This window comes from Haliotis rubra, unplaced genomic scaffold, assembly GCF_003918875.1.
Source record: "Haliotis rubra isolate DU_JTF1 unplaced genomic scaffold, ASM391887v1 Scf582, whole genome shotgun sequence".
Classification (NCBI taxonomy): domain Eukaryota; kingdom Metazoa; phylum Mollusca; class Gastropoda; order Lepetellida; family Haliotidae; genus Haliotis; species Haliotis rubra.
Genome location: NW_025767282.1, coordinates 499,232 through 562,502, shown reverse-complemented (window position 1 = coordinate 562,502; position 63,271 = coordinate 499,232). Strand labels below are relative to the sequence as shown.

Sequence of the window (63,271 nt, the reverse complement as noted above, 5' to 3'; positions counted from 1 at the left end):
TATCACAATACCATGTTGCAATAGACTATCGCTGTCACAAGAGTTGTTTCCCCTCAATAGTCACCCTAATCAGGTCCCTGACCATGAGAGTGTGAGTTCACATCCCAGATGGGACTCATCCTGAAAGTTCAAGAATTGGTACTTCTCTGAGAAAGTGTATTCCCAAATGTAATGTTGAATAAAGAATTGATTATTGATGGGAAGCTCTGTTTCTGCTTAAATCCTGAAAAAAAAGAACAAACAAACAAACCCAAACTATTTTCTGTGTACTGACGTCATTATTTTTTATGAAAGTAGATAACTTTATTTGGGGTAAACAAACCACTAAACAAAAGTTGAAAAAACATAAGTTTTTATTATACTAATAATAATACGTGCATTTATTATGCGCTGAATTCCACACACAAAGCATGCTCAAAGCGGTACATATTTACAAATATTTACAAAGCAAAGGTTATGCTAGAACGAGGGAATTTTTTTTTGAAAGTTAAGTCATTATGACTATAATTAATCTATAGTTAGTGACATGGCTGGGGAACATGGCTGGGAAGTTTATTTTATTTTAAATTTAATGTTTTGGTATCTTCTACTGCTTTCTTATCTAACTTAGGTTTAATGTGTTTTAAGATGTTTTATCGTCGTAAATGTTTTAAGAATATTTCAACTAATTCTATCTAGTCATTATTTTATTAAATATTTTTACAATTTTATGTACCTTATATATACATTGTACTGTACGGTTATTTTATCTTATTGAAATAAGTTATATTTTACAGTTTTATACCGTGTCTCTTCGGCCTATTGAGGCCCTGCATAATCTATTTTATCTTTGTATATTTATTGTGTGTATACCTTGTAATTTTATGCGTGACACGTTAATAAACAGTTCATTCATTCATTCATTCATTCAGTATTGCAAGACACAACCTTCCAGCTGTGGGTATTCCTTAACTTCTTTTGGTCAGCATATGCTTCCCAGTGCACACAAATCAGGCCAAAGAGCCAAGCCAAATGGGACAACCCCTAATTACTATCAGGGCTGCCCATGAATAATCCATGACGGTGGCCTTGATGGGTGTTGGTTGGGGCTGATGGTGATGGAGATTTCTTGTCACAGTTGAAGGTTACACTACGAGTACAATCTTCAGTCTTGTTAAGTTAAATTGTATGTCATGGGGTCAGCCATTCCTAATAATTACATGCAAATATTGTAATATCCTTGTATTTTGTATCTTCATATTAAAGTGGTTTCAAAAATGTGGTGTTGTGTGGTTCCGTGCATAGTGCTCAGGTCACAAATCAGTTGAAGTTAAGCAACGTTGAATGCGTAGAGTCCTTGTATGGCAGCTTGACTCCTAAGAGTTTCTAGGACTTCAGTCCTGCCCCACAATGAAGCACACGTGATACATGTGGTTTCACCTTAGGCAAGTGAGTTTGTTCAAAATTGCCTCTGTTCACCCAGCAGAAAATGGGTACCTGGTGGGATAGGTCATGTGACTATTAACCTTCTAGCACCTAACAGGCAGCTTGGGTTATCTGGGGAAATAATATTCAGATTGTTTGGGTGCTTCGAGCATGCATTATGCGTGGAGAAATGCGCATGATAAATGGACTATTATTATTATTATTATTTCTATTCAAAACAGGCCACTCTCATGGCTGGTTGTGAAGTGCAGGTTTGGAAATGACAAAAGGGCTTCATGATGTTCCTTTTCAGAACAAGCTTGGTGCCAATTATTACCTTGACACACAGCCACCCAATCCATAATGTTCCTTCTCAGAACAAGCTTGGTGCCAATTATTACCTTGACACCCAACCACCCAATCCATGATGTTCCTTCTCAGAACAAGCTTGGTGCCAATTATTACCTTGACACACAGCCACCCAATCCATAATGTTCCTTCTCAGAACAAGCTTGGTGCCAATTATTACCTTGACACACAGCCACCCAATCCATAATGTTCCTGCTCAGAACAAGCTTGGGGCCAATTATTACCTCAACCTTCACAGCGGATAATATTAGTAGGCAAAGACCATTTCTAACCTTGGTCTTCATGGGGGATAAGCCATAGGTTCCTGAAGGCCAATGCTAACCTGATCTTTGCATTGGATAAGCAAGGATTCCTTAAGACCAATTCTAACCCAGACACAGATCTTCATGGGTAAAATGCTGAGTGACTAAAGTGGGTTGTAGGGACAGGAAGTGGAAGTTCTTATGACTATTATCGATTTAAAAATCGTATAGACTTAAATAAAAACTAAGCATATAGAATGTGAATCATAAAAAATATTGTATATGTTCCATAGGCTTTTATCAAATGTTGAGAATGAGTATAAAAAATGGAAACTATGTATATAGCGCTCATCTACCTTAACAGAAAAATCTAGGAGATCTGATATGCTGTAACCAAGGTAATTGAGTATTGTCAGTATCAGTTATCTACCCTATATATCTAATAACTACCCTGTATATCAATTATCTACCTAGTAAATATCTCCCATTGTGTCACTGATTGCCATAAAGCTACGTACATTCTGTTAAGGAGGTGTTGTCAGTGGTATGCAGATTTTGGTATAATCAGTCGTCTATTTCGCTGACCTCAGGTGACTGTTCATAATGATGTTGTGATAGTTCTGCTTGAGTTGCTTGTCTATAACACTGCCAGTGGGAGGTATTGCGGGCTCACTGGGAGATGGGACATTAACAGACCATTTGTTGACATACATACGTACTGACCAGCAACAGGCCAATATATGTCAGTTGTTTAGATAAATCGGTGGACAAGGTGGCCCAGTTGTTCCAATTGTGACTTGTGGACGTTCAGAGGTCAAGCTATGCCCTGATTACGATTCTTGATGTGTCAACATTGTACTGTGTTCGCTGATTTCGAAAAACAGATGGTTGTTTACGACAAGCCTCAGTGTGATTTCTTTCTGTGTTACTTGACTCAGCATGGTGGTACAGAAATAATGTTTAAAGTGGCAATATACTCACTTAAGTCACTCTCACAATAAAACCATTGTAACATGATAATATCATAAATCACTCGGCACCAGGGGGAGAGATTGTTTATCAAATCCAACTTGTGGCAGCTCAACTAGTCTCTCTGAAGTGACAGCGTCTACCTTGTTTCAGGTGGTAATTTTTAAATATAGATCATCAGTAACATTTGGAAAAAGCCTTTCAGATAGGTCATCATTTTAACTGGTCCGTTGGTCAAGTGGATAGTGTGTCTGCCCAGAGAGTGAAGGTCTGTGGTTGGATCTGCTGTCAATGTCATATCCACAAATGTTAATAAATGGTACTTTTATAAATCCATAGATGGTTTGTCAATTTTCTATAACAGAAAACTTTGAAACATTTGAAAATATGAATCATGTTTGACAATTTACCTTTTTTATTTCTTAAACTTGTTAGTTTTGGACTTCTATATGATCAAATGCTTTAGTAGAGCTAAAATGAGTGAAAGAGACAAGTTTTTCAATCTTGAAGAGAAAATCTAAAATGTGAGCATGTCCATGACTCAGGATGTATTATTTGATGCTAGTTTTGTACCAATCTCATCTACATTTTTATAGAAAATTAGCTAGGTTCAAAGACTTTCTCCAGATCAAATATTAGGAAAACACTTCTAGTCAATCAGGATTATTGTGACATTCTAGTTTCTGTCTACTCATTAGTGTTGTGAAAACAATGTTTAGATTAGTGTTGTGAGTTGGCCAAACCATGACATTGCAGTGTATTGAGATGTATTGGATACCTAGGAGTTTGACAGTGATTGACACTGAGTGACACATGAAAATCATTTTTCTCACGGTAAGTAATGTTACTCAGTTTGTCACTGCTATTTTGTAGTCATCAATAAAGGGAATATATGAAACGGAGAAAATCATTACAGCACATCTGCTGTTTTGTCAGTCGATTTCACAACGACACATCTCTGTGAATTTTTGTGAAGAATTTAGGTCAAACAATAAAAATAATAATATAACTTGTGATATTTTATTTACAGAAAATACCGGAACACACAGAAAATACTGGAAAACATTTTATTTGAAAAGTGTATTACTATATACAGTCCTTGTTTCGATGAACGAAGTATTTCATGATGAAGTGTATCCTGTGGTCCCCAAAGGTCCCAGATCAAACCTTGTCCTATATGTTTACAAGATTTTTCAGCAGTTTCTACTGCTGTCATTCATGTCAGCATGATGTGTCACAGCTTCTTTAGGTCTTGCAATAACTGCTACCATTGTGAGTGTTTTGGTTGAGAGATCACCGAGTACTGTTACAATCCATAATGTCAGGTTGTATACAGGTGCTTGCCTCAGCATTGTACGAGGAATTACATGATCAGACCTGGTATGAATCACACGAATCTGCCTGGACGCACAAAGAATTGCAGTAAGTTCAATGCTTGTACTTGTAGGAAGACTGTGTTGCTGTTTTCACATGAGTTGAGATTTCTAGAGTGTATTTTTTGTTTGTGGGGACTAAGTTCCTTTGTCCAAATGTGAAGAGAGAAGTCTCTATTTGCAAGCTCTGTTTTGGTCTCATTGTTTCAAGGAAACAGAACTGCCTGCTTAGAAAGATCTGTTATTAAAAGGAGAACAGCCGAGTTATCTATTGATGATTATTTCATCTCCAGGGATATGGGGACATAAATACTCCATTGTGACATGCTACATCACATTCTTCTTATTGGATAAACAAAAGAGAAAACACAAAACAGGTATTGATTAAAATAGGACATCAATTTTTTTCCCGGTATAGAAAGTACACAGAACTCAAGTCTCAGAAGTAGATTTAAGAAGAAAAGATGGCCATTTATGAAAAAGACCAACAATCCGTCCCAAAACTCACTGGCAAAGATCTGTACACAATATGTGTGAGGACAAGCTGTTGACTTGTTCAGTTGGCAACTGACTTGAGTCATCACTAGTGTTGGGAACTGGTTGAAATCTGACAATTGATGATTGTTTCATTACCAACGAACAATCATCGAAAAAAATTGGTTAGCATCATTTTTGAGATTTTCCTATCCAGGTTGTTATTGCAGATAGGTATAAGATGCTGCAACTTGCTACTTTAAAGTAATGACTAATATATCATGACCATAAACTTCCTGGAGTCTTCAAGACATTTTCAGTCATGACTTTTCAGTTAGTGAAGTAAGTATTCTAAGAATTAAACAAGTTTGCAAGCCCTGACAACTTCGAAGATATGTTCCATCGTCAAGTGTTTCAAAGACTAAAACAGTAGTTCCAAAATCGTTTGTGTTTTCGATTATGAGAAAATGTGATTGATTGCTTGGTCGTTTGGTCACTGCGACCAATCTTTGATTATTTCAATTAATCGGAACACCACTAGTCATCACAGGAGTTTTTCTTGTTCTGGCTGACTGGCCAAAGATCCACCAGTTAAGTAAACACATAATGTCTTCCTTCAATGATGACCCAGGACACAAAATGTTCTGAAGCAGCTGGTTTTTGAACTTCCAAACTCCACTACATGACATCTTGACTGTGCAGTTTGTGTAGATGGCAGAGGAAAAGTCTTCACTGTGAGGAGATTCAGGAAAGTCATGTGCTCATGTTTGTCTGTGTCGTCTTGTAAACAGCTGGCTTAAGTGACTCAACTGGGTCTGTGTATTCAGCATTCGAAGTATAACTCTTACCTATCAGGTATATTGTGTAGATAAGATCACACCACAACTTGACTTCCATATTGTTAATATTCAGTTTATGTTCAATCAGGATTTTGACAGGTTGTATGAGGTGGTAAAGAATTTTAAGCAATTCTGAGTAAATATACTTCCCATCAAAAGTTTAGACTCACTGAAAACACTCACTATATATTATGTATATATATGGTTACATCGAAGATTGATTCCTCCACTAACAAGGGGAATCAACTGCAAACCTTATGCAGATGAATTGCAAGAGGATCATGCATCAAATTGCTGTAAATCATGTGCAAATATCATGCATGTGAACAGTTGCATTTTGGTGTAAAGTTTTGTAAATAATTTGCCTATTTTCATTGAGTTTTATCATTTCTAGAACTCATGACAATAATCTTTTCAACATTATGAATTTGTTTTACAATCAGTTCATGTGAAAACAGTACCTTTAAACAGTATGGAACATTTTGCAAAATTTAGTTGAGAACAGTTGCCTGAAGTAAGTGGCTACATTTACACTAGTGAGTCTAAACATTTGATGGGAAGTATATACTTCAGATAAGGGGCGTATCGACGTATGTACGGATATGAAATAAGCACGATACGGTAGGAAATAATTTAGGAAACGTAGCAGATACGCACTACAGCAATGGTGTACGGTCTTAGAATCATTTACAGACGTATTTATCTGAAAAAGTATTGCTTTATTGTTTATTGACCTGTTTACACAAGAGTAGCAATGTTGTGGTGCATATATGAAACGAAACACAAGATTACTGATACTCCATTAAATTCCATTCAGTACTCTAAATGTACTCTTATTGTTTTATAGTACTCCTATATTGAAAAAAATAAGGAGTACGTACTCCTGATCATGAAAAATTATCTGGAGCCCTGGTATATTTCACATTCAAGTCATGGTGACCGTGTTTCACTGCATGTCATAATGTTGAGCACATGCAAGTCATAATGGTGACCGTGTTTCACATGCAGGTCCTGTCCCAGACAGATGGTTCATGGCGTTTGTGCTTTGTTGTAAATTAGAAAGCTATGGTTGAACAAGTGTTGTGATGAAATATGCAGGTAACGCTTGATTACAGGTGTAAGATTCTTCCTACAAAAGACAAGATGTGTCACTGGGTCTTGTTGACAGATGGTATTGCTGAATCTTTGAAATATTTATGAGTGTTTTTTATAAAAAGACACAAGAGACAAGCATATCATGTTAAAGATGAGTGGGAAGTTCAGAATATAGTCTGTTTAATGTGGGATTTGTCTGGTTTATGGTTGTAAATTAGTTGTGAGTGGGTGAAATGTAGTCAGGCAAAACAGGATTCATACCCTTGAGCCTAGATTTCTGGCTTGCCAAAGGATGCAACTCTGCACATTGCACACTGGACGACTTTGGTGACTTATGCCAGTACCCTGTGCCCCCTGTGATTTTTATGAATTCTCTATTAAATGAATATTGGGCAGAGCAACTTAGTTATTAGTCTTGTTTTTCAGATAATCCTTCCTTAATAGAAAAAGCAAAAAATTGAAGATAATTTGTGGTGGTGTTTGAGTGAGTGAGTATGGTTTTACGCCGCTTTTAGCAATATTCCAGCAATATCACGGTGGGGACACCAGAAATGGGCTTCACACATTGTACCCATGTGGGGAATCAAACCCAGGTCTTCAGCATGACGAGCGAACACTTTAACCACTAGGCTAACACACACAAAAAAAACCCAAAAACAAAAAAACAAAAAACACACACACACACACACCCATCCCCCCGTTTGATCATAAGGCTTTTTGTTGATGAGACTAAACTGGTAGTAGCGTTTGATCATGACTTTTTTGACTACCTCTTTTTGATGAGACAATTATCATGATGAAATTGAATTTTATTGTTCCTACCTGATTTTGAAAAATTTTAAGTAATGTTTTAAGATGATGAAAAAGTACAATGTCAAGGGATGTCCCAACATGCTAAGTAGTAATGATTAGGTCTGAAATGGTATGGATCCATAAGGAATGATCCATATTTCCCAAATGTTTGCAAACGTTATCCCTTAAGTCTCTTCATTGATCGATGCACCACAGCACATAGCACACACACCAGCCATTGCATGATCCAGATGGCAGTTGTAAAAAAACCTGATTGGCTTGCATGCTTTGATTAAATCTTAATGTGAGTAATTGGGAAGAAACAATGATTGATTTTTCTCTGGTTGTCTGTGTGATGAGGCATATGTGCACTCTCCTGTAGGTAGGGTCACACAATACTGTAGGGCCATGTAGGATTCACTGTATACACGCCTCATCTTACAGGTCAGTTCCTTGTTGTGGTTTATGTAATGTGTGTTGGTTTAAAGGTATATTTAGGTTTAAAGGTATATATATATTTAGGTTATGGCTCTGATTTGAATATTAAGGTGTGAGATTCTTCTTAATTTTTGCTGGATCACATCAACTGATGTGAAACAGATGTTTTCTTTTGTTTTAGCAGCTGGAGAAAATTTAAATATTGTGGCAAATTTTCACATCTTTGATTGGCATTAAGGCAGGATCTAACCCTGAAATTGTGTTATAAGCAATACAAAAGTTGTATCCATAAAAGTTTCATGTCTTCATATCTTTACAACTTTTCAGAAATGTTTGCTCTGTTTTCTAATATTCCTCTATTTTTCTAAAACGGAATCATGTAAACTAAGGGCTAATTTGTGTTACTTGGTCTAGCTGAATCACTGCCAGGAACCTTGCTTTTGTGGATTTGTCCTGACATCCTTTGTTCAGTCTGCACCATACCTGTCCACATTGGTTTAAGAAAGGGAAACCAGCTTACCAGGTAATGGTTGAGAATGTCTCTGCCTGGGGAATGGACAGTTTGTGGTTCAATACCTTGGTTCTGTAGCCACCATTATCAGTAGTCCAGTGGATGGAGTGTCTGCCTGGGGAATGGACAGTTTGTGGTTCAATACCTTGGTTCTATAGCCACCATTATCAGTAGTCCAGTGGATGGAGCGTCTGCCTGGGGAAGGGACAGTTTGTGGTTCAATACCTTGGTTCTATAGCCACCATTGTCAGCCACCATTGTCAGTAGTCCAGTGGATGGAGCGTCTGCCTGGGGAAGGGACAGTTTGTGGTTCAATACCTTGGTTCTATAGCCACCATTGTCAGTAGTCCAGTGGATGGAGCGTCTGCCTGGGGAAGGGACAGTTTGTGGTTCAATACCTTGGTTCTATAGCCACCATTGTCAGTTTGTGGTTCAGTAGTCCAGTGGATGGAAGCGTCTGCCTGGGGAAGGGACAGTTTGTGGTTCAATACCTTGGTTCTATAGCCACCATTGTCAGTAGTCCAGTGGATGGAGCGTCTGCCTGGGGAAGGGACAGTTTGTGGTTCAATACCTTGGTTCTATAGCCACCATTGTCAGTAGTCCAGTGGATGGAGCGTCTGCCTGGGGAATGGACAGTTTGTGGTTCAATACCTTGGTTCTATAGCCACCATTGTCAGTAGTCCAGTGGATGGAGTGTCTGCCTGCCAAGCCATCAGTTGGAACAACAAGCTGTATTACATGCTGTGATATAAAGAGTATTCACTAATGATCTAAGCTGTTATCCTCCATCCCTTGTGGCACTGCTGGAAGACACTGGTACTTGTTTTGTATGTGTGGCTATATGTGTACACCTGACCTTTCATAGTGACGGAGATAGATACTGGAGTGTTTGTTCTGTCACACACAGCCAGGAGTCAACAACACAACTGTGTTATTTTCCCGTATTGATTGACAGATACACCTCTTTCAGCAGCATCCTTGTCTGGCCTTGACCTCAGTGCTCAGTCCTTGAGGAGAACCATTATGGCATCATGTACAACTCGGATGCTGGATAGTATGTCCTCGTGTATGACTAATGGATGTATTCCTGAGGGGTTCCTTGGGCAGAATGCCTCCACATGACTTCATGCTTTCCATAAGTGTAATGTTTTGTTTGTTTCTGCACTCAGCAATGTTCCAACTGTCCTTGAAAAGGAGCCCCATTGAGATGGGATATTCAGAATGTAGGGAAATCTATCCTTGCTTCGTTTTGAGCTATAGTGTTGTATAAAGGTCTGAGTGGAAGGGAAAATAATGTGGTTCAGGGACTGTGAGACGGACAACTGAAAATGATGCAAAGAGTCTAGCTTGAACTGCAACATGAATGTTGGTGCATGACATTGTCACAAAAAACCAGTGTGGTGGAACTACAACTGTGCAGCCTGTGGAACTACAGCTGTATTATATCAGTCTGGAACTAGCTGTAATATAGCAGAATCAATGGTTGATAGCATCAGCAGCCATTGATCCAAACAAATGTGGCTTACTCGGCTGTATTTTACTACAGAATCACCACTATAATGGGAGTCTGACAAACAATGATCACATTTAGGTCCTTAATGTAAACACCTGGATTGTGATGTTTAATTTTCTAAATATCTAGCCTTGATAAACATTTAGCAGAAAAGACAATAGTTCAGTTTTTACTGATCCCCAAAACAACCACATACTCAAAGAAGCAGTTCACAAAAAAAGTAATAGCCTTTTCCCTAGACTAACAACTAGTCTCTGAAATGAACATATTTTACAGAAATAAAAGTTCATATTAAAAAAAATAAACTATTATGAAAGGAGCCCTGAGATTTTCTAGTTGTGGAAATCTAGACTTGACACATTTTCTAGACTTGTGTTAGCTATCTTGGATATATTTGCTTCAGGGTCTGTATGACAGGCTACCATTTCCCCTTTCCTGCCTAGCAATGAAGGATACACACTAATCTAAAGGAGTAAAGAACCTGCCATTGCAGTTATTTCATGTTATTATAATTAACCTGTCATGCCATGACACATTAACTGTAGCAGTAGGATAGAATTCTTAACTTTTTTTGAGCTGCATATTTTTTTGAAACAAGATATGACACAGGATGAGATACTTCCACAGATCTTGTGTTGAAAGGTGAAGGACACGGGGATTCCCCCCAAGTTACAAGATGCCCAGTGATAACTTGAACCACACCTTGCACACTGAAGCAAGTCAAAACGAGACCCAGTTTAATCCCTCCTCCAAGTGACTGCTAATGATCCCAAGGACAATGTCCCAGTCTGGTCACTTCTCACTGACCTATTCTTATACCTCCCCCCAACCAGTGGCCATGTAATCCTGTCTTTTGTTCAGACCGGCACATCCAATGATGTCGGCCAGATAAATAGTTAATGCCAGTGGCTGACCTTTTGACTGTCGTATTTTCTGGTAATGGAGATTTTTTGTTAGCAAGTCTTGACTGGTTAGAGATACCGCTGGGTTGATGGGTTCAGGTATTTTATTCCGGATGTTCACATGGCATGCTCAGGTTTGATAATGGGTAAGTTGAAAACTGATACTCAGGTTAAATGTGTGAGGGACTTTCTCAAAACCTATCTGGAGTGTTTTCATTGTTAAAGAAAATGAATACTCATCGACATTATTGAAAGGCATGCAGATAATAAGAGATCAAATATTTTTGAAATTTGGCCTTTTCAACTTCGAAGAGTGCAGATCAGTTGTATTTGGAAAGAACCATTTTTTACCCATGTACGTTACGTGTCATGTATTGCACCTGCATGGACTAAACCATTGGTTGGATTCAAGTGTTTTGGGGTATCTTCCACTTGTGCTTTGCTTGTTTTCATAGTCATCCATTTTTTTAATTTCATCAAAATATTGAACCAGCGTGACATAGGTGTAAACAACATGTTTTTCAGGTGTTAATCAAATCGTCAACATACTCGGACCTACTGACACTTGTTGATATGTGTTCATGTTTGACATCCAACATGCATAGGTAACCCTTAAATAATGACACCAAGTGTATCACAGGTGAGAGAGTGAGTGAGTTGGTTTAACTTGATAGATGTTGAGCTATTTGAGTCACCTTGAGGTAGGGGTCGAACTGTCGAAGGTGGTGTGAATGTTTCCTATATCTGTTGGAACCCATTAGCTCAGGATGAAGTCAAGGAATCATGAAAATCTGAATCAAGAATTTACTTCCACAATCAACAGGTTTGAGTTATTTCTTGGACTTAAACCATGTTATGGTTGATGCATAATTCCTCTATAATTTTGCATGATTATGTATATTTGCATTACTTTAACATGTTCAATGCTTGTGCAGAATGGAGAGTGAATTCTGGCTCAAGGTATTGGCTTGCTATTTATTGAATGACAAGTTTACACCTATGTGCTCTTGTGGCTGTTGATATGCTGTCTATTCAACAAGAGTCATCCAGGACACCCAGTTATCAACCCCCAGGGATCAAGTACTGCTGGTATGTGACCTATATTCACAAATTGGGAAGTATTAAGGAGAAGCCTCAGGCATAATCTGGCCCATAAGCTTCAGTTTAACACCTCTGTATGAGACAGGTTCAGTGTTTCACACCTCAAGGACCTTACCATCTCTCTCAAAATTTTGTGTTTTCTGAAACTTGGAAGACAAATAGTTTCAGTTTAAATCTATATATTCTTACGATGAGTTAAACTAGCCAACAAGTCCCCTGTTGCTTTTGATGACATGTCACATGTATATTTAAAAAACTATATTAGATAGTTAGCAAAATGACAAAATCGCCTTTATTGTAATGAAACCAAAGTATGCCCAGACTAGACTTATTTAGGTTTTAGGGCTGGGGTGAGGGAGAGATGAGTGAGTATGGTTTTACACCGCTTTTAGCAATATTCCAGCAATATCATGACAGGGAATGCCAGAAATTATGCTTCACACATTGTACCCATGTGGGGAATCAAACCCGGATCTTCGGCTTGACGTGTGGACGCTTTAACCATTAGGCTAACTTACCGCCCTGTGGGAGAGTTAATGAATGATGACATAGGTTTCATTTGTTATTTTTATAGTCATGATAAAAAGCTAATATTTTAGTTTTAAGTCAGTGGGTCCAATGAATTCTGAAGGTGAGGTTCATGTCACTGATTAAACACTTCACTCAGCAATATGACAGCAATATGACAGCAACCTGTAAATTGACAAAACATTGACATCTCCGATCTTTGCAATTGGAATTGTTTTTATGAAACATTACTTAATTGTTTTTAGAGCATTCATGCTAAGTTTTAGATCCAAAAATGACCTACCTAAGTACACAGTTGAACCAAGACCATCAGGCATTCTTTTAAATTGTACATAAATATTTTAGATGTATGATATATTCGATCATGCTGTACTATTGTTTTAGCGTGTCTGTATCAGTTTGGTTCGACTGTAGATTTGACCAGTGTGTCAACAAGACTATAGCCATGAGGCAAATGTTTGACCTAGTATATCCCCGATCAGGCTGTACGTCCTGGTGCAGTGAGGCGGTCGGGGTGAGCTATAAACATCAACATGCACTACAACACTGATTTTCAGGATAAATAACGACATTGTTTTGTTGTTCATAATGTTTCTACCAGCTTGTCAACTACACATGATACAGACATGCAAGTATGTACAACCTAGATCTATCTTACCCATGCATAGTCTTATCTGGTTCCTTGACTGTCTTGGCCTGGCTTTAACAAAGCTTCAAACTTTACTGTTATTGTCTGGAGGTATTAGAACTAGAGATTTATGGTGGTTAAGGAATTAATGCTAATATTTCAAATGCTCATGCCCCTGAATTTAAGAAACACAAAAATAGAACTCCTTCCCAGTTTTTCTGTATTGGACACTTTGTGTGGAATTCTATACAAACTTGTATAAACTGTTGTCGCTAAGAGGTGTTTTTAATGTACATTTTATGAAAGTATTTATCAATTACTTTACACTGTCATCGGTTTATCTAGACCTGATTAGAGCCCAGTATTCAGGCCCAAGTTGCAGCAAGTTCTTGTAAATATATAATTGAAATAATTAATGTAATGTCTTTATAGCTAAGACCCGATAACATAACCAATGAAGGATACGAGGTTTTAATGCTTAGTTTTATATTGTTTATATTAAATTAGGCAATTGTAAACTTAAAAAAAATCACAATTTTGAACAAAATATCAATGTATTTCTCAATTTCCCTGCAAGGGGCTCTTAGTTTTGGATAAATGAAGGAGTATGACAGTAATCAAACACTGCACACATTAAGTATGAATCCAAGATCTAGGTATTACCATATGTTTCACCACTAGAAAATATGTCATGACCTTACTTAGGTCGATCAGTAGTCTCATATCTTCTTATCTTGCCATATATCCCCAGTAGTTATTGAAACGTGATCCTAGTGATGTTTGGGTGCAGGACATATGCTAGACCTGCACCAGTCTCTAAGGTAATAATTGATAGTTCAAATATATATATTCCTCTAACTCACTGGCGTCCCTCTACTGTCTGCTTATCTGGACTTGCCTCTTTATAGGACAGAATTACTATACATCCATGGGCTTAGCACTGAGTACAGCCTTGGAGCAACGCTAGACATGTACCTGTGTGATTGTTGATAGCACCCTCCCAGGGGGGGTCTCATTACAATATCTATATCACAGTATACTCAGTCAACTACCACAACGCATGTCGTCTACCTTTCACTGAATTTAAAAAATAACTTGGAGGTTTGAAGATAATTTTGCTTTAAAGAATCAGATATAGAATATCTCCATGGAAATATAGGTTTATGAGTACGGAGTGTTAAATTGCTGTGTGTTGGTATCATAGTACTTGTTGTTGGATTTGGTGGGATGATTGAAAATATTGGTCACCAAGTATGGAATGTGGAATAGGTTTAGTGCTGTTCTTGTTGACTTGATTCATGCCATTGTACCCCGACAGCGGGACACGTAGCTCACCATATCAGTCACTTGATTGTCTGGTCTCATTATGTAGCTGGAATGTTGCTGAGTGGCCTTAACCAACAAACACGTGAAGCACATGAGCTAAGCATAGATAAGGCACAGCATAAGAATGTTATGACTTGTAAAGCAAGTGATATTATTGTTTTGTAAATGATGGAGTCTGCTATCAAACAATAATGGATGGCTTGAACAGTGTTCCAAATCAATCATGACATTCATCGTCATAATCAATTTGTCTAAAATTTAATATTTACGGTGTCCCCAAATACTATAGAAGGGATGTGCAAATAACAAAGTTTCCTAAGTATGGCAAATTGAAGTCAAAGTACAAATTCTACTTAAAATCCCAGCCTGATTTTTAACTTGTCCTGCTTCATCAGAAAAATGAAACTTTAATTTTAATAACAAAAGCTTCATTAACTGAAGCAACAGCCAAGGGGAGATAACAGGGATGAGTCAGGTTCTTTATCTGTAGTTTACAAACATGTTGTGCATCTTCCAAGTTTTAAAGTTAATTCTACTGAGTTTCATACTTGCCCCAGGGCTTCTAAATTATACTTTCGCTCCTGCTTGGCACTTTATTCTTACGGTTTGGGTCAGGTGGACCTACTTATTGAACAACCCTACAGAGAAAATATCAAGGGCCCCACTGCTGATTACAGAATCAGATAATTAAAGACAGATGTATTCAGATCATTGTTTATGATCTCAACTGCCTGTGAAGAGCAGGGTAAGAATTGGTACATAGCATCAATCCATGCTTGTCTGTTTTGAAAAACTGGTCATATAAAATATGTGTATCTACCCTGAAGATCTGGAATAAAATTGGTCTTCAGCAACCCATACTTGTATCCATGAAGACCTGGGTAGAATTGATCTTCAACAACCTTTGTTTGTCGTAAGTACTGACAAACAAGTATGGCATCATGTATCAGTCAGTATTAAAATAACCATGAATCACAGGTTTGCCTGCACCAGGTCCCAAACACAGCAGTACCACCTACACATCCAACCTGCTGTGCAATAGCTGTGGATTCATCCATAATGGAATTGCATCACAAGACTATGCAGTTCATTGTAGCATCATCAGTTACCAATACATTACAGTCAAAAGACATCACCAATCTCTTTGCAACTGATGGGCGGTGGGGTAGTCTAGTGGTTAAAGCGTCCACTCATCACGACGAAGACCCGGGTTCGAATCCCCACATGGGCACAATGTGTGAAGCCCATTTCTGGTGTCCCCCGCCGTGATATTGCTGGAATATTGCTAAAAGCGGCGTAAAACCATACTTACTCACTCACTCACTTTGCAACTGAAACTAGTTAAATGATTTTTTTACACTCAAGACACAGAATATTGCTTATTGCAAATATGAGTGAGTGAGTTAGGATGATTTTGTGTCTATGTTATATCAAATCTATCAACAACTTAGTTTTTCACTAATATTAACTAGTTTTGACATATATATCTGTTTGTGGACAGTCATCCGCCCCACTGCTGGAAACCATCTGAAACCAGATTTCTCTTTGTAATTGGTCTCGGTCTGAAAGGATATGTTGACAGGGCAGATCACGATGGAAGAATAGAAATCGCCTGACCTAGTTTACTAGTATGTGTAGTTTTTCCTCTGAACACAAACTGATTGAAGGCCTTTGAAAGCTGCCATCAACATGGATAAATATTGGTAAGGACAGCGTTAAAATCTCTTTAGACTATTTTTGCCACAAAGAGTTGTGGAGGTTTGGTTGTGTTGATCACAATCTTGATGTTTAATTGTTTGTGTCAAGACGTATTAAGTATGCATTATGTAGATATTAATTACTGACAGACAAACTACTCGGGAAAGTCCTCTAGTGCAAATGTGGTCATTTCTCATAAGTGTTTTTTAATGTTCAGTTTATAAACCAAGCAGACTTATTAGCACCAATTTCAGCTCACATTAGTGCCTCAGCCATCGTATGTCAGCTAATGGTGCTAATGTTGTGTTTTTCATGTGGTAGTCAGTATATATTTCCCCTGAAAATCTCATTTAAACATCCAAACTGTCATAATTTCCTTCCCTTATTATGAGTGGCCGAGAGGTACGAGGTGCTGCAATTTTCTTTAATGCTTTCTTCCAAATCTGTGTCAGGATTAGTGAGTCATTGTCATCCATGAAAGTGTATAGTTCGGAAAGAACAGTTTTTTGGTTAACACTATTTTGCTAAAGGGGTCGTATGCAAGGGTATTACAGATACTTTTGCATACAGAAACGTACCCTACCCAAAATCAGAATGCAGATATGTACCCTACCCAAAATCAGAATGCAGATATGTACCCTACCCAAAATCAGAATGTAGATATGTACCCTACCCAAAATCAGAATGCAGATATGTACCCTACCCAAAATCAGAATGCAGATATGTACCCTACCCAAAATCAGAATGCAGATATGTACCCTACCCAAAATCAGAATGCAGAAACGTACCCTACCCAAAATCAGAATGCAGATATGTACCCTACCCAAAATCAGAAAACAGAAACGTACCCTAGCCAAAATCAGAATGCAGAAAATCAGAGATGCAGATATGTACCCTAGCCAAAATCAGAAAGCAAGATATGTACCCTAGCCAAAATCAGAATGCAGAAGCGTACCCTAGCCAAAATCAGAATGCAGATATGTACCCTAGCCAAAATGCAGATGTGTAAAAAAATCAGAAACAGAAGAGCATTCTCTAGCCAAAATCAGAAAACAGAAACGTACCCTAGCCAAAATCAGAATGCAGAAATGTACCCTAGCCAAAATCAGAATGCAGAAATGTACCCTAGCCAAAATCAGAATACAGAAATGTACCCTAGGAAGAATCCATTTCGCATTTTGAGTTTTTCTTGATCAGAACTGTCATACAGTTGTATTAGATGCATTCTATTGTGTTGTAAAAGAGACGACCATGCACAGCAACGAATATTTTGCGATGCACAATCACTCGCAATCAGTTGAACGGGAACAACTAAACATGGTTTCTATTTAGGTTCAGGGTACTGGGTACGTTTCTGAATTTTGACTTTGTTTAGGGTAGGTTTCTGTATACATAAATGTACCTGGGGTACATATCTGTAGAACCTGTGATGACAGTGACCCCTTCAGCATAAGTAGGTCAGTTGACAAGAAGTGGATTGTCATGTTCTCTGTCCAACTGACCAGCAAATTCACAATCTCTGATTGCAGTATTTTACAGATCCACTGACCAACTGACTGACAAATTAGGTCTTGTTTCAGGTTAAGTCAATACCTCAGAGTTGAGGACAAAGGGACATTACTCTGAGTGGCATGTAGACATGCTGTGTTTGTTTGCCCTGCGTGTACCTGGAGCAGGTTCTAGTGTCTTGTCCTGATCAATACTGTCTGGCTGGTAGTGGGGCAGGTGTAGTTGTACAAGTAGATCTTTTATTGAGGAGAGGTAAATAAACTTCACACATTCCTGTGCCTGAATAGTCGTGAATCAAGCTGGGTAGTGTTTGTTGACTGACATCCAGTCTTACAGTGACAGGACTGACTGGTAGGTTACAGTTTTAGATTTGCTGCGGTTTTTATCATATGAAGAGAATCATTAATGTCTGTGTAATGTTTTCATTAGTATATACCCGTGAAGGTCCGGGTTAGAATGAACCTTCAGTGACCCATGCTTGTCGTAAGAGGCGACTAACGGGATCGGGTGGTCAGGCTCGCTGGCTTGGTTGACACATGTCATCGGATCCCAGTTGCGCAGATCGATGCTCATGCTGTTGATCACTGGAATATCTGGTCCAGACTTGAATATTTACAGACCGCCACCATATAGCTAGAATATTGCTGCGTGTGGCGTAAAACTTAACTCACTCACTCACTCATATCATTGGTATGACTGGATAAGCTCACTATGTAGGTAATCAGTTTGTTGTGACCACACTGAGCATTATTCCCAGGTATATGGGGCTTGGGGTGTGGGTGTAGTGGTGGATGGGTGGGGATGGGTGTGTGTGTGGTGTGGTGGTGGTTGTTATAGTCAGTTCTTATAATGTAATATTTAATCAAATCTAAGCCTGTGATATATAATGTAATTTATCAAAGTTTGTGTTTGTGCAGGAATGCATATATAAATTACCTGTATCGTACTGCATGTTCATATTATATTACTTCATAAATATACATTATTTTATGGGTCCTGATCAAGTGTTGCATCTTGTCATCACAAAATGGCGTGAATTATTCACAATTTCATGTCACAAAGCATAATACATAGAAACTCCAGAAGACTGTACTGATGTGCTTTTGTCTGGATCACATTGAAGATATATATTATATAATATTGATCTGAATGTTTCTACACAGTGTTGTTACTTATGAATGGCAGTATAGAATTTGTGGGGCGGTGGGGTAGCCTAGTGGTTAAAGCGTTGGCTCGTCACGCCGAATACCCGGGTTCGAATCCCCACATGGGTAAAATGTGTGAAGCCCATTTCTGGTGTCCCCCGCCGTGATGTTGCTGGAATATTGCTAAAAGCGGCGTAAAACGAAACTCAGTCAGTCAGTATAGAATATGTGCTCATGCTTTAACTATAATAGTTGAAGGCAAAACTGATTTATTACACTACACATGGCGGCAGAGCAAACTTTGATATCATCGCAACTGTATGTCTTGATGTCAATTGATCCATATTAGATTAGATATTTTAACGAGTACAGAATTTGAAGGTTGTTACAAGGTGGGGAGTGTCACATTATTAGCAACGAAATATGCCGTATGCATGCCATCAGACGATTACAACCCGGTCTGTTTTTGCAGCGCACTGTGACGAGAGTTCCGCCACCACTACATGAGGATGAAGAGCCAGAGGGGGGAATCTACATGATGCCAGAGTCTTCAGAGTTGCAGAACAACCAAAACAGTCCCATGGCGCCATCGGTTCGTCTGCCATCACCAACACGAGCCATCATACAGGGCGGTAGCTCTGGGAGAGGCAATGGGTCAGGAAGTGTTATTGGTCAGTTGTCATCATCGTCTTACTCCAATGTGGCAGCAGCACAAAGGAGGAACCGCCTCAACTCGGCCAAGTATTATGACATCGCATCCACCATTCTTGCAGGAGGACCTGACTTTGATGAACTGTTTCTGGCTGCGGCTAGGGTGGGTCTAAGAAAATTGTTCTGTTGTTTCTTTTGCTCACCTGATTGGAAGTCATTTGAACTCATGTCAAAGTCTTCCAGACAAACATATATTGGCATCATTGTCTGAGAACATCTTTAACTCAGAAACTTCTGGATCCATGAAGCTGAAATTTCACTTGTTTGTCTCAACAATAATGACTCACAAATTTGTGAGGTGAGGTGAGGTGAAATTGGGTTTAACGTCGTGCTTGAGAATATTTTGCTCATATGACGACGTGCATGCGTGTGTATGTGTATGTGCGGCTGCTTGTACTAGCCCAGACTGAAGCTGGTTTTATAGTGCTAGCCCACTGAGATACCACACCGCAGTGAAGCATGAATACCCCACTCAGACACAGTATACTGACTCCGATCCGACCAGTCCTGGTTGTACCCATTAATGCCGAGCGCCAGGCAGGGACCAACAAGTACCATATTTTAACGTCTTTTGGTATGACGCGGTCGGGGATCGAACCCGCGACCTTCCGCTCTCTGGGCCGATGCTCTAACCACTACACCACGGAGGCGGTCCCACAAATTTGTACAAGGGTAACACTTGACAAGTGAGTGAGGTGTACACTCTTAACTGCGGCATGGTATCTCAGTGAGCTAGCACTATAAAACCAGCTTAAGTCTAGGCTAGTACAAGCAGCCACACATACACACAAATGCACGTCATTATATGAGCGAAATATTAGTAAGTCCGACGTTAAACCCCATTTCACCTCACCTCTGGCTGATCACAGGTATATGTCACAATACTAGATCTGTATTCCAGGATGGGGAGTATGACAAGATTGAGCACTTCCTCCAGGGACGAAGTGATGTCATCATCAGCATCGATGCCAAGGACAAGCGGACTGGAAATACACCCCTCATCTGGGCAGCCAAGAAGGGGCACACAAAGGTCTGTAACAGTTACCGTCATTGTAACATGGAGATAAATAGATACTGGACTCAGTTACTCATCATTGTAAACCAAAAGTCACTGTGTTCTTTAATCTGATTGGTTGAAAAATGTGATCAAATGGTATTCGATTCCTGGAAATTCGCTCACACCATTGTATTGTTACGTCGTCAGCTGAGATGACATCATTCAAATCATATTGTGACGTAAAGTCCGAATGACGTCACAAATGAGCAGTTCTAGATGCTACCATGGGAGACAGCCGAAACGGCCGGCTGATGACATTGCACTGCTGTACCCGTACTCTATGTCAATGAGTGCAGACACAAAAACGATGTGTGGACCTTTTGGTTTACTTTTGTGTTTACAATGTCGATAAACATCATGTGTTGGCCAATTTCGGGTGTTATTGAGTATTTGAAGCGGGAATATTCCATTTGAAACCTCCGGCTTAAAATACTCAATAACACCTGGAAATTGGCCAACACATGATGTTTATCTCCTAAGTGTTACCTATTCACATCTGCTGTGCAGATATTATCCACTCCTGTGGGGAAAGAAGGAATTTGTTTTTGAACGTCTTCATCCCTTGTAGATCGTACAACTACTGCTGAAGCATGGCGCCGATCCAACCCTGCGGAACTATGAAGGCCAGGTGGCAGTGGAGGTGGCGTCAACTTCCATCAAGACGATCATCCTAGATTCTGTGGAGAAGACCACAGAGTCGTCACATCGACTGTTACTCCAGGCTGCATGGCAGGGAAACATCAAAATTGTCCGAAAGTTGCTGGTGAGTTTACTGTCCATTTCCAGTCTAGACATCACAGTTGCTGGAGACCCATGAAGACCCAAGTTAGAATTGGTCTTCAGTAACCCATGTTTGTCGTAATAGGTAACTAACGGGATCGGGTGGTCAGGCTCGCTCACTTGACTAAAACATATCATCGTATCCCAATTGTGTAGATCGATCATTATGCTGGTAATCATTGGTCACTGGATTGTCTGGTCCAGACCACGCCATATAGCTGGAATATTGTTGAGTGCAGTGTTAAACAACAACAAACAAAAAACAAAAAACACAGGTCAATTGCATAGATCGATGCTCATGCTGTTGATCACTGGATTGTCTGGTCCAGACCACGCCATATAGCTGGAATATTGTTGAGTCGATTAAACAAAACAAAAAACACAGGTCAATTGCCATATGCTCAGCTGTTGAATTATTGTTGATTTGTTTATTTACAGACCGCCGCCATATAGCTGGAATATTGCTGAGTGCAGCGTTAAACAACAAACCAACCAAATCAAACAGTTGTTGGATTTTTAAGTGTGGCCTTGGTTAAGGTCCAGGGTGCCAACCAACCAACAAACCAACCTTAACGCTATAACTGTCGTAAGTCTATGTTAAGGTATGGGGGTTATGATCACCTTAACGCTAAGATTGATTTGTACAATGTCACCCAGTTCTGAAAATTTTGGTTGGGACTAAACATACATGGTGGTATATTAGATGAGTGAGTGAGTTTAGTTTTATTCCAACTATATGTTGGTGGTCTGTAAATAATTGAATCTGGACCAGACAATCCAGTTATCAACAGCATGAGTTGTACATTAAAACATTACCACTTCTTAACTATATGATTTAATCAATATTAGAAACATTTGATTTTATCAGTGTGATTGCGACATGGGTAAACATTTATCACATTTCATCCAAGCAATAACTGTCTGTAAGTTCCTGGTAGTGTCCGTTTTCTAGTCTGTCTCAATAAAGGTAACTGAGAAAAGCCTTGCATGAAGCAGGCACAGTTCCCCACTATTTGATTTACAATCCTGACTTTGTGTTAGTTCTCCAGGTGGGTCTGGAGCCGGTGATATTGTCGATAGTGTGGGTCCTACGTTCATGAGAAGGATTACCATGCTATAAACACCTGTCAATATCCCTTGTTACTCTCTTGACATGTGTCAATATCACTAGACTAATAAATAATGTCAATGTACGGCTGTCGGAGAAAGCTGATAACGTCATTGGGGGCCACGCTACTCTGTCTTTCTGAGTTTATGGCTTTTGTTCTCAAGTTTGAATGTAATGATGTTGTAGTATGTATACAGTATAATGTGTAATGTTGATTTTAGAAGATCATTCAACGTAATGTATACCGCTCAAAAGAAGTTAAAGAACAGATTTTTATAGTACAGTAAACAGGTTTATAACAAACATGCTTAGAATGAACTGACGGATATAACAAGCTGACTTGCTTGTCCAGACCATTGCTGTGTATTTTATTCTAAGGCCAGACCAATTTTATTTCTTGTTTTATGGACTTTTGTCCCCAGAAAACCTAAAGGCAGAAGGGGAATTTTTTTTAATCCTTTTAAATCCTCAAAATATTTTACTTTTGGCAATTTATGAAGTATATATGGGGCAAAAAACAATCTAAAAATATTTTTCTTCTAAGTTTTTCGTTTTTGGCCAATAAAAATATTAGGATTTTATTTTTTGAGCAGGGAACAATTAATTTTAGTTTTTTTTCTTATTCTTAAAAAAGTATGACCAGCGAATCCGTAAAACAAGAAATCTAATTGGTCTGGCCTAAATATGTGAAACAAACTATAGTTATAATGAGCCAAACTTGAGTTTGTTAGACAGACAGACAGAGAGACACACAGACAGACACACAGACAGACAGACAAGTATTTTATTAAAGTGTCACATGAAAAGTACAATAGGTATTATCAAAGTATTTAAAATAGTTATATAAAACTCATTCAGCCATAATTTGCTTATGAGACACTAACATTTAGAACTTATGAAATATAGAAAAGCAAATTACAAAATGGAATATTAAATGAACAAAATATAAAAAAACTTAGTGAGAATATACAACCACTATGTTTAAATGGTATAGCATATAAATCATATAAGAGCACTACATAATATAATACAGTAAATAGTGCTGAACATAATGTTAGAAAGTATGTAATGGTTTAAGTCGGTGCATGTAAATTGCATCTTAAAAATATTTGTGTTGTATTATTAGCCAACATATGTACAATATAAATTATTTTCAAAATTCATTGATTTAATGAACAAAGTATTTCTATCATTTATAACAATATCATTAAAAGTATAATAGGAGGCTAACAGATCGTATGTAAGATCAACATATAATTTGCACTCACACAGGAAATGAATTTCATTTACAACATTCTCACAAAAGGGGCAAGCTCTCAAATTGATAGGTGTAGGGGGCTTACAACGACGTCTGGTTTCGTTATGCAGCTGGAGGGGGAACCACATCGAAGTCGTGTTAGAGTCTTTCGTTTCTGTCGAGACATGATAGACTTAACATGATAGACTTAACATAAAATTCCATTTCAACATCTTTTTAATACAGCCTATATGTTCTTAGGGACCGTTCATAATTTATGGCTAGTGGGGGTGATGATTTTAAGGGGGGGTCACCCATTTTGTTCTGGGGAGGTAGGGGTGTCATCAATTTTGTACACATGCTTCTAGGTGTGTGTGTGTGTGTGTGTGTGTGTGAGAGAGAGAGAGAGAGAGAGAGAGAGAGAGAGAGAGAGAGAGAGAGAGAGAGAGAGAGAGAGAGAGAGAGAGAGAGAGAGAGAGAGCAATTTTGTACATAAAAATATTTAAGAATTATGCTTTGAAATATGGGAAGGATGAGGGGGGTCATTGACTTTTTACATAAATTTGTACGTAAATTTTAGGGGGCGTCGTTCACATTTTACATGCTTCTCCATAAAAATTATCATCACCCCCTCTAGCCATTAATTATTAACGGTCCCTTAGTTTATTTCTGTTACAATCGTAGTTTACTGCATTATAGTTAGTGTGTCATACCATGACAGATTAATGACAGATTAAGTGAGGAAATATGGAAGAATTGAATGTTTGTTTTGTTTGGAGTAGTATTTGTTCACATTTAGTGGGTGTGGCTAAATTTTTTACATTTATTTGGAAACCAGTAACTGTTTATCCAAACATGTTTATGATAAACATACTTTACTGTACGTCTGTAATACTCAATAGAAGTTAAGGATGTCCAGATTGTGTATATGTTATTATAGTTAAACTGTCATACCGTGACAGGTCTCCACAGACTTCCCACAAAGTACGGAACACCCCTGTGCTCGACTTCTACTTCATCATATTTTCTTTCTATATATGCTGACTTTTTATAATCGTAGTTTCCTTAATTACTTCCCACATTGTGACAACTATGTATAGCACTGACATTTAACAGTTGTAGGTTCTCTGTGAGATTCCCTGTGTCCCCATATAAACCTGCCCAGGTGTGTCAGAGACTTATCAATCGATCTGGTCGCGGTCGTTCATTCCAATCACTCATTGACTGTGGCAGATTATCAATAAATCCATTGTCAGGGAGAAAATAGCCAATGGGGCAACTCCTCCTGGCTGAGGTCATCGGATATAGATCCTTTACAGATGATAGATTTGACTGCTATTTTTAGATCCTTCGTGATTTGACTTAAGCATCAGCTAGACTTGGTAAAAGAAGCATTATGCTATCGGGAAATCTAGAAATATGATCATATGTTGCTGGTGTTTTGTTCTTGATTATGACTGACTTGTACTCAAATGTTCTTGGTTATACTAGAACACAAAGGACATTCACTGACGTTTCAGCATAGAAAACTGAAACAGGAAAAACAGGAGAGTGAAATAGCTAAAAGTTCATCAATAGCGTAAACTGATATGATAATTCTGATAGTGGTGCCCCTTGAAAATCAGGATTAGAATCGGTCTTTATCAACCCTTGTTCATCCAGGTTAGAACTGGTTTTCAGAAATCCATAATTGTTATAAGAGGTTACTCACAAAATTTTGTGATCAGGCAAGGTTGATATATCTGTGTAGATCAGAGCTTATGATATCAATCTCTGAAATGCATAGTCCAGACATGGTTATGTACAAACTGCAGTCATATCCATCCATCCATCCATCCATCCATCCATCCATCCATCCATCCATCCAAATCCATCAAACAAATGAACGAACGAACAAACATTAGGATGGTATTTATATATAAAACACATGTAGCACATTCTCCCTCATTAGGCAAATCACTTGAAACATGCCTCTGTTCACCCAGCAGTGAATGGGTACCGTTTAGGATAAGATGGTTATGTGAATCTTCTACCATCTCATAGGGAACTGTGAGTGTATTCTCCTCAGGGAGCTGAGAATGAAAGTTAAGTGCCTATTGATCCATAGATTGGAGGTATCATGGTGTAAGAGCATTTGAGCAGTTTTAAGATTTCGCTCTACCAATTTATAATATGTTTATAATGCCAAGCAGGGGTTAGATTTGTGTAAGAGAGACCATGCTAGAAGTATACAATGGTCACCAAAGCAGCAGTTGACCACTGTCTGTTTACAGAGTTGTTACTGGGCATAATAATGATCATGATTTTGAAAGATTTTTATTGTATTTTGTGTATTTTATTGTTGTTTATTGCCGGTACTCCAGGTATATGCCAGGTGCGTGTAAAATTCAGATCAGGACCAGACAAACCAGTGATTCATATTTTGAACACCATCCATAATCTGTAAGAGTACGCTCAGGGGTGGAAATAACTTTAAAATTGCTAGTGTACTCCGGTACAGTGGCACATGTAAAATCACTTGCCCTGATAATTGTCCCACTATACCGTCCGTTTTCTTGTTGATATTTTAAATAAACAACATAACTGATATTGGAAAGTCAACTGGACACCGGTGCAGTGTGATATACAAATTTGCTTGCCCGACAGAAAAAAACACTGGACTCAGGCGTCGGGCAATGGGTCATTTCTACCCCTGACGCTGACATGTGACCAATCACATCACAGAGCCTGGTCAGCTGATTGTTTTATTTACATCATATGACAAACAAAGGTAGTTCTGGACCTAACTCCAAGGGACTAGTTTATCGTATTATCAATATATCTATTTCCTGTATTTGTAGCGCGAGAACAAGGTGAAGGATGTCAACTGCCAGAATGCTGAGGGGTTAACTCCGCTGTTGCTGGCAACACGAGACAGCCAGTTGTTCGAGCGGTTGTCACTGCAGCTGAATCGGTCATACAGTCCCAGTAGAAGTCATACAGGAGTTACTGGCATACAGAGCGTGAGTGTCATCATCGAGCTAACTGGATATAAGTGTCATGGCTGGCTAACATAACATAATTGTCACTGTGTGGCTAAAAGTGTCTCTATCTTGCTAACTGAACAGAGGTGTCATCATATGGCTAACGGAGTGTTAGAGGGTAATACTGTTACTATCTGCAACCATAGCCAAGTGTCATCATCTCGCAAACAGAGCGTAAGTGTCATCATGTGGCTAATTTAGCCTAAGTGTTACTGCGTAGCAAACATAGCCTTAGTATCATCATCTTTCTAACGGAGTGTAATTGTCATCATCTGGCTAACTTAGTGTAAGTGTCGAAACGTTTCCACCAAACAACCATAACACAACATCATAAGTAAATGTTGGCAATTTATGTTGTCTTAGCACCAAGACTACTTTGTAAAAAGTATGAACCGAAAATGTAAGTGTCCTGATGAGAATATTATGATGACTAGTTTCATGACTAGAGTGAGTGAGTGAGTGAGTTGAGTTTTACGCCGCACTCAACAATATTCCAGCTATATGGCGGCGGTCTGTAAATAATCGAGTCTGGACCAGACAATCCAGTGATCAACAGCATGAGCATCGATCTGCGCAATTGGGAACCGATGACGTGTCAACCAAGTCAGTGAGCCTGACCAACCGATCCCGTTAGTCGCCTCTTACGACAAACATAGTCGCCTTTTGTGGCAAGCATGGGTTGCTGAAGACCTATTCTACCCCGGATCTTTACGGGTCTTCATGACTAGAGGTAAAATGTGTAACATTTTTGTATATTTTCAGCGACATCCATGCCAGCGACAGTGATGAGAAGACATGTCTTCATTACGCCTCACATTCCCGGGCCACCCTAGCGCAGTCCCTCGTGGATGTGCTCATCAGGGAGGGGTCAGAACTAGGTATAGAGAATTACATCCATTTCTCATTCAGGCACATATATGTAGCACAGTGTGCATTACGTGGCTCACTAAATGTGTGGAGGCTGATTTAGTTAAAGACGCTGACGGAGCCCAGGACAATAATCAAAGGGTGAAAGTTTGAGAGATTAAGGTAGCCAGGCAGATAGTGTGTTTGGTTGAGCCCAGTCCTGTGAGTTTGTTGCCTGATACATGAGATGTCTATCATGGTGCTATGCAGTGATTGTCTGTTGTATTGCTATAAGCTTCATTTTGAATAGTTAATGTTGTCTTTTTTGGTGGCTCAGTAGTATATGGCTTGTGCTTGTGGATTCCACCAAAGACAGGGACTGCATCTATTGCTATGTTTTGACTTTCTGAGCACAGCCAGAAATACTAAGCTAGTGTTGAGCGCCATCTCACTGCTGAATGTATCATATCATGACACAAGCCAATGTGAGCAAAGAAATAATAATCGTATTAGAACAGGAAGTCAGCATGGATATTTACCACTGTTTTATGACATTTCAATTTTTTTACAGAGTTGCGGAAGACAAGCGTCACTTTATGCCGATCCACTGGGCTTCGCACTCTGGGAACACGAACGTAGTGGTGGCGCTGCTGGATGGGGGGTCAGAGGTCAACTCCAGAGGGTTTGCTGGTCTCACTCCTCTGCACATCACGGTAGGTGTCGCTGTCATTGGTGCCATCTTTATTCCTTGAGGTTCCATTGGTGTTTACAAATTTCTTTATATTTTTGTGATAAGAAATATGTTTTAGTCTTGTAAAATATAGCATTGTTCTCAGGCATCATCGTCACAAAGTCAGCTGCACATTTCTTCTTTTATATCCTTTTTTAAATTTCTTTTGATAAATATGCAGTGTACTGAACCCTGGAAGTGAAATACTGCATATGTGAGATCTAACATAGGTTGCAGTTACTTCCCTTTGTCTCCACACTACTTAACTGTACATCTTGTGTTATGGTCGTGGCAGCAGTTTTTTTTGCTTATTATCCCGTTCACTAATTTGTGATATTTGAAATATTTGCAAAACAGATCTGAGTCGTGATCATGTTCATCGGTTTGTCTCTGCTACTGGGTTTCATCAAAGCAGTGTTAGGACCTTAGTCACCTTTGGCCATCATTAACCTGACATCTACTGCTCAAAGCATAGATAAAGAGGTGTTACTATACCCTGAAACAATGAAGTTGCGGGGGATATAGAAACGAGTTCCGTCCGTGCGTCCGTCACACTTGTCCAAAGCGTATCTCCTAAACTATTTGTGATAGCTTAACCAAACTTGGTTCACATGTCAACCATGATCCCTAGATATGCCTTTTGGGGGTTAGACCCAGATATAAGTTTTATTTTTTGCTGTTTCCATGGAAACATTGCTTAGGCTGTGACTATGAGGATGTCATCTTGTCCGAAGCATATCTCCTAAACTATTCATGATAGCTTAACCAATCTTGGTACACATGTCCACCATTATCCCTAGATGTGCGTTTTGGGGTTTAGACCCAGATATGATTTTTTTGCGGTTTCCATGGAAACGTGACTTAGGCTGTGAGGATGTCATTTTGTCCAGAGCAGATCTCCTAAACTATATATGCTAGCTTCATCAAACGGTACACACATGAAGCATGATCCATTGATGTGCAATTTGATGGTTAGACCCAGATATGAATTCTATTTTTTGCGGTTTCCGTGGAAACGTGACTTAGGCTGTGACTATGAGGATGTCATCTTGTTGCATTTCCATGCCAACAAGTTAGGCTTCAACTGAATTTGGTGGTAGTGCTCCTTTCTGGAGCAGATCTTAAAAACCTTTCAGTACTCTCCTTCCACTTTGCTATATACCCTCCAAAACATTTGACATTATCATACCTAGTAGACATATTCATAAAGAGTATTTTGCAGTTGCGGGGTATATTGATGACTTTGTCTATGATGACTGTATTTCACTAGGTTGTTGAGTGGTCGTGTTTTACAGGCCCACAATGACCACAACAAGACAGCGGTGGCGTTGTTGGAGCGAGGTGCAGATGTGACCGTCACTGATGACCGTGGACTGACCGCTGTAGATCTGGCCAAGACGAGGAAGATGAAGACAACTCTGAAGGAGGCCTGGGCGGAGCAGACGCACAAGAAACAGACGACCACACTGGCACCTGTCCGCGCCCCGAGTCGTGACGAATCTCGTATGGAGGATAGTGGGAAGAGAAGAAAGGGAGAAGTTATTTTTGATGTAAGGGAATTTGTCTTGTGACCAAAGCATTCAAGTGTGAGATAAAGAATTATGTAAGGGAGATAACTCCTATTCTACAACAATGCAGCAATGACTATTACAAAGAGTATTTTGTCTGAAATTCAGGCGCATGTTATTTTGTTTACTTCCTGTTTTGAAATGAACATAAAGTTAGTACAGAAAATACATGAGCATTGTTGTTGCAATGCTAAATTTATGTACTTTTCATTTAAGCAAGAAAAATTTATATTTATCTTTCTACCTTAGAAAGAATTACCTTGGACGATTGTTTATAAACCAATGTTGTACGAGAACTTAATTTTGATATTCAGGGTCTGATAACATCGCCTCTACCATCCAAGGCTGGCCCTGTGTCAAGTAAGTACAGAGTTGTCAGTTGTTTTTTCATATAGCAGGATCTGCCCTGGCATCTAGAAACTTTTATTTATCTTAGAGCTGCTTCCAGGCTTGATGTTTCCTATCCTCTCAGAGAGGGCTGAACATATCATTATTATTTCAAGTCCAATAATGACAGTATGAGTACCGATCCTGTTGTTCCTAGAAATGTCCTGCGTCTTGTATAACTGTGGAATGTCTGTTTCGCTCAGGGCCAACACTTAGTCGATCTCTGAGCAATGCTGACAAGGCGAGGATAGCAGAACAACAGATGATGAAGGAGATTGATTCTGGCAGGTTCACACCAACACCAACACCAACACCAAAGTAAGTTGTCATAGTAGACTCCTCTGAAGATCCGGGTTAGAACTGGCACTCAGCATTCCATGTTTGTTCAGGGCTCCAGATAACTTTTGGGGGTGTGAGTGTACTTACACATCATATTGCAAGTGGAGGTGTACTGAGAATTTTGAAGGAGTACTGACATGTTTTTGTGTGAGCGAGTTGGTGATGTGGTTTGTCTGGACGATTCATCGATCACTATTTCCAACCATGTATTTGTATTTGAAGACGCGTGAGAAATAACTGAGCGACCGTGTGATGCGCGAAATGTCAGGTCCGACTGGATATAAATCGGAACCGTGTAGTTTTTAGCCACTCGAAAATAGTGACGTTGCATGGCAAATCATGTGATTCCTACTGTCGGGGAGTTTTCCTCATGTGTCTCTAGATTTCCATTTCACGATACATACGGAAATTAAATGAAGGCGATACAAAGGTATTTATGTGCGTACCGCGATAAACTTAGCTCTCTTATATTATGACTGTCCTTCACTAGTTGTTTTGTGGTCGTGTTTCACAGACCCACAATGACCACAGTTTGCTCTCTCTATGATGACTGTCCTTCACTGAGTTGTTGAGTGGTCATGTTTTGCAGGCCCACAATGACCACAGTTTGCTCTCTCTATGATGACTGTCCTTCACTGGAGTTGTTGAGTGGTCGTGTTTTGCAGGCCCACAATGACCACAGTTTGCTCTCTCTATGATGACCATCCTTCACTAAGTTGTTTTGTGGTCGTGTTTTACAGACCCACAATGACCACAGTTTGCTCTCTCTTTGATGACTGTCCTTCACTGAGTTGTTGAGTGGTTGTGTTTTGCAGGCCCACAATGACCACAGTTTGCTCTCTCTATGATGACCATCCTTCACTAAGTTGTTTTGTGGTCGTGTTTTACAGACCCACAATGACCACAGTTTGCTCTCTATGATGACTGTCCTTCACTGAGTTGTTGAGTGGTCGTGTTTTGCAGGCCCACAATGACCACAGTTAGCTCTCTATGATGACCATCCTTCACTAAGTTGTTGAGTGATCGTGTTTTGCAGGCCCACAATGACCACAGTTTGCTCTCTCTATGATGACCATCCTTCACTAAGTTGTTGAGTGGTCGTGTTTTGCAGGCCCACAATGACCACAGTTTGCTCTCTCTTCTATGATGACTGTATTTCACTAGGTTGTTGAGTGGTCGTGTTTTACAGGCCCACAATGACCACAACAAGACAGCGGTGGCGTTGTTGGAGCGAGGTGCAGATGTGACCGTCACTGATGACCGTGGACTGACCGCTGTAGATCTGGCCAAGACGAGGAAGATGAAGACAACTCTGAAGGAGGCCTGGGCGGAGCAGACGCACAAGAAACAGACGACCACACTGGCACCTGTCCGCGCCCCGAGTCGTGACGAATCTCGTATGGAGGATAGTGGGAAGAGAAGAAAGGGAGAAGTTATTTTTGATGTAAGGGAATTTGTCTTGTGACCAAAGCATTCAAGTGTGAGATAAAGAATTATGTAAGGGAGATAACTCCTATTCTACAACAATGCAGCAATGACTATTACAAAGAGTATTTTGTCTGAAATTCAGGCGCATGTTATTTTGTTTACTTCCTGTTTTGAAATGAACATAAAGTTAGTACAGAAAATACATGAGCATTGTTGTTGCAATGCTAAATTTATGTACTTTTCATTTAAGCAAGAAAAATTTATATTTATCTTTCTACCTTAGAAAGAATTACCTTGGACGATTGTTTATAAACCAATGTTGTACGAGAACTTAATTTTGATATTCAGGGTCTGATAACATCGCCTCTACCATCCAAGGCTGGCCCTGTGTCAAGTAAGTACAGAGTTGTCAGTTGTTTTTTCATATAGCAGGATCTGCCCTGGCATCTAGAAACTTTTATTTATCTTAGAGCTGCTTCCAGGCTTGATGTTTCCTATCCTCTCAGAGAGGGCTGAACATATCATTATTATTTCAAGTCCAATAATGACAGTATGAGTACCGATCCTGTTGTTCCTAGAAATGTCCTGCGTCTTGTATAACTGTGGAATGTCTGTTTCGCTCAGGGCCAACACTTAGTCGATCTCTGAGCAATGCTGACAAGGCGAGGATAGCAGAACAACAGATGATGAAGGAGATTGATTCTGGCAGGTTCACACCAACACCAACACCAACACCAAAGTAAGTTGTCATAGTAGACTCCTCTGAAGATCCGGGTTAGAACTGGCACTCAGCATTCCATGTTTGTTCAGGGCTCCAGATAACTTTTGGGGTGTGAGTGTGTACTTACACATCATGTCATTGTAAGTGGAGGTGTACTGAGAATTTTGAAGGAGTACTGACATGTTTTGTGTGAGCGAAGTTGGTGATGTGGTTTGTCTGGATGGCATTCATCAATCACTATTTCCAACCATGTATTTGTATTGATGACCCTTGTTATCTGATGAAGTGGGTATGTGTGGCTTACTAACTAGGGGTCTGCAATGTTCTGATGGTCATTAGATGTCAGGTCAGAGACTGGATCTATAAATCGGAACCGTGTTCTTTAGCCACTTGAATCATAAGAAACATAGTGACGTAAATCTTGATTCCAGAGAAAATGTTAGAAGACTTGGGACTTTAAGAGGAAGTGCCAAAACATCAACTCTGCCCAAGGTAGGGACCGGGTCATCAGGTCCCCACTCCAGCCCTGACCGTGTGTCCCCACTGTCCCCGACCGGGAGGAAGAGCTCCCTAGAGGATGTAGATGTCAGGAGATCTCTGGAGGATCTCCGGCCTGGGGGTGTCAGGAGGTCCAAGTCTCTCAAGCTGGGTAAGAGATGCCTGACTCTCCTGTGAGAGAGAGAGAGAGACTGACTGACTGAGTTTGGTTTAACGCCGCTTTTAGCAATATTCCAGCAACATCACGGCGGTGGACACCATAAATGGGCTTCACACATTGTACCCATGTGGGGATTCGAACCCGGGTCTTCGGCGTGACGGGCCAACGCTTTAACCACTAAGAGGAGAGGAGAGGGAGAGAGAGCCTGTTAGATGGACACATTGGCTATTGAAGCTATGTTCGACTTATCTGAAACTTTGGTTGTATTGCTGTCCTATGTCTGAGGTAACTGAGATAAGACTTTCATTTCTTCTTCTTTTATGTTTTATTCCACATGACATGCAACATGGATCCAATGTTCATACCCAACCCAGTCTGAAATCATTGAAATTTCAGCTTTTTCTATTCAGTAAATAGAATCAGTACATATTTTCTGTTTCAGGAAATATAAGTGAGAGGAAACGAATCACTCCGACGTCAACAAGTGATGTGACACAGGAGGAGTTTTGTGTACTGAACAACAGGTAACAGTCAGTAACATACAGCCATCATGGGGCTTCCAGGTCTCCACCAACCTGTCTTCTTTGAGATATGGTGGACATGACTGATTGGCTGCCCATGCTTTTCGTCTCCGGTTTGTGTAGTCAAGATTATACTGGAATATTGCTGAGGACTGTGTTAACAAAGAAATGAGAGTCAAGAGATGGGACTTAGATATGATAAATACCATGGGGAATGTTCTAGGGTGAACACGATGTTGTACATGCATTCTGATATTTACATGCTGATTGTCAGCTATATGATGTTCAGGTTTCATGACACTAATCATCACTGCTTCCTCTGCAGGGTGTCTCAGTACATAATCATCATGAGATGCTCCAGTACCACATGAGATGCCGTCACGGGGGAGACATCGCAGAACAGGGTCAGATCCTTTCATCCCACCAATTCTTGCTGACTTAGCCAAATCATGTGATAACTATCTTCCACGGAGAGGTAAATAACAATGATTTTTATTAGCTTCTATGCACTGTATTTGTGGTACTGTTTTATCCTGATCCTAGCTGATGGAGTCTGTTCAATTCTATACATGGCACTCTATTACTGGTGTTCCCTACTGTGATTACCAGTTAATTGTCCTCTTCCTCATTTTGAAACTGTATGAATAAAATTTAGTCTAATTCAATTAATATTTGATTTAAGTTAATTGCAGTCATTTCACATGTTGTCATACTGTTGTCATTGTTTCAACTGTTGATGTAGAGGTGTTATAACACACATTACAGTCCTTATCATGAGGGGTTCATTGGTTAAAGTATCTACTTGTCCAACTTAAGGACTGGGTTTGATTCCAAACTTGGGTCAGTATGTGAACACGTCATTTCTTTGTGTCTCCAGCCGGTTTTTGAAACAGACCGCCACAAAACTGGAATATTTTGAAAAACTAACTCTCTCATCTTAAGGACTGGGTTTGATTCCAAACATGGGTCAGTATATGAAACGCATTCTTTGTGTAATATGTATTTGTTAACTGTATAATATGTATGTGTTAACTGCATGATGCTGAAGAAGCCTACAACCAGCAAATCCCCTTGGGTAAGTACTGGATCCATCACTGATCTCTGTCTCCAGGAAGGTCACTGTCAAACAGTGAAGAGTATGACCTTGATGAACAAATGAGGATGACCCCATTACGGACTCCGCTTGAGAGGGAGATGACCAATCTAAACATCCCCACAACCATTCCTGAAGTCCTCACACCTCGTACCACCACCAGTGCTGTTTTTGTCGACATAGGTAAGATCATAATGATCAGTTCATAATTGCTTTGAGAGCATCAATTATCAATATGAATATTGAGGATGGTGAAGTTAGTTTATGTTTTCGTTTTGTTCAACTTAACAAGATGCAAACCGTGGCTTGATTCAAGGACAGATGATCAGCCTCCATCCCAACTCCATCAATATGACTATCGAGGGTGATGAAGTTAATTTATGTTTTTGTTTTGTTAAGACACAACCCGTGGTTCGCCTCCAGCACAGCTGATCAGCCTTTATCCCAACTCCTCCAATGTGCTGCCACCCACACCGACCTTCATCACCCAGAAGTCCTACAGCATCCTAGATGCCAAACTTGTCCACAATACAAAGGAAGGGGACTCATCCAAGGTAATCACCAGGATGTGTAGATTCCACCCCAGTAGTTCCATGATGATGATGATGTATATGTTTGTAGCACACCAAATCTATCAACGGTTTAAGCAAGTTAAATGAGTGATATGAATAAAACATTTTCAGGAGCCTGAAATTAATAAAAAAAAATGTATCATATCTTTTTAAAAAGGGTGCCTGTTTATTTGGACACGGCTAAACTAAGTGTTGCAGTCAAATGTATTCTCAAATTTAGAATTGAAGAAGGTGGATTTCATTTAAATCAGATCTTTCCACTGTTATTATTTCTCTGTCAAAATATGACAGACCCTCTTCAGGAGGCAGGATCTTTCCCTGCCCTTTCAAAATGTAGGCTGCACAAAGGAGCATAAATCAGGTGCGAGTTTTCTTAAATAGTTCAAACACTGATGTTACCACTATGAAGAGAGTACATCATCACCTTCTCTTTCAGGAATGTTCTCCAAGGTCAGATGAAGATCTGCCCAGGATCCCAAACGAGCAGGTGCGTCTGGCTCTCAGCAACCCCTATGAGCTGTTGCGAAGTCGCTCACTGCTGAAGGAGGAGTTTGTCATCGATGAGAGTCGGCCCAAGGACCCCCTCCTCCACTCATCAGGGAGTGACCCCACGTCCAGTGCCAGCAGCCTGTCCTCTTCCCCAAGGGATAACAGTGTCAACATCCTCATCCTCAACAAAACAGGGAAAAGTGTCAAGGAGTATCATTCCCCATTGTCTAAAGTTGGTCGCTACAGTATCAGTGGTCCTAACAATAATGTAGGAGAACGATTCCGGAATAAAGTCACTCGGAGTAGGAGCTTATCAAACACGCCCAGTAGATCAAAATCAGATGAGAGATTGTCTGAAATGCAGAAAGTGGGCGTATCGGGAAATGTTTTGAAAAAGCCAGTTTATAAGCAGCAAAGTTTGGATTCTGCGGTGCAATCCAAAAATAGAAACACTGGTTCAAATAAGAACAATTCCAAGACAGGGGTGGATCATAATATGAATAAATGTGTTGTGCCAGATAATGAAAATGCTGATGTCCCGAAAGAATGTGATAATTCTGTCAAAGCTTCTTCTGTAAGTGGTGGATGTGATAAAACTTGTGCAGTGACAGATTCAAATCTGAAGTCAAATCAGCCAAATACCATGAACAGTGCCAGTACAAGACAGCCAAATACAAAACAGGGTAGCAATCAAAGAGTGAGTAGCTCTTGTGGTATTTCAAAGAAAGCTCAAAGTACTTCTTCAGCTAGGTCATCTACAGGAGATCAGAATGTACCGAAGATTGTTAGAAATGCTAAGACACCTCAAGGCAGTAGTGTCAACCAAAAAGCATCTCCACTGCGCTCCAGCACTGGGTCCACATCATCCAAAGCAGCAAGCGTTGGAGTAATAAGTTCAGCAGCAGACTGCAAAAACTGTTCAATTAACCCTCCTCCCAGTTCACATGACACAAATGCAGTGACAGTAACTGTTAATTCCGTATCAGAAAATCTTCCCAAGGATGTATTATCAGTTTCAAAAACCTCTTCTACTAAAGAAATAAATTCAACATCAACATCCACCAAACCTGCAGTAAGGTGTGTATCCAGAGGAAATTCTACCCCAGTCAACCAGACAAAGCATCTTCAGTGCAGTCATCAGCAATAAAAGCCAAAGTTCCTCCACAAAAACCAAACACAGCCTCATCCAAGACAAGAGCCACACCTTCAGCAACATCAGCCTCAGTATCTGTTCCTTCAAAATCAGTTGCTTCAACAACTGTGTCTGTGTGTAAAACATCTATGAAAGAGTCCAACTCTGTGTGTAACACTGTGTCTTGTCCAACTAAGCATTCTATTGCTGTTTCCAGCAACCGTGTGCAAACTACATCAAATCCTTCCTGTTCTGTCTCATCACCAAACCAACTCAAGTCTGACTCGAGTTCTCAGGGTGCTGCCAAGGTGCTTACACCAAAACCTGTGCCAAAGTTGGAAAGTCCAATAAAATCTCTTAGATCTCCTTCCGATAGCCAGCTGAACGTTAAGAGCAATATCAAGCATAAGGATAATAACATGAGAAAATCAGACAGTTGGAGATATGTTAAACCATGTCCAGAAAATGAAGAACCTCTTGTGAGAATCTCCCTTACCAGGGCAAGGTCCTAAGCCTCATATATATGAACCTGGCTGTATGGGGTCAGCTGTTGTAATGCAAACACCAGTCATAGTGAATCCATTTGAGAACTGGGTACAACCTGAGATTGTTATTACATCACGGACATTAGGTGATGACCATAACAATTTCGGGTTTGCAAAAGGAGGAATTTCTGATGGTTTTGTCATTGGAAAATCCTCTAAAGATGCTACATGTAAGCTTAAGAAAAACAGGAATGTGAAAAGTGCTAAGAAAACTAAGGACACTAAAAGACCAGTTTCGGGTGGTCAAAGACAAAGTTCTGGTCGTCGAAGAGGTGCAAAGAGTCAAGATTCTAAAACCAGTGAGCAGTCAGAAAACGGACGTGTTAAAAGTGGCAAATCTAGCAAAAGGGTGAAGTCTGGTCGAAAACGTAAAAAGGATTTGGAAACTGAAGCATTGAAATCCAATGCAGCAAAAGCGGATGTAGCTCTTATATCTGGCATTGGATGGCATGTTGCAGCAGGTTGCAATGACACATCTGATGTGAAAGTTGCAGCTAATCTGTTTTGTTCTGACTCAGAGGATTCTGACATTGAAGTTATCAACCCTGAAGAAAACTGCTTTAAACTTCTAACTGCCAGAACTGAGGGTGCAGTGAGCCCTGGCACACCAAGGTTCCAGGAAATAAAACCAGCAGCGGAAGTCAGAATTCCTCTTCCTGTGATGAGTCATGATGGCTTTCCTCCAATGAATCTTGACATGACCCAAGAAGTGTTTCCTGCACCTGTGACCAATCCGACATCTTTTGCAGCCAACAGTGCTGAAGAAGAAGCTGGGAATTACACAAATGAATTTGATGACATAACAAATGCTCTCCACAAGGAGATAATGTTGGGTAAATTGACTCCAATACCTGAATCTCCTTCTGTGTCACATAGTGTTCAGGCAGCTATCAATAGGTTTGATCAGACTGTGAAGGAGGACCAGTTGAATAAGATGCTGGGCATCACAGCTGGTGAGTCACTGTCCAGTCAACAAGCTGAAGCTTTGAGACAAGCAAAGAATGATTCCTGTACTTCAGCAGATTCAAGAATCCGGAGATCAGGATCTTTGAGAAAAGAGGTTTTGACACATGAGTCAACTAAAGCCAGAGTTAAGGCTGCAGGTAAAACAGAAAGCCCTGGGTCAGCTTCTAAGAAAACTGTTCCAGGAAAGACAGTGGTGAAGAGCAAAGCAAGTAGTTCTGGCATCAAAGGAGGCACTTCAAATGGGAAAGTCAGCAAAGAAAACCTAAACCTGAACCTTCACAAGGAGGAACCTCAGAAGTCTGCATCTCCGAAGAAAGATGAAACCATGGAAATTGTGGTGAAGGATAATGATGATCATGGCAAAGATGTTAGACGAGAAAGAAAGTTTTCTGAGTCTAAGAAGGAAGATGAAGCGATAGATGAGGCTATCGAAGAAATTCTGAACGCCACAGGAAACTCGCTATCATCGACTCTAAGGTCGAACAACAATAATAGATCTTTAAATAGTACGCTGACTGAAGCAGACACAAATGTTCTCAGGAGACTTCAGAATAATGAGTCGATGTTCCATGCCAAAACTGCTGATAAGGATGATGTGAGACATTCTGACAGCTATGCACAGGACACTAACCCTAACCTACTCAAAGTATTCCATGCAGAAAATTTCAACCTTGGGTCAAAGGTCAAGGCCATGATAGATGCTGGTGCTGAACCTTCAAAGGTCAAGGCCATGATAGATGCTGATGAAGAGGCAAAGCAGCTTGCCAAGGTCATGAACTCTTTCAGACATATGGAGCTCCATGCAGGAGGTGCTGGAGGGTCTGTACGCTTGTCAAAGGACACACCCAGAAAACACAACTCTGTGCCTAGACCTGAAGGCAGCTCTGATGGTCCAAGCATGACTCATAAGCCTCCTTCAGGGCGACCTTCATCAGCAGGAGGTCTTCGTAAAGGGAGGTTTCATGAGATGAAGGCTAGCACATCAAGAATGCAAGGAAACCAGCCGTCTGTTGAGGTAAATGCATTATTTTTCAGAGTTTCAAAATAAACTTAAAACTTACTATTCTTGTCAAAGAAAAGTTCAATTCAAGGAAGAATTTTCCTGTGGCCATTTTCATGAACCATTAGATAAAGACAACTATGTAGCAGGTCATTTTCGTGGTCAAGTGAAAATAAATCCAATTTCTTTCGCTGGGTTTCTGATGGGAGTGTTCACTTATCATACCAAAGACCTGAGTTTGATCTCATCATTGGTACCATATATGAAGCCTATCTTAATGTCAACTACGTCTTGGTGTATTGCTATAAAGCAGTGTAAAACCATTATCTCTCCCTCACGATGTAATGTTTGAAAGGTGTATTCGAAGAAAGTGGGAAATTGCCTAATGAGTGGATAAACCACTTTCCCACTTTCATTTTGTGAGTGGGTTAGATAGCTGACTTTGTGTGCTGGTGATTAGGTGGATGACTTTGAGAGCGTGGGTTTGAATACCAGAGTGGACTCAACCTAAGAAAAAAGTACTAGAATCTGTACTTCACTGAGAAAGTGCAATTTCAAATATAGCATACGTTACATTTGACCACTTTCTAAATGGCATGGTGTATTCATAACAAAACCAGGTTTCAATTTCTTGCATGAATCCCAATTTTCCTGCTCCCCTCCCTGTGTGATGGTGGAATATTCCAGAACACAGTGTAAAACCAAACTCACTTGTTACCTTTCAGCAGCACGATGAGCCATCCATAGTCCAACAGGAGATTGAAGTTCTGGAGAAGTTGTCTGAAGCAGTAGCTGCTGAAGTTCCTGATCCTAATCTTGCCAACACATCAGATGGAGAGGTGAGGTGTTCCAGCAGGAGAGCACCTCTCAAACAGCACTTCGTGGCAAAACCAAGTGTCTAACACTCTAATGTGTAGTTTCTTTGCCAGTATGTCATTACCTACAGCATAAAGTGAAATGCTTTTGTCATATTAAGTGCACTAGAGATTTCATGCATAAGGAGTCTTATGACTTGGCAGTCTGTCTTTGTGTTATTGTTGACAATCAGTGCTATGTTTTAAAGATCTTAGATACCAGTGTCTACCAGAGACACTTGTGCCACGAGCCTCCCGTCCACTCGTTATCTTTGAAACCATCTTCCACCTGAGACACTGGTGGATGAATGTGGTGTCTTGGTTACCAAGGAAACCATCTTCAGTGGTGGATGAAGAGTCCTGTGTACTGCTTTCTTTGGAAACCTTTCTTTCAGACACATGTGGATGAAAAGTCCTGAGTATTGGTTACCTTAGAACCATTCTCCACATCAGAAATTGGTGGATGAACAGTCCTGAGTATTGTTACCATGGAAACCATTTTCCACATCAGAAATTGGTGGATGAATGGTCCTGAGTATTGTAACCATGGAAACCATTCTCCAAATCAGCATTGGCAGTTAACAGTCCTGAATATCAGTTACCTTAGAAACCATTCTTCAGACACTGATATCTGAGGAGTAGATTGATGTGTGTATAACGAAAACTGGTTTCAAGTCTCTTTCAGTTGACAGTAGCAGTATGCCAGTCATATCTTTGGCCTCATGTAATGTGAAATGTTATCTCCTGCAGACCCTGTGCAGTCGACTGAGTGGCCGCAGAGGAAGCAAAACAGGCAGTACTTGCACGGAAGACAGTATTGGGTCCAGTATTGAGGAGACAATTCAGTGGAAGAAAGGAAATGTTCTTGGCAAAGGAGCTTTCGGAACAGTAAGTTTCAGCCATGTTAATCCCTCTGAAATAACTAGAGGTTTCCTGTGTTTCTAATTGTTCTGTACTGACACACTTTGAATATGCATATTCAACTTGATCATAATTTAGCTGATGAGTTTTCGTTGTGTATTGTGATACTTCCAGACATTTTATCTGTTTTCTCTTGGATAATATCAGGTTTGAAAAATCTGATTCTGCATTACTGTTCTTTAATCATGTTCATTGCTTTATTATGAATAACTCATTTGAAAGAAATACCTTCACACCATCAGGGTGGTGGGGTAGCCTAGTGGTTAAAGCATTCGCTCATCACGCTAAAGACGTGGGCTCGATCCCCACTTGGGCACAATGTGTGAAGCCCATTTCTGGTGTCCTGCCACTAGAATATTGCTAAACACGGTGTATAACCCAACTCACTCACTCATTCATTCATACCATCACATCACTGAGCCCACCTTTATTCTGTTATGAGATATGCCCTTGTCTGACCAGTGAATAGGAATTGTTAGCTGGGTCAATTGATAGAGTGTGATACTTATGTTACCTGTGTGTAGGTGTGGTGTGGTCTGACCAACGAAGGAGAACTGATTGCTGTGAAGCAGATTGACCTCAACACGACAGACATGGACAAGGCTCACAGAGAGTACGAGAAGGTGCAGGAGGAGGTGGAGCTCCTCAAGAACCTCCGACACAAGAACATCGTGGGGTGAGTGGAATCCCAGCACTATTTACCCTTACCAGTTGTTACCAGCTAATGAGTTGAATATGAATCTGGATTGGAAATCCAGAAGATGCTTCCTTCTTTCAATCCTTTTAGGTAAAACCCTGCATCCAAACCTACGTGTAAAGACCCTACGTATGTTTAAACTATGCTTCAAAATATGCCGAAAACAATGGTGTGGGATTTTGCTCATTATATCAACCACTGGTTTGTCTGTCAGAGATCAAATATTTACAGTCCACATTCTTATTGTTAGAGTGATGACTCTTACATTAACTCATTAAGCCCGAGAGCCACTTCACTACTCAACACCTGGAACCCCTCGCTGATTGCCCGACTCGTGTGCCTAGACTAATTAGTGCTAATCACACCTGATTTCCCTGGCAGATTTCGGGGATGACAGGAAACTGTCTAGTCGTACAAACAAGTCCTGATTGTTTAATTGTGTTGTAAAGATACATGGTGAAAGAAAGCAGGAGTGAATACATATCATGTACTGCAACGTTTTATATAATTTTATTGCAAGTTTCTCATGTAGACCTTTTGCGGCTTGTACATTTATATTTTATCAACATATGCATGTATTCGTTGTATATAAGAGATGAGACATACAAATTCTCTCTCCCATATCATTGTGTGAAGTTTGATTTCACAAAACATCTTTGACAATGCAATACTGTAAAGAAGAATTTACTTATATACTTTATAATCTTCTACGAAATTAGCGTTTTTGCCGATACATTTCTAGTGTATACAGATTATTTTAAGGAAAGTACTATTACACTAGTCTGTGACTAACATAGAGCACATTCATATCTTGGCACTTTGTTTCATCTAGATTCAGTGCAGAAAACATACATGATCATACGAACATACATATGAAAAATGTATACTACATATTCCTTGCATAGACATAAAACAAAGAGTCACGTGATAGGGCGTCATCAAATTTCCTGAATAGAACGTTCAGTATCTCAACTGTTCAATATAGTGGCTGGTCATTTGTTATCTATGACCAATCGTATCATGAGATACCTGTCACAGAGGAAAGGACAGGTGATGGCGCGTTGGCGAAATTTCTGAAGAGCACATTTGGTCACTCAACAGCTTGGATAGAGATTGATTATTGGCTATATCATTGACCAGTCGATATGCTGGATTTCGGCTTTATCAACTCAAGCTATCATGTAACAGTTTGTGTCTTGTAAACATACATACTGGTAACGATGTATGAAATATACACAAAAGACAAATAGGAGTAGATAGACACTTTGGCGAGTTAATTTGTCCTCAGAGATCGAAAACACATTTTAGTGTTTTTCGATATTAGATAAAACAAAGCGATTGAAATCCAACCATTGAGTAGAGATAGTATTTACTTTCATATACAACTAGTACATAAAACATAATGGTTTGCTGTACATGTAAATATAATCTTCACCATGATACAAATGAATATCCAAACTAAAGTACACGTATTACAGAATTCACAAAGTGACACTATACTGAATTATTATATTGTATAAACTTGCAGTTGAATCCCCCCAAATATTTATGAAGATGGGGGTGCCTATATTTATACTGAATGCAAACGAGGTTCATAAGATTACAGATGTGCATGTATGCATAAACGTTACAGAGAGGGGCGTGACTTCATAAAGCAAGCTGTCCAATGATATAATAGCGCATCTGTTTATTTTACACTTGTCACGGGACAAACCTTTCAACAAGGACGTAACTACATACGCATTCTACCGGAGACTGTTATTTCAAGGTCGAAAGAGGTCTTCAATTATCTCATTACTGTACACTGATTGAATGATTAGACGCATGTGTATCGATACCGTAACAGATTTACTATCCAGCTTTTATTGATGATGGATCAATAGAGACTGAGTTCATTGATACACATGATAATTACACCGGATTTGATAATTGCAGAGATCAAATACAAATGTTTTACACAATGCTCATGTAAAGTGCATAGAAAACTGACAATTCAAATCAACATGAAACTTTCAACAGCTTGAACAAAAATGCTTAAAATACCATTTTATGGTTTACATGTAATAATTTATGGTATTACTTCTGTTTATGTCTAATAATTTTTTGAATTTCCAACTTACTGTGTTTTGTAACAAACGTAGTAAAAGATTTCATTGTTGTAATAACACTGACATGTATATATATTCGATGCAAAGGCACGACTGATCACTTTATATTCAATTAGGTAACATTATCAACTTTAGATTATGGAAAATAACTACTTACAATTCAGTAAGCTTTAAATTGGTAAGTTAATTTATGTCTAATGTTTTCGAGCTTGGATGTATAATTATTTGTGTTTACATGTTATATTTCATTATATGAAACATGACAACGTAATAATACCTAAAAAGTAGATTCAAACTATTCTATTGTGTTTGAATTCTTTCTATCTCCTCGAAATTTTGTATATTGTTTCCTATTTATTAGGAAGTTGAAGAAAATATAATCTTCAGTAACCGCTAAAGCATTACATTTAATTCAATCAATGTGCATACGAAGTATTTTTAGTATCCATTCCCATTGAAGAATACCAGACACTTACCTCTGTAAAAACATCATAATGCGTTCATTTGCCAAACGCTGTATAAGCCTATGATAATGATTAGCAACTGCTATTAAAACACTTTAAATACTTCTTCTGATTGACACTAAAGGTAGCATCTCTCGGCCTTAATGAGTTAATCAACACTCTGGTTTTCAGCTACATGGGCACAAGCTTTGAGGACTACACAGTCAGCATCTTCATGCAGTTTGTACCAGGTGGATCTATTGCCAGCATCCTGGCTCGGTTCGGAGCCTTGGATGAGTCAGTGTTCCGACGCTACACTCGACAGATCCTAGAGGGTGTGGAATACCTTCATGACAATGATGTCATACACAGGTGAGCAGTCTCTCCCTGGAACTAGAAGGCTGAACCTGTCGAATGCACTGTAGTTTACTATGCAGAGATATTTCCCTTAATATCTGTTTCATGGTTTGATATGGGCTTGAAATCCCAGATTCATCAAAGTGATAAGCACCTTTAACCTGCTCTCTTCCATAGTTATGTTCATAACAGTGTCCAATCATGTTCAGGGGCGGTGGGGTAGCCTAGTGATTAAAGCGCCCGCTCATCACGCCGGAAACCCGATTTCGATTCCCCACATGGGTACAATGTGTGAAGCCCATTTATGGTGTCCCCCTCCATGATACTGCTGGAACATTGCTAAAAGCGGCGTAAATCCATACTCACTCACTCACCCAATCCTGTTCAAAGGGATGTTAAACTCATCTTACTTGTAGGAACCTATGATAAAGTGTACTGGAGATAATTAGAGTGGAAATGATTTGTACTCATAAAGAACTCACTGTGTGATCTGTAGTCAGTAGGGAGTATCCACTAAGTGATCTGAAGCAAGGGGATAGTTTATGGATACACAACTTTGTTATATGCAATGTTTTGGTGTAGACGATTTGCCTGATACATTGTATTATATGTTCTTGGAATTGAATATATAATATAAGAAAATAACAATCACTATAAATTTGATTTTTTTTATGTTTCTACTCTGTCCTAGTCATTAAATATCAGACCCGCGAAGATCCGGGGTAGAATAGGTCTTCAGCAAGCCATTCTTGTCATAAAAGGCGACTATGCTTGTCGTAAAAGGCGACTAACGGGATCAGGTGGTCAGGCTCGCTGACTTGGTTGACACATGTCATCGGTTCCCAATTGCGCTGATCGATGCTTATGCTGTTGATCACTGGATGTCTGGTCCAGACTCAATTATTTACAGACCGCCGTCATATAGCTGGAATATTGCTGAGTTCGGCGTAAAACTAAACTCACTCACTCACTCATTAAATATCAATAGTATAGGTTGTCAAGAAACAGATACAGATTGAGAATTAGGTGGTTGAGAACAAGCAAGCTGACAATACCATATATTGTTTGCTATGAATAGCCCACAGAATGCTGATTACATTGAAATATAGTCATTCACACAATACCTCTAACATAGTAATTGTTCGTCAAGTGGTCTTAAGCAAATGATGAGCAGTAGATTTCAACTGGGTCATGATTATTGAGAGCAAAAAAGTATCAGAAATAGAATGTGCCAGAATAGAAAAAAAATCTTTAAAATAAAAATTTGATCCATTACAAGTTGAAATGTTTCTCTCTTCAGAGACATCAAAGGAGGCAATGTGATGTTGATGCCCAATGGGGACATCAAACTGATTGACTTCGGCTGTGCCAAGAGATTATGCATCAACCTAAGCATGAGCCAGAGCCAGATCCTCAAATCCATGAAGGGCACTCCTTACTGGATGGCGCCAGAAGTGGTCAACGAGACTGGTCATGGCAAGAAGTCGGATATATGGTGAGTGATTTCTTCCTGGATTGAATGGGTTACTAAGGAGGGTATACTTCAACCAAAGGACATTTGTGAGCTAAAACTGCTGTTTTTCAGTGTAGAGCTAGGTTACCTGTTGAAAAAACTGTGCTTATTTTTTAACCAAACATGCGATCATATTGCTATCAAATCAGTTGTTCCAATCAGACGTTGTAATTTTTATTTGATACCTTGACTGACCAATCAGAATTGAGAATCTTCTAAATTCATGGTTGAATTGTAAATTTTCAGCTTTTTTCTAATGATACAAAATATTTTTTTATCAAGACCAGCTAATAGGCCTAAGCCCAAAACTCTGCAGCAGTGTCAGGAGAGAAAACAGGACTAACACAGATATATTGTAATGCTTAGTAGGGCTGGGATGATACACTATGTCACGATACGATACGTATCGCGATATTTAACTGCACTGAATGCAATGTTAAAATCCACAAACCATTCTTAGAGAACTGACAGTCTGTGTTGAAACATGGGAGTTATCATAACCTTAGCGCTAAGGCCGCTTTGTGTAACATATGTTATATTTGGATTACACTTTCTTCCTAAAGTACAGATTCTAGTACTTTTATTGGGTTGAGTCCCATCTGGGATTGGAACCCACACCCTCAGAGTCAGGCACCTAATCGCCATCACACAAAGTCAGCCACCTAACCCCCTCAGCCACCGCAGCTTCCACAAAAATGGAAGTCGGACAACTGGTAATCTAGACTGCGGACGTTGTGTACCCCTCTGATGGGGTAAATTGGCATGGCTCCCACAATCGAAAGCTATGATGACACAATGCCATTTAGAAAGTGGTCAAATGTAGCATATGCCATATTTGGTATTACACTGTCCTAGTATGGTACAAATTCTAGTACTTTTGTTGGGTTGATTCCCATTCGGGATTGGTGAGTGAGTGAGTTTGGTTTTACGCCGCTTTTAGCAATATTCCAGCAATATCACGGCGGGGAACACCAGAAATGGGCTTCACACATTGTATTCGAACCGATGTGGGGAATCGAACCATTAGGGTCTTCATTCAGGATTGGAATCCTTGTGGTACTGACCACCGGTGCATGTAGCTTCTCTATGCTTGACTGTTAAAAGATGTTTTTCAATTCTGTTATTCAGGAGTGTAGGATGCACCCACAAGGAAACCACCTTGGTGAGTAAAATCTAGGGCTGCCCCCAGTTTACCGGTTTTACCGGTTCAGACAAGGAAACGATACGATTGTGATACACTGATCGAAAACCTGGTGGACATACATTTGACCACTGGTGCTTTGGATATAGCTTCTCTATGCTCATTGACTGTTAAAAGATGTTTTTATTTTGCCATGAATTCTGTTATTCAGGTGAGTGTAGGATGCACTGTGTTTGAGATGGCCACAAGGAAACCACCTTGGTGAGTAGAATCCATGGTATACTAGTATTTCAAGTATTCTTTAATATATACACTAAATGTCTACGATATATTCTTGTCAGTCTCCGTTGTCTTTTGTATAACTAATAATGAGGATGCCAAAACTTCTCTTTGTATGTTAGATGCCGAGGTCTGTTACTCGGTATTCCTGATGACGTATTGCAGTATGCTTGATGACATGAAACAATTATCTAGTTCCCTCAAGGATGCCAATATTTCAGTGTTTTCAACTTAATTTAATAGCAAAGTGTAACAATTCAATAAAATATTTGATAATATTTCAAATATTAATAAGTCTTAGAGTAAGCAGGGTCATACGTTCTGTGTTAAAATCCCAGTCAAATTTACACCAGCCATGTACACTGATATCACTTACGAGTTCATCAACTGGATGCCAAGACAAATAATATTGAATGATGAATCCCTTGAGAAGAAGAGTGGCACCCTCACCGATGTAGGTACAGCCTGTGACCAGACTGATGGCGTGTTATGTCACCCCAACAACGTTCATTGTTGCTCATGTTATCAACCACTGGTTTCCTACCAAAGGTTTCAGTTGATTGGTTAGTTGTTTAATGCTGCACTCAGCAATATTCCAGCTATATGGCGGCGGTCTGTAAATAGGCAAGTCTGGACCAGACAATCAAGTGATCAACATCATGAGCATCAAACTACGCAATCCAAGGTTTCAGTACTTAAGTGATGGAACATTGCTGAATGGGTCATGTAAGGATTAAGAATGGAGCAGAAGTAATAAATATTCAGGAAATGATTATTCAATATTGTGATGTCAGATATGTTATGTTTAGGTCGGACATGAACCCTATGGCTGCCATATTTGCTATTGGATCGGACAGGCCGGTTCCTACTTTACCAGAGGACAGGTTCTCACCTGAGGCCAGAGAGTTTGTCATGAAGTGCCTCACAAGGTAAATCTTTGTTTTTGTGTATTAATTATATTTGTATTTTCACAAGGTACAAATCTCAACACTGCTTTCTTTATGTGAGATCCCCATGCAATTAAGCTTATTCAGCTCTGAAAGAATGTGGGAATTTGAATTACTTTACCTTTCTGTCAGATTGATTATTTTTTGTGCTAGAGGAAGAAAAGTCACGCTAATTTGCTTACAAAAAGTGGAATCGAGAAAAAAATTATTCTAGGTATTTTAAACATGACTGACATTTGTGTGCTCCTCATATTGAGGGTGTGGTGGGGTAGCCTATTGGTTAAGCGTCCACTCGTCATGCTGAAAACCTGGGTTTGATTCCCCACATGGGTACAATGTGTGAAGCCAATTTCTGGTGTCCCCCGCTGTGATATTGCTGGAATATTGCTAAAAGTGGCGTAAAACCAAAACTCTCCAGATATTGGGAGATGATGGAGGAATGTAGTGTATCCACCCATGTGATGTTTCTGACAGTGTCTCTGTGTAAAATGTGCAGTGGTTTCTCTCTGACATCAATGAATGTGTAATCAGGTAAACATTGTTCCATTCCAGAGATCAGAACATTCGTTCATCAGCGACAGAGTTGCTTCAGGATGTTTTCATTCTGAAGAAATCTTCCAAGAAATGACCACAGATCTGAATGTCTGATTGAGTTGTGTGTTCTCATTGTCTTCTGGTGTGCGACATGTACTGCAAATAGACATAAAATGTGACTTGTTTACGCCAACATTGTCAATCCCAATAATGTCATTGACATTATCTGGTACATGTAATAGAATATTACAAAAAGAAATGTTAGCTTGTTTGAAAGTTGTCTTTAGCAAGGTGCTGATTGCTTCGAGAGAGCAGAAGCGTGTCAATGTATTTCCCTTCTGTCAAGGTCTGTTTCATTCAGACTGACACAACATTTTTACTGTTAAATACATACATACACCATATTTTCTGAGGAATAACACTTTGTATATTTAGTATATGCTTTATTTCCCTAAGTATTAAATCAACCTTAGAGGTTTCCATGTGCAAAAATGTTACCATACTTTTAATTTGTATAAGATTGATTTATACATTAATACATTAATTTCAAATATATAGGAAGTTCTTTTCCTTGATGCTTGAGTGGCATTAGTGTGTATACTATATGTAAAATGGATTCATGTTTAAATTATTTCAGCCATTGTTTAACCCAATACCAAGAAGCATTTGCCAGTTGATTGGAGGTTGCTGTCCATCAAAGTGTGATGAAAGAAAGCCTCACATATCTATGTTAAAGGTTTGATATATAAATATGTAAATAGGTTGTACAGTCTGTATTAAACTGAACATCATGGCATTTGAATATTTTGCTGATAATATTTATGTGGGAGTGTACCTGATGCTTTCCATTGTACATAGTGTACAAGGTATAATGTGTATAGGTCATTAATTCAATCAATTTTTAGATTTTTAGATTTACATATCCGTAACAATTGTATCATGTTATATTATTTAATTGATTGACAAGGAATTATCAGATGGGCAATATATTAACACAGAATATATGTTTTACAGCATTATTTTCAATGTAGGTAATATCACACTTGTTTGGTAACCAAAGCAGTATTGTTTTTAAAATATAACATTATAATTTTGTAAAACCTATCACTTTACAACTGTTTTAAATAAGCTTAGCTCTTGTTCTATCAATCCTCTGCGTTCAGGGTCTGACGGCCAAATGTTTGTACACCTTTTGAAGTGAGAAGTTGAAAATCTCTGTACGTTGGTTTGAATCGAGTGGAATCGAGACTATGTAATATTTAAAACATGAAATTTCTCTAAAGACTGCAAGAATGGCATGGTCGGTTTGTTGATGTAATCTGTTACTAAATGGTATACACATGTGTAATGTTTTGTTTTATATTAAACCAAAAAATTAGGAATCCTGAATATTTGAGAGGACATTTCTATGAAATTGTGTGATGATCATAAAAAACAGAACCCAACCCCTAAACATTCATGATTTCATCTTCTTTAGTTCAGAATACATGTGATTTGAAGATAAACCCTACCTTTTGTATACTTATATATTTGTACACACAATATGAATGAAAGTGCTCTTCAGTACAGACATTTTAATTTAAACAAGATTATAACTATGCACAGTGGTGATTTGAAATAAGGATATTGTTTTTTATACAAGTCTGCTTATGCTCCCCTTTTCATCTCCTCCAATTTCTGCGTTTAGCAGAAACTGGTCCAACAGATGAACTGTATTGTAGTTGTAGTGATGTAGCTGCTGATGGTGTCTCTGTGTGGTCATCTGCTGATGTAGGGTACCACCCAACATGTTTAGATTATGGTAGTCTTCCAGTTTGTTACTTTATACAGCTGGGGGAGCTGAAACCGTCAGTTTGTAGCATGTCTTGTGTAATTTAGAATGCAATATGTTTTAGTTTAGAGCTATAAGTACGCTTTTGTATAATGGTTGTACACAATAACTGGAAAATTACCTTTTGGATTATAATTTCATAAATTTAAAAAGGTTAGGCCAATCCCACAAATTGACAAGTGTTTTGTTGTTGATATTAGACTGGACACAGCTTGTGTGACAATAGTGTGGTGAAAGCTGGCTCTGATTTTGTATTGTTACCTCAGTTTTTCTGAAATGATTAAATGAACAATCAGCAAAGGTAACATTGTTGACATGCTTGTTTTATTTATAACACTTTAGTAAGTTTCTGTGTTTGTGAAGGAATATGTGTAAACGAAGAGCACACATTCAACACAACCATTTTTACTTTTGTCTCCATAAATGACAAGTGTGATAAAGTCTTTTCATAAACATATGATGAATATTATGGCTCTATTCTTCCCACTTGATTAATAACAGACCATTATATTATTATTCCATTTTAAGATAAATAATTGTATTCGAAAGTGTGAAATGCATTTTGAAGTTTAAGCTTTTGTATTTTTGTATCACAAATGCAGTATGTCTTGTAAGATTTGGATATTTTCTGAGTTGAAAGTCCAGTTGTATTCAACCGTTATACAGAGTCGTGGGAAAGGCTGATCTCTGTACCCATCCATTGCAATTTCTACACTAAAAACAATAGAGAAACTTTGTCTGAAATGCGACAGAAGAGAATTCTTTATTGTTCTTCTTTTCATGTTGTATAAGATGAACTGACAGATTAAGTTTTGTAATATGTGTATTTGTTTCAGCCACCTGTCAGCAGTTTGCATGTACTCTTGTGAAGTTTTTGGGATTCAGACTGTAGTCCATAACTGTATAAAGTTTAAACTTTATAATTGACATTGTACCTCACCAGTTGCAATTTCTTCTGAAAATTTATGCAATAATCTCCTGATATTATATTATGCATAATAATACTGAATTGACATCTATACTCTTCAAAAGTTCATACCTATTTTGATATCTGTGATTGTAGAAAATATTTTATTTTATAAAGTAAGTATCTCAATGTCTGTAAAATATAAACATGTTTTCAGTATTATGCTTGTATCACAGCCACTTCTTCCCATTGCAACAGGGGTCAAATTAGGAACCCGATTAATATCATCCCCTTGCCCCCCCATGAAAAATTAACTCACAGAAAACAACCCCAAAATGTTCCAGAAATTGTTGAAATCAGTTATGGCAATTATGCGCTGATCTGCGGATTTCTGCTGATAATGGTTCAAATTATGCCCCCCTGAACCCCCCATTTGATGACACAATATTAAGTTTTCAGCTGAAAATGGATGTTCCTGTTGCCACCCCTGTTAAATGTTTGGAATCCTATGAGAAAAGAGACATTGTTGGATGGATGGAAGGAGGTTTTGGTAAAGAAAGTTATGTGAACCTACCATGCAAATCTTTGTCCTAAAAGGATCAGAGAAAGAAGTGGGTGCAATTTTCTATTAGTTTGTGGACAGAGCAGTCAGGGTTTCTTTTGAAATATGAGGAAAGGACAGATCAGGGGTTTGTGTACTGCTCGGGTAATGTATTGGAAAATGCCTGGTTATTACAAATTAGAATTGTCCAAATATCCCAAGGAAACATGACCCAGCATGCAGCTATGATATGAGACTCACACACACAGTCCTGCTCATTGTCCTCCTGATGCTTAAGATGGGATGTTAATCAGCAGCATGTACTGGCCTAAGGTTAGAACCAGTAATTGATTTGTCGTGGACAAAAGACAGCGTTGAATGTGGAGGTATGTGGGTCAGACTGTACATTTCAATGAAGTTTTTAAGAACATATTTGTGGAATATTTTGCTACCCTGATACTTCATGCCATGAAAATGTATCTATGGTAGCCATGGTAACGATGTCCTCATATCAGATTTGATTACATGTGAGGGTCTGTGACTGGAAGAGTCTGGCCCTGTGATAAATGGCTGATTATTAATGATCTGTATTATTTGTACATACAGTTTGTAGAGTGTTCTGAAGCAATGGTACTAGAGTATGCTTTATTGTGATAATGGTATTAGTTATGAATGTAACTTTTACATTGCTCCACATTTTATTCAGCATTGTCAGCTCTAAGCATTGTGTGTAGATAAACATGTATATACCTGTACATCCAAAACTATTTATTGGATGAGCTGTGTTCTTACTGAACATCATCATAGCATTAATTTTATAAAGAAATAAAACATATAAATCATGTTTGTCATCATGTGTGTTTGATTAAGAAGAAGGTGGCAGTCTTTCAGCGGCCAGCATATGCATGACTTATTGGTTTGTTTCATTTTTCAACAACTAAAAAAAGAAACCCTACAAAACACACACAAAAAACAAAACAAAACACAAACAAACGAAGCAGTACACATGTACCCTATGGTGTTTCTGTGTTGGAACAAATAAATAAACCTGTATCATTTCAATACATTTATATTTGTAGGCATCTAATATACGCAGAATTAAGGGCTGATTATTGATGTCATTTGAGTTGTAAATCAATCTTTCTTCTCTACATTATATACTAAGCAGCAAAAGAAACGTCAGTTTGGAATTTTCCTTCGAAGAAACTGATAACTGTAAACTCATTTAATGTTTTGATTGTATATTTTTGACAACATCTCCAACTTTACCTGAGCAAAGATATTCCTTCCCAAACTCAGAATTGAACCCAGGAAATGGTCTCAAAAACGCAACCTGATCTCGGAGATGGTACGGTATTCTCCATGTTTTTCATGCAACTCGTGCTGCACGTGCTGTTCACAAGGACCAGCCCTATAAAATGCACCCCCAAACCTGACTGAAACATTCACATTACAAAGTCAGCAGGATGTCGCAATTCACGACAGCTCACAGGAACCAGGCGCTAGGAAGACTTCAAGCTGGCCACACTGCACAAGCCGTGCCAATCACCTCCAGGTCAACGTTCGGACCATCTACAGGCTGCAGCAACGTTTCCGGGCCACCAACACCACAAGTGATCGCCCCTGTACTGGCAGACCAAGGGTGACGACAAGACCGCCATGTTGTGCGACAGCATGTACAGAATCCCTTCATGCAGGCATCCGAAATAGCGTCAGACGGGGAACACACGGAAGACCAATCAGTACGCCGACGTCTTAACAGCGGGAACCTTCAGTGCCGTAGACCTTACCGTGGACCTATCCTCACCCCTCGTCACTGGCGTGAACGTCTACAGTTTGCCCTACAACACCAAAACTGGCGATACAGCCAATGGAGAACTGTTCTGTTCACAGATGAGAGTCGGTACTGCGTATCAACTGCAGATGGCAGAACAAGAATATGGCGATGACGTGGCCAGCGTTACTCAGACCAATGTGTTATGGAAAGAGACTCATGGAGAGGTGCAAGCGTCATTGTATGGGGGGTTGAATAGGCCTGAACCAGAGAGCGGGTCCTGTGGTGTTCCAGAACCTTGGTCCAGGGAGAGGAGGCGGCCTCACAGCGGTGCGCTTCATCGACCAAGCTTTCGCACGTCACCGGAACAACATTTCCAACATGTTAACGCCCGGGCCCATACTGCCAGAGCTACACGGGACTTCCTACAGCAGAACGGTGTCAACATTATGCAGTGGCCAGCCCTTAGTCCTGATTTAAACCCAGTTGAACATCTCTGGGATGAAATTCAGAGGAGACTGAATAATGTCATACCGAGGCCGAACACAGCGGATTTATTGCGCCAGGCCTTTCTCAGAGTGTGGTTCCAGGTGACAATGGCCTTCATCAATCGATTGGTGCACTCAATGAATAGACGCTGTGCTGTAGTTATTGCCGTTCGTGGTGGTCACATAAGATACTGAATTCAAGAGTCTGAATGGACTGCAAACGTTCAAGCAATGTCTTGCAATTGTGCTGAGTTATTCATTGATGTGTCAAGATATTGTACACAAAAATGTTTTTGATCCGCTTATTATGTCCATTTCTGTAATGATTTGATTACAGTGCCTATCTAATTTTGAATTCGTACTGACGTTTTTTTTGCTGCTGAGTATATATTTACAAATGGCATTGTATTTTAAGACGTGATATATATTCGATATATACTCAACAAAGTGCCCACATGTCATCTAGACTACTACTTGTTAGTCATTTTAGTGGAAGTCGCGGTGGCTGAGTGGTTAGATGGCTGACTTTGTGTGCTGGCGAATAAGTGCCTAACCCACATGGGATTCAACCCCCAAAGTACTAGAATCTGTAGTTTACATTTTTGCATTTGATCACTTTCTAAAGCCATTGTGTATTTGTGATATATACCGTGGTAGCTCACTGACTGGCTTCACCTATTGCTGTCGTCTTGATGGCTGGGGGCGTTGTGTAGCATAGCGTTATCGTCACGCAAGGCCGGGTTCGATTCCCCACATAGGTACAATGTGTGAAGCCCATTTCTGGTGTCCCACGCCGTAATATTGCTGAAATATTGCTGAAAACCGCGTAAAACTACACTACACTGAGCTGGCCTTAAGTGCTGACTTTATCACAGTGACTGATAACATTATGGTTGTAAATCAAGTAGCACTTAAAGGTTTGTCTCGATTTACAACAGACTCCATTAGAAATATGATCACTCTCCTGAAATAATCATATTTTAAAGCTGCATTAAGACTGGTTTCTGCAATCATATGTCTTATCATCCTGTGATCTTTGCTACGTCGTCAAACACAAATACACACCTGTAAAGAGCCTTCAATCTAAGATCCCGCCTACAGATCGTTTGTTTATCACCAACATGTTAAAAGGTTTTATATTAACCACTGTAAATCTGCTTAAACTACACACACATGTAACATTTACACCTTGACCGAAATCAAATATGTACAGTGAGTGAGCGGGTGGTGGGGTGGAGGTGCCACCCTGCACCCTCCTCTGTATCCGCCTATCCCTCGTGTGTGACGTTGGCCTGTATAATACAACCAGTGCCCCGGCAACATTCATGGCAAATTGGCAAATGTAAATGTAAATTTATGCAATGTATATTTATTCCTCATCCTCGTAGTATAAAGGGTTAATCATACAATGGAAAAGTTCAAGGTTAAGTCAAGGAGACTGGAATATGTCCACCGGAAGTGGGGTAAAGCTGTTTGTTCTGCGATTTTAGTTCGCAGTTGAATACCCTAAAAAGGACTTTCTGGATGTACAGAGCTCGGCGTCTTTGTTGGTGCTTGTACGTGAGCCACTAATGCCAAACCATTTGGTTTAAACATATAATTATTTATTTCACAAAACTGAAACCTGGATAGGCGAACAAGCCTAGTGACGTATATGAACGCCGCTCCAGAACATGATTACAATAGCTGGATACATAAATGAAATAATTGACAAACAAAAGAATAATACTGGGAAAAAATATTGAGAAACCATCATACATTATATCTGAGATATATGCTTGACTAATGAAGATGTTCGCTATGGTGTTGGTTATGCCTGGCAACGAAATGAGCTGCAGCTGAAAATCCTATTATATAAAACTTGAGGTACATTCAATATATATGTAGTGGTGATCATCACTGGAAGCGGTTACTTTTAGAAATGAACTGGTGTAATGAGTTGAGAATGTTACTATTAGTTGATGTATTTAACGCTCCGTTACCGTATGGAGAAGTTTTAACATCGTATCCTTGGTTATAAAAATACATTTCTTCTTAAATTAGCTCCGACATGTGAAAAGGTAGGATAACCGTTATAATGACCACATGAACACTTGGATGCCAACCATTTCTACACCGCTGAAACAATGACAACCAACCACTTAAAGGGTTAGTACTGAAAATACTCAAAACTCGCTGCCAGACGTGTTGACTGCACATTTACATGTCTACAACATGGAGATTTCGTTTGCTTCGAAAACCTAATGGCATCACTTTTGTAACATGATTTTCCCTTTTTAATCATTCAGTGTGCGATCGAGTTTGAATCGTACGTCAGTAACAGCGCGGCTCAATTGTTTAATGTATCAGAAAAGATTGAAGTGATGCAGGTCTTCTAGAGACGATTCCACATTTGGGGAAAGACATGGTCACGGGTTTGACACAGAGATACAGCAAGACAAACAACATTCAAAACCACTGTCACAGTGTTATCACACGCTCAATGACTTTGCACAGCTAATTGCGACGCCTTGGACGACTCACAACGCAAAATCATGCTCACATCGACGCAAAAGGTTCCCCACATCCTCGGCACTAAATTTCTTTCTTTTCATACCGTGAAACAAAATTCGGTTTCGATTAGTTCCTGTTGCACTCCTGGAGGAATGCACCACTACCGGATACAACTTAAATCTAACATCGATGGAATCCTGCGCAGCAAGACAATATGTTCGGGTTCCAAGAAACATTCGTCCATTGATTTTATCAAGCACCACAGCAAATCGATGTCGTCCACGTCTTCTTAACTTGTGTGTCTCGACTTTAAGCGACTTGAAAGTAATGTGTTTGCCAACAGTTATAGTGAAACCCTTGAAAACTTTGGCTTGTTTCAAATGGTCGGGAGCTACTCTGTTTAGGTTTGTAACAGCAAGTTGGAATGAAAAACTCTTTGTGTTTTCTCGTGATCCAATCCTATTTCTTATTGTAGTCATCATCCAGTAGTATATCTTCGGTTCATCAAAAGCAACATCTGAAGTTAGGCGTTTTTCATTTTTACATTTCGCAAATACGTAATAATAAACAACATTAATTGTGACGTAGCGCATGCGCAAGTCCACATCTGAAATAGAGTGATCAACAAATTACTGAAAAGGAAGCCACATATATTGAAAACAAAATCTGTGGATATTCTAGGTATGATTGGGGGTCTGTATATAACGGTAGGTTGCTTGTTGTTTAACGCCGCACTCAGCAATATTCCGGCTATATGACGGCGGTCTGTAAATAATCGAGTCTGGACCAGAAAATACCGTGGTTGACACGAACATCGATCTGCGCAATTGGGATACGATGACGTGTGTCAACCAGGTCAGCGGGCCTGACCACCCGATCCCGTTAGTCGCCTCTTTCGACATGCATAGGTTTCGGAAAACCAATCCTAACCCGGATCTTCACGAGTCGTAAATAACGTGGTGACCTAAGCAAACCATTGGTGATTAAGAACGGATCAAATGTCAAGTTAATCCTTGTCTGAGTCCCGCAACAAATTTGGACAAACTGACCAAATTTCATATGCAAAAAATGCATTCTGAAAAAATATTAGTAGGGTCCTAAATCATAGGAAGCCCTTTCTAAATAGCAAATCTTGTACGACTGCAAATATGTCATAAATCGGTCTGACCACGTGATTGTATCACGTAAGCGTATGACTTAAAAGTTGTACCCGTCAAACAATGGTCAACGATTAAAATTGTTTGTTACCAACACCAACTTAACATTCACATAATTTGAACAAATTCGAGTTTCGTCATTGGTTTGTTCCCTTCAATGACAACCCCGGAATATGTTCAAGTCACTGGCCAGGAGAGTTAGTTAAGTAAAAATGTTGCTAACCCACATCATACTTCACTGGCCCTGCAAAATGTCAATATCAAAATGCACATCGATCAGAATTGGTGTTTGGTAATTGAAGATTAAAAGTTATTGTCGCCCCTTGGAACAATATAAATCAAACATACACAACTGCGAAGCTGATTGGATACTAGTAAAGCCTTAACCAATCAAGTTAAACGTTACATTTGTATTGTAATGGTTCCTAACCTCTGTGGCGCAACGCTATTAACATTGTTTTTATATAGAGATCTTCGTGTGACAAGAAATACTAAATATCACGAAACTCATTTAACTTTTGCGGAAGGACTTTTAACACCTTAATAATTGACTTCATCATATTCATGTGCATTAAATAAAGAACAAATTATCTGAGATTTTCAGCTTGCCAGTCAGGATAGCTTTAACAATATATTACTGGCCCGATTCACAATCAGCTAGCATTTGGCTAGCGGACCAGTAGAGTTTTCGAATGTTGTGTTCAAATCCATGGGGAGTTTCTGCGTCACTTGACAAGGAAACGTTTACATTACAAAGAAAACCATTTTGAGACTTTGAGAATTTTCGGCTACTGTCCAAAGTAAAGGTATAAATCAATATATTGCAAATATGTCTGAAGCTCCATTTCAAACTCAACATATATCGAATTTAATAATTTTGTGATAAAATGGCTAATTGCTCCGTCCATGGCGCAGTGTTTGAACGCACGACCCAGCGTCCCCTTTGCAAATAGCAACCAAACCAGTCGTTTTACCGTCAGGTGTTGTTTTACCTTGAAATTAACCAAAACACGAGGGATAGAATTTAGTCGTGATAACACTTCCGTATTTAATCTCAGATAACCATGTTTAACTAAGCTAACTCCACATATCGATGGTGGGCGGTGTCGAAACCCTGTAGTTAAAGCGTTTGCTCGTCACAGATCGATTCTTCACATGGAAACAACCTGTGATGGACAGTTCTGGTTTTCCCCCTAGCATATAATGCTTCCAACAGTGTAAAACGCGACTTAAAAAACATATTCACGTAATTATGCATTGTGTTAATACTCCCAGTCGAGTCGACTAGAAATCTGAAGTTTACAATCTACCACGTTGCCGAGTCCAACTCAGTCACTCTCTGGGTGCAAACAATGAATTGAGTGAGTTTGGTTTTACGCCGCTTTTAGCAATATTCCAGCAACATAACGGCGGGAGACACCTGGAATTGGATTCACACATTGTACCTGTGTAGGGAATCGAACCCGGGTCTTTGGCGGGCGTGGTGGGCGAACTGGCTAAAGCGCCAGGCCAGTGATCCAGCGAGCTTGAAGTTTCGGGATCGAGCCCACCTGTGACCGGGTGTAAAATCCTTGGAGTCAACTTTGTGTGCAGACTCTTTCTGTGTTGTCACAACCCCTAGTGTACAGTACACAACCCTGTGCACTTAAAACAACCCACGAATCCGTTGGTATATGACCAGATGGTGGCCACATGAATACGTGCAAACACCTAGTTGCGGGTAAGGTACCGTGCAGTAAGCGGTGACAAAGTACTATGACTATGTGTCCCAGTCCACCCAGCTGTGAATGGGTACCTCGTAAGGATGGGAAAGCCACACTAACTCGGTGCGCCTAGTGGTTGCAACAGTTGTATGATCCCCAGGGAGTTGAGATCGATAATACGACGTGCCGTTGAGACTGACATCCAGTGATCGAGGGAAAAGCAAACTTTGCTGCAAAGCGCCTTTGAGCAGCTGAGCTGGATATCGGCGCTATACAAATGTTAGTATGTGTACCAACGAAATCTGTAACAACTAGGCTACCACCGCCCCAAAAACAATGAAACACGAAACAGTTATTACGAGAATGCTCTTACCTTCTTCTGTCTCACTGCGGGAACCATTCCGCACACACTTGGTGGCCCCTGTTCTGGAGCGCAGACAGACGTGATGCTGTGGACACGTTTCGCAGAGATGTTGCTGAAATGGAACGTTGTAAGCGGTAGAAAGACCACTTCTCCAGTAGTTTCGCTGACCAGATAACTAGTGTTTATTTCGTTTCATAGCCTGTGTGGTACAAGAGTTTCGTTGTATCCACCTGTGACTAATCTTGACTTGCCTTTGCGTGTGTTTTATGACGGGTGACACCGGTGGAGCAGAATACGCTCACATAGCAAAATATACTGGTATTGTAAACATGTCAACTCTTTATAGACTGATATTGAAAATTGGATAAACAATGTTGCAGAAATTAGAATAGCTTTCAATAAAGAAAGCGTTTTTTCCCCGCTGAAACAATGACCCTTTAAATGCCATAATTCTGGTTATAAAAGACCTTATTTTTAAATCGCATTCCAAACAAAGACCAATGCGTCTTGAAGTTGTCAAAGAGTTGACAAACTACTACAATACTACTAAAGCAATACCGTTTTCAACATGTGGTTACAATAAATTTGTTTAGTTTTTGTCCAGCTGTCACCGATTATTTGCTGACACGGCTTGTGAATGATGTAACATTCATTGTTTTTGCTAAATCAACTTGTCATATACATTGTTTAACCGCAATTATATCTCACCTTTATTTAGTAATCATTGATGTGTAATGAAGTCTGTGTATGATGTATGATATGCTGTACGGAAAAATGTGGAATACAAAAAAGAAAAAAAAGAAAAGAAAAATGGATACGCTGACATATCCTCGAACACCTAGTACCATCACTATTTGATAGTGATTCATAATAACCTTGTTATGCTACATCTCAATCATACACCAGTGCAGATTTCCAATGAAAACAGAAAAGGTTTTGTCGCTTTACTTGGTGTTGTACTTCTGCAAGGACTCTAATCGGGGTATGGGACGCAATACCTCAGCCTCTCATTACGAACAGGGGCGGTGGGGTAGCCTAATGGTTAAAGCGTTGGCTCGTCACGCCGAAGACCCGGGTTCAATTCCCCACATGGGCACAATGTGTGAAGCCCATTTCTGGTGTCCCCAGCCGTGATATTGCTAGAATATTGCTAAAAGCTGCGTAAAACTAAAACTCACTCACTCATTACGAACATGACTTAGGTCAGAATCACCGAAGGGCGACCACAGTGATGCCGGCTCCCTTCCATGCCAAGTGTGAAGCTTATTGGAACTGCTCCATTCACTATTGGAAGACAGTTCCAAACCTGTTATAGTTAACATGTTGTTATTGTTTTTGGAACAACTACTCCCCTTCTTGCCGATCTGTCCCCCAGTGATCACCCGTGAAGATCCGGGTTAGAAGTCTTCAGCAACCCATGCTTGTCGTAAGAGGCGACTAACGGGATCGAGTGGTCAGGCTCGCTGACTTGATCGACACATGTCATCGTATCCCAATTGGAGCGATGCTCATGATGTTGATCACTGCATTGTCACACTCGATTATTTACTAGAATATCACAGATATGAATATAAAACTAGTATGTGACTCTAAAACAACTTAATTACAGAAGACAATACAATATAAAAAACAATACAATGTTTGACCGACACAGCTTCTGTCTACCTCTCAGAACTAATACGACCTTATTATCCATCTAGATCACTTCGATCAGAAAACCAGGACCTCTTGACAGTACCCAAAGTCAAGCTCACACGATTTGGACAATGCTCCTTCTCTTATGCTGCTGCAAAAGAGTGGAATGATCTGCCTCACCACATCCGTTCCTGTTCTGTTTATCCCAGATTCAGAAGTCTCCTGAAAACTTATCTTTTCCAACAAGCTTTCTGTTGACTCTATTGACATTTTGTGCGGCTTGAGTAGGATATTTAGCCTGGAAAGGCGCTATCCAAATGCTCTATTATTATTATTATTATTATGATTAAAAACAGGCTATATATTGCCAACAACTGAAGGTAGATCACCAAACTAGGGACCATGGGGACTTACAGTAACGCCGGTGAGTGAGTGAGTTTCTGAGTGAGTGAGTGACATTATCAACCCCAAACCTTCAAGCTAAGACAGAACACACAATGTGCAGTTATATAACTGTGATAACTAGTGCAATATTACAGACTCTTGTCATTCACACACTCAACATACCGGAATAGGAATCCCAGTCCGTCCAGCAGACAGAGGTGTGTCGCTTCCTGTACACTCGATGGACACGTTACATGTGGCCTCTGAGCACCAGTTTCTACTTTCACACCAACGTTTGCACATTATCACACCTCTTATGACGCTGCTACCTGCTGCACCAGCGTTTTCACCACGGAGGAGATACACGCACTGTAAGAGCAATAATGGGATGAACTGAAACATTGTCCTCCCGTCTGGTGTCCAACTGAAGGCA

The 63,271-nt window shown here is 39.6% G+C and overlaps 1 protein-coding gene across 1 annotated transcript; it reads left to right on the top strand.

The window, feature by feature from the left end:
• Positions 1-4,323: 4,323 nt before the first annotated feature.
• LOC124254780 lies at positions 4,324-53,684 on the top strand. Its single transcript, XM_046688630.1, is given in 27 exon segments — positions 4,324-4,406; positions 19,329-19,670; positions 20,469-20,597; positions 21,193-21,387; positions 26,590-26,712; positions 26,714-26,751; positions 27,535-27,650; positions 28,192-28,331; positions 29,644-29,898; positions 30,231-30,276; positions 30,507-30,621; positions 33,223-33,440; positions 33,892-33,973; positions 34,296-34,330; positions 35,082-35,246; positions 35,487-35,617; positions 36,072-37,201; positions 37,474-37,598; positions 37,756-39,782; positions 40,493-40,606; positions 41,372-41,509; positions 42,067-42,218; positions 44,983-45,162; positions 46,448-46,642; positions 48,015-48,062; positions 48,890-49,009; positions 49,580-53,684. Coding segments are annotated over 26 exon segments (6,372 nt in total). The 5' UTR covers positions 4,324-4,406; positions 19,329-19,391; the 3' UTR covers positions 49,656-53,684.
• Positions 53,685-63,271: the final 9,587 nt, after the last annotated feature.